The sequence below is a fragment of the Empidonax traillii genome, unplaced genomic scaffold, assembly GCF_003031625.1.
Source record: "Empidonax traillii isolate 1590-97213 ecotype Southwest subspecies unplaced genomic scaffold, ASM303162v1 scaffold143:size1492093, whole genome shotgun sequence".
In the NCBI taxonomy this organism is placed as follows: domain Eukaryota; kingdom Metazoa; phylum Chordata; class Aves; order Passeriformes; family Tyrannidae; genus Empidonax; species Empidonax traillii.
Genome location: NW_020955336.1, coordinates 1,304,785 through 1,374,946, shown reverse-complemented (window position 1 = coordinate 1,374,946; position 70,162 = coordinate 1,304,785). Strand labels below are relative to the sequence as shown.

Below are 70,162 nucleotides of genomic sequence, written 5' to 3'. Positions count from 1 at the left end.
CTGTCCCCCTGGGACAGCAGGCTGCTCCTTTGTCTTTCCTCTGGCCCTGGATACCGCATGTCCCAGAAACAACACACATTCCCCACTTTGCTAAAAATGGCAAGGGCTGTGTGTGCTGTCCAGCAGTCTGGCTGGCAGGCTGCTCTGGGCTATTCTGGTGCTGTCCAAGCCCCCTGTGCCCTGGAGGAGCTGTGGCCTCCATGCCAGGGTGTGCAGCCTCCATGCCAAGGGCACTGCTGTCTCCATCCCAGGGCACTGCAGTCAGCTCCAGCCAAGTCCACTCGTGTGCCCATCCCTGCCATTGCCACATGGGCACCTTGCACTTGGGTGCAAGACAGTGGCGAGTGCTGAGGGGGCAACTCCAAAAGAAAAGCAGTAAAATGGCCTTTGGTGCACGTGCTGCTGCCCGTGAGGCTCCAAACCACAAACTGCAGTTCCCAATGATCCCATGCATCGCATTGTTGTGTGCCCAAAATGTTCCCAGCACAGCCTTGTACTTCCCTCTAGTGGCTAATTATTAATGGAGTACAGGAGCATACTCCAGCTCCTGTGGCAGGCTGGAGTAAGTCAGCCTGGTCCTCCCTGCCCTCGGGGGGCTGCTCAGCCCCTTCTCCATCAGCCTGGCTCCTGTGGGATCTGCCTTGCTGGCGGGTGCACCTTTTGCAGCTTGGCTTTGGGCTGCTGTGGCCACTCACGTCCCCGTGGTGATGGCAGGGAGACATGAGAGTCATCAGCACAGCAAAGCAGTGCAGCCTTTCCTGCTACAAACTTGGGGACAGTGATGTTCCCATTGGATTTTCCTACAGGAGTGCAGGGAGGCAACTTAGGTGCAGGGAGAGGCAGACCTGGCAGCAGTGGCCAAGGCCAGCTGTGTGGGTTCAGTGCAGGCAGAATCAGCCCACAGGAGGTGACAGTGGCTTTTCGAGGCCGCGTAGAAGCCCAGCTGGGCTGTACATGGGGGGCTGCTCACCCAAGGTGATGGTACTGCGGGTCAGGGGGTGGCAGACAGGAGGCCTCTGGGTGCATGACGGGGTGGGGATACTGAGCCAGCATTTTGGGTCCACCAGAAGCCAGCAGGGAGAAGGGGACACACCTTGCTTCGTAGGCTGAGAGGGAACCCTGGCCCTGGCTGCAGGACCACGGGACCCACCGTCACACTCGCCTGTGCTGCTTGGATCCAGCTGGCTGCTCAGCACTGGGGTTACCGATTTCTCGGCCCATTTCACACGGACAAACAGGCTCTTTTCTTCCCTGTGATGGGCAGCCTGGACAGAACAGCTCCTTGCCAGGCTCGAGCAACAGCGTGTTTCTCTTCTTGGTGACTGCAAATAAACTCCCCTGGCCTCAGGGGATCCCCGCGTGGTTCCTGGCGAGGGATCTTGGCGCAGCAGGGTTTCTCATGCCGAAAGGGACATTGAGACGCGTTTCTCCAGGAAATAGAGCCCTGTAAATACTGCTCAGAGCTCTTTTTATTAATGTCATAGCTGTTCCCAGGGCACTCGTTTCTGCACTGCAAGTTCAGGATGCTGCTTTGGCCTCCTCAGGCTGGCCAGGGAAAGGCAGCCAAGGCCCTGGGGAAGGGGTTATGCACGACCGCATCCACCTCCCCTCTGCTTCCACGCCAGCCCACAGCTGAGCTGGGTACTGTCTGCTTTCAGCACAGTCTGGTCTTGTTTTGGGGCTCATTCTGGGCTGGGAAGAAACAGGGCAGGGAACAGAATAACAACCTCAGTGATCTGGTATGCAGAGCACTCCTTTGTGACACCCCCTGCCAAAACAGCCTCCCCAGATTTCACTCCCCAGCAGTGACCACATCTTTCCGATGAGGCACCTGAGAGTGCACCTCTGTCTTGCTCTCCCCTTCAGCTCAGCTCCACGGGCTGAGCTGTTAATGAGGTATTTAATGAGATTTCCACATGCCTATTAAAATGAGTAGCTCAGCGCAGGCAAGGGAGGAGAGCTTGCAGCTGATAACCACGCAGCCCCCCGCAGCCCATTTGCGTTCCTCGAGAACACATTTTTACGAAGCAGAGAAATTATTTATTAGGAGGGCGTTTCTGAGACATTCAGGCAAGGAAAAGCACGGTTTCCTTCGCACAGAGGAATTATCCCAGCCAGCCCCTCCGCCGCTTGGACAATAGATGGTGCTCACCACCCTGGCTCCGCACGCCCGGCCGAGCGCTGCCGAGCCGGGGATACCCCCGAAGAGCCCCCGCCCTCGGGGAGAGCAGCAGGATCCTCCGGGGGCAGCCAGGCCCTTTTCCCTGCCGGTGCGTGGGCAGTAAGGTGGGAACTGTGACCCCAGCCAGCTGGAAACAAAACGGAAGAGGAGAATTGTGGGGTTTGTCTGGGGCTTTGAGACATTTGTGCAACGTGATGGGGATAATCCCAGTGCAGCTACCGTGATCTTCCCAGTCTACATCAGTCTGTCCGCCTCAGTCCCCTGTTTTTCATCACTTTTGGTTGCCGAGGGATAGAAATGCCACCATTTTCCCTGGTCAACACTCCCCATCAATGGACATGTTTCTTCTTCCAGCCCCTGTACCCACTGCTCTTGATTTGGGGTAACAGTGCTGCTGAGTGTCTGAGGGAGCTGCACAAACCAGAAGAGTGTATTTGCTCTGGGTCTGATGGGAGGGGGCATGTGGAGCCCCCAAACCCCCAGTGGTTTGGCAGTGCCTGAGGTGGGGTTGGTGGCTCCATGCTGGGGCCCCGTGCAGGCAGTGAGGGGCCATGGGATGCTGAGGCTCCTGTTTCTGGGGTTTCAGGGTACCCCCAGCTCTCCCCACAGCAGCCAGTTGGGATCTAGGAAGGACCCCTAACAAGGGGATTTTCTTTCCCTCTCTCTGTCCCTCCACCCCTTTTATCCCCCTTTGCAAACAGGACAGTTGCTCTCACCACAGGCAGGCATGTGGGGTGCTGGTGCACACTTGGTCCCCTCCAGAATGGAGCCCCAGGCAGGGAGGGGACAGGCAGGTCTCCTCGTGGCTCCATAATCCACAGCCCTCATCTGCTGTGTTTGGAAGCACTGCCTGGTGACAGCCTGTGCCTTCCATGTTCGTGGTCACACCACCACTGGGGTGACAGTCAGGAGACCCTGGGGGAGCTAATGCCCTCCCATCACACTGTTCTTCGCATTATGCAAATTCACAAGAATAATTTTTGGCCATAATGGTTTTTCCATCCACTAAGGTATTGATCCAGAGCCACTGGCCCCGCTAACCTCTGTGGTGCATTAGCTGACTCCCTGCTTTTGCAGCGTGATGGATGTGACATTAGGGCAAGGGGTGGGCTTGGCACTGGCCTGCTGGAGTTTGGAGCTGTTTTCCCAGAGCAGGACTCTCCTAGACTGTCATTCAGCTGCCAATGAGACTGAGTCACCGTGTGCTCGGGTCAGGGACCGGTCCCTGCCTGCCTTCCAGAGGGTCTGTGTTCAAATTCAATGATCTGTGTTTGAAAACACCAGTGAGGTGCTAAGGGGCAACAGTTTTTGCTTGTTTCTCCCATCGTTTTCAAAAGCTAATCACTTAGAAGCAAGGATGTGATTAGTTAAAGGCATTAGGAATCTTACATTGTCTATAAAATGAAGTATCATTGCGCAATCTGAGTGATGCATATTTCACCAAGAAGCTATAAATCTGATAAAAAAATTATTACTCTGTGTTTTTATTTTGGGAATTTCACAGTATAAATCATCCCAAAGTGCCCTTTGGGATATCACAGGGGATTAACACATCTGTGACACTTTTGATAGGGCGTTTCTTAGTGCTGTGCAGAAGGCATTTAGTTTGCTGTAAGGCTAATAACAGCTTATGATGTCTTCAATTATTCATTTTTATAAGTGCTTGTTCTCCCGACTGGAGCAGCCAAACTGTGACTGGTTTTAGCAGTAAACTGGGGTGTGTTTCTTCTGGAATCAAATGACTTTGCCTCCACTGCAGACTTTGCCTCTCTTCCATAAGAAAAACAGTGCCAGTTCACTAAGCCATCACGACATTGAATATGTTTCTGGCTTTGGAAAGCACCTGTTTTTGGAAAGCACGCCTGGCAGCGTGGGCAGCGGCTGGCTGACCCGGCCACTCTCCTTCCCAGCCCAAGTGGCTGCAGCACCTTCCCTTGAGGCTGCCAGGAGGTGAGCACGAGAGCAGACAGGGAACAGACTGGGGGCCTCAACACCCTGTCACAGCAGATGTGCTGAGGACCTTTGCAGGAGTGGATGTGACGTGTTCCGAGCGCTGTGCTCACTGCGGTGGGCTGTGTCAGCAGCCCCACTGAGAACTTGCTCCTCTGTGCCTGCAGCTCGGGCCTGGGCAGAGGAAACATTCCTTTCTGCTATGGCCTGATGTTTTAAAAAACCTTTACAAATGCACGTGGAAAACACGTGCTGGTTTGTGTTGTTGCCCTTGGGCCGGTGCTCAGTCATGGCTGGATGCCAGGGACCCTTCACTCTGAGCACGCAGCAGCCATGAGACCCTTAGTGCTGCTCCTCTGGGCTTGAGACAGCATCCATGCCCACATGGCAATCCTGTGGCCCCGGATACCCCTGGATACCAAATCCACAGATAAACCAGGTGTCCTGAACTCTCTTGCACTTGCACACAGCCTCCTGCTCCTGCTGTGCCCACATGGCTGCCTCCCCTGGCAGGACAGGTACCCTGACCATGAGCCTCAGGGTGCCCTGGTGTGCTGGTCTCAGATCCTGCCTCCTTGGCACCACTTGAGGCTCCTCTAGCAACAGCTGTAGAGATAGACAGGCAGGTGGGAGTGAAAGCACTTCTATATAAAACGTGTTTTCTGGTGCTCCTTTATAGGATTGTAGGGTGATTCATATGTCCCTGCCTGGCCCGTTGCCCACAGCCAGGTGCTCCCCTTCCTCCTGCTCCTGGCTGCAGTGTTTTCTGTGGATTGGGTTCAACTGGATAATTTTATCTCCTTTTGTATTTATAATCCCTACGAGGGTGGTGTCTTTAACAGAGACTATTCCTTCTCATTGCTTTGGCAAAGCAAGAAAGAGCTCCCTGCTGTGTCTCTGCTCAGATGACACAGAGGTTGTCTGAATAGCAAGGAGAGAAAACAAAAAAGATCTAAGCTGTTTCTTTCTTTTTCCAGGCAGCTACACCTATTCACCTCACAGAAAAGTCCCCTCAGTACTTTAGGTTTTTACCTTTCATGTGCCTGCATCCATGAGGCTCTGCCTGGCTCACAGATGGAGTTGGGGACATCAGAGAGAGTCTCTTTGACAGGAGAGGAACAAGAAAGGGACTTTTTCTTCCCTGCAGGCAAAGAGGAAAGATTAAGGAAATTCAGAGAATCAAAATGAAGTATGATATAGGTATTCTTTCTGGGAAACATCCCAGGACCTGCCATCTGGGATTGCACTGGGCAAGTGATTCAGCTAAAAAGTGTAATTTAATTCCTGTCATGGCACAAGCAGCCACTCCTGTGCTGGATCAAGGCTGCAGACTGGAGGCAGGAATGAGTACCTGTGGCATTGCCTCATTCTCCCAGGGCAGGGCAGAGCACCGGTGCCTGCTGACCCCAGGCCCTTTTCATCCCACTGGCTCTTGGCAGGAAAACCCTTGAGCAAACTTCCCATCGGTGTCTTTGGAGGGGACCGCTGGTGGCATGTGGTCACTGAGATGTCACCTGCACCACACGGCTGTGCAGCACTGACCTGCCTTCCAAAAACAAAGGTGTCACTCACTCAAGTGGGCAGCAGCATGGGCAGACTATGCCAATGCCATCGCTGTCCCTGCTGGGTTTCTGGGGGCATGGAGAGACACGGGGCAGATCTGGCTGCTGAGCCCCATGGCTTGTCTGTTTGTTGTCTCTTGGCTTGCTCTTTGCAAATATTTGTATCCAGCTGAACCAGAAATAATTGCTCACAGCTCTGCTGTTGGGGTTTGTGATGAGCCTGCAAGTGCCAGCGTGTGTGCCGGAGATAATCCGGGGGCTTTTGTGCTCAATGGCTCTGTCATCTTTCACTGTATCGCTTTTGTTTCTGGGCTCTGTGCATCTCCCACTGTCCCCTTGGTGCGTGGTGCCTTTTCTGATACCTCTGAAAATAACTGACTTCATGTCTGGTCACTTTTGTATTTGTTTCTGAGAAGCAGGAAAGCAGCACCTCTGTGTGTGTCCCCCGGTGACTGCTGTTCACGCAGCGTGTGTCATGATGGTTTCATTAAAAATGTTATGACATTTCCCCAGCAGACCCTGCCACCATCCTGGCAAAGCATTTGCTACCTTGATAGCATTTTCCAGTTTGTGAATGAGAGGTATTATACCAGCCCTTCCCTCTGGGAGAGCATGCTCTGGCTGCACTGCAGTGACTCCAAAATGCAGAATGTTTCTGACACTCTGAAACGGAGATGAAATGTAGCCCCAAGGATGTTGCTGAAGCTTTTATCCGAGACTAAGATTACCTGCTTTTTGATGGAGAATAAGTACAATTAAAGTAACCACAGTGGCTCTCTTCTTCTTGCAACAGACCCCTCACACCTCACCTGGGGCACAGGGGTCTCCTTGGCTGTATGGGTCCAAACCTTGGCTCTCCTGCTTCCCAGAGCAGCTCTGTCATCTGCAGGGAGGTTTCCTACATGCTTATCTAAGAGGAGCATTGGCCATGTTGCATTGCCCTAAAGAAATATTATTCTTTCCCTTTCCTCATTACTTTATCCAGCTTCTCTTAAACAGTTTGCTACTCTTCTATTTCTGACACTGCTCAGCCAGCATCTGGTTTTCCCCCACCTTTTGCACATTCAGTTTGTTATTTGCAGTCAGTCCTGAGCAGGACATGAACCTGGCAGCACTGGAATCATATTTTCCACTGCTAGAGTTAGAGGGCAGCACAAATTAACCCTTATGGCTAATGACGGGCTTAGGCATGATGAGATTTACTACAGGTGGGTAAAGAGCTGGTGACAAGAGGAGGTAAAGGAGTGTCAGTGGGAACCTGGTTCAGCTGCAGCTCCTCTCTCCATCAGTACATCCTAAGACTGCTGTGTGGTGGCCCACAGTCAGGTACAGGAACCCTCCTGCTGTTTCCTTTACCGAGTGGGCTGTGAAACCTGGCAGTTCATCGGCCGCCCCAGCCAGCCGGTGAGTCACCTGCAGAGCACAGAACCCTTTGCTGTGCTTTGGTTTCAGTATTGCTCAGCTCCATCCTCTCTGGGCTGTCAGCTCCTCCACAGCCTCTCTTGCTCCTCTGCTGGGGGGACAGGCTTTCCTAAGAGAAGGCAGAGAGTGAACAGTTGCAGCAGAGACTGAGGATGTTGCATTTCTGTTCCCAGTGAGTCTGGTTTTGAAGGTGGAGGCCTGTGGCTGACCCCTTGCAATGGACGGGAATTCACCTGCAGTTCCTGATCAATTTCTCTGTTCTCTAAGAAGGTTGTTAAGATGCTCATGTTAGGTTTAAAACCAGAAGCAGTATTTCACCAGAAGCAGTCTTTCAGGAGCCTCAGGAAGTTTTGGTTGTGTTCTTCTGTTGCTCACCAGCACTTCAGTATATTATTCACATGAGCCCTGGGGCTCATCGCGTCCCTTGTCACCGTGTATGGATGGCCTGAGGAACAGGGTGCAGTCCAAATGGCTGTTTCCTAAAGCTGTGCCTTCCTAAGAGTGTGGAGAGATGAGCTGGGGTGAGGCTGGTTGTTTTTGCCCTGGGAGGAAGTCAGCTGAAGCCCCCAGCGTGGAAAAGGGTCTGGCACCTGCCCCACCACCAAATATAACCTCTTATTCAAAGCAAGGGGAAATATCTGTTCTGAATATCTGTTTAGCTCTGAACACAGGCAAGGGATGTCATCCTTTGATTTTCCATAGAAAAGGAACATATTCTGTTGTGTCTCTCACTTTTCTTTGAGATGACTGCTTTAACCATTCCCTCAGGTTATGTCTGGGCACCTTGCACTCGTGGCAGCTCTGCCCTGGCGTCTCTTTACTCCCACCATCTGTGTGCTCCTTATGACCATCTCCTGCCTTTTTGTTCACTGTGATTTTGCAAGAAGCATTTCCCCAGAACTCCTGTGTCTGCCCTCCTTGGCATGTACTGTGGTTTCCGTGCTGGTCTGTTGCAATATTGCTCTGCTTTCCAACCCAGCCTTGCAGCCCCACTCCCTTCACGACCTGTGGATGCTGCCCCATTCCAGCTCTGGGTTTCTATATTTGAGGAGGAATATTCTGGCAATCTCTTCTTCCATTTCAAATTTCTGAGCCCATTATACCCTGAGTGAGGGATTCTCCTGTCCTCCAGAAGAGAACATATAATTTGGCTGTATTTGTGCTGTGTATAAAAGATCCTTAACAAGATTCCTGCTCCTTTTGTTTCTCTTAAATCCAGTGTTTTTCAAAGTTTAATCTATGAATGCAGTATCTTTAAAATCTACGTAGCACACTATGATAACCTGCTTACTGTTCTCCACTAACCTTTGCACAGACCTCCTGCCTCTGATGTAGATATATTAAATTAAAAAATGTGGCTTTTATTCCTCTTCCCTTTCAGGGGCCATTTGCCTCCTTGAAAAGCTGAAATTTTGTTTGAATCTTTTTCAACTGTCCCAAGTATTTTGAGGAGGCTGGAGTAGAGTAGATTTTATAGCTACTCTCTACCACATTCCATACCTGCTTTCTCCACCTGTTTTCATCTCCTGTGTTTCCACCTGCTCCTTTTGTCCCCTGCAGCATCGAGGCCACTGGGAATGACTCTGCAGTGTGATTAGGGCGAGTCGCTAATACAGTGTAGGGAAAGATTTGCACATTTGTCTCAGGTTGCTGCTGCTGAAATAACAACAGCTGCTCTAAATCCAAACCACCTTTCAGTTGGAGCCTTCTGGAATTTGCAATCCAAACCCCCTGCAGATGGGACTGCAAACCACAGCCTCCTCCTGCGTACGTGTGGATCTCTGCTAACCCCAGCCCTGCCTCTGGGCTCCTGTGAGTGAAAACACTCACACATGAGGGAATGGGGGCAGTGGCTGCAGGTGACCCTTTGCCAACACATTCAGAGAAGACCTGGGAAAAGCTTGACTTCTCTTTCAAGCAAGGTTCTGTCCAGGCCAGCTCGCTCTTTCCAGGCAGACACATTGTGGGGGCTCTGGTGCTCATCCCTCTGCTGCATGGCAAGGACGGGGGAGCACACATCTTCCCCTTGGGGACATTGGGCTCCACCACTCCCTGCTGTAAACCAGGGGCTGAATCTGCTGCCAGAAGTCAGCGGGGGATGCACCCTGCCACCGTGGAAGCAGGAAATGGTAAGAGGCTAAACCCTTTTTTTAGAGCTCAGTTGGCTACAGAGAAAAGGTAAGAGTTATTTGCTGTTCTTATCTGACGGTGAGTCTTTGCTTCCTGTTTATTGTAGATAATGCAGAAATCATCTTCCCGTGTGAACCTCATTTCTGTGAGATCTTTTCTCGATACACAGCTTCCCCTTCACACACCCTTACATAAGAGCCTCCTGGTCACATCTGATTCTGAAATTGTGTCTTGGAAAAGACGGGATGTGGGCTGAGGGACACCAGGGGTAACTCCCATTTAGAGCTGTGGGTTTTGTGGATTTGCAGTTGGTTTCTTGACTGTACAGAAACAGATGGAAGGATAGAGCTCCAGAACAGGTGGAGAGGACAGTTACTGTGAGCAGAGTTTCATGTGCGTTGACAAAAGTGTTGAGGGGCAGAGCCTGGGCTGGGGCCAGCACACACCAGCGTGCCAGCACACACCAGCGTGCCAGCACCAGGGGAGTGGATGTGGTGCACCCAGAAGGTCAGGCCACTCCTGCAGAGGGACTGCTGGCCTTGCAGGTCAGGATACCCTTGGAGACTGGAGTAGCAAGGGTTGGTCTGAGCTTTTATCTCATTAAGTGTTGAGAAGCAACACTTCTTCTCTGGCATGGGGAAATTCTAAGCAAATAGAGTTGGTGACACTTAGAATTCTAAGCAAAAGATGATGAGCAATGCAGGACGGGGGAGTTCTGTGTTCTTAGCTGGGCAGGCTGCAAGGACACATCTTCTGCCCCTCTCCTTTAATTAGAAAGTTAATCACAGCACTACTTTTAGAAGGGAAACCTTGGCCATTATGCTTGTGCAGACATTATGGGACAGTTGATGAGGAGCATCTGTTTGCTGAGCATTGCATGGTCTGACACATCTTGCAGCATGTGGATCCCTACCACTGCTCTCTTCCCTCCTCCTTTTGGAGCCACAAGCCATCTCCTCAGCAGGAGATCATCCTTAAAATGGCAGTCCCCAGCTCTGGATGAACTGCTGTGCAGATCTTTAAAGGGACCACAGGCATGGGGGTGACAGCTGACACAGGATCTATGCCATCTCTTCCCTTGCCTTGGGGCTGTCTCCACACAAGTCCCGTGGAAAGGATGTGCTGCCTTTGCTGCCATCCTGCCCTCACAAGCAGGAGGAGAGGACTTGGCCTGAATCATGTGCAGCTCTGCATCAGCTGTACGACTGTGGGGAGGAGGGGCTTGGAGGACGCTGAGCTTCTGAACACGCCTGTGCCTGAGCCTGGAGAGTCACTGCTTCCCACCAGAGAGGGATTTGGCCTCTGTCACTGACAGAGATTTTGTGTCAGTGATTGTGCCCATGAGTAGATGGAAACTGGATGTTCTGAGGTTGAGATGGGCCAAGAGCAAGAAATGAAGCCAGGCTGGCAGGGAGAGTGTGGGCAAGAGGCTGCACGGTGAATGGGGCAGGGCAGGCATTGCCAAGGAGCCTGAAGGTCCAGAAATGCTGCAGAAAGCAACATTCACAGCTGATTGGGGTGTTGAGAAGGCAGGGCATGAAAACAACACGTGGAAAGGCTGTATGGCATGGAGATAGGATCAAGAAACAAGCAAATGAAGGAAGAGCTCAAGTTTTGGAAATATGAGAGAGGCACCTTGCAAGACAGTGCAAGGGGGCTGAAGGGTTCCTTGTTAGAAGAAGTGGGAAATATGGTAAAAGAGAGTGGAGAAGGCTGCTGTAATATCTATAGGGACAAGGTGTTAAATGCATGAAAGAGAAAATCGACGTGGTATTAAAAATAAAATATATCAAGAAAGCATGAGCCAAGCAGGCAGCACCAAAAACCTGTGAAAGAAAATAGGTATAGCAACTGTGAAGAAATATGATCCTACACATCCAAAGGATGGTAGAGCAGTAGGGTTATTGTTAGTACTGTGAAATATTAAGGTGACAGTAACTGGGGTCAGTCTTGCAGAAAGCAGTGCATGAGATGGAGACTGTTTTAAGAACAGGCTGAAGTTCCTCTGATAAACCATTCATGCTTCAGTGGCTGCAAAGGGAAGCAGGGTAGGAAATGAGCAGGGAATGGAAAATGTTTGCCATTTTTCTCAACTTTAGAAGGATCTCTCTTTAATTTGCAAGGAGGGATTACAGTGAAAGCAGCAGCAGCAATCACCAGGAAGTGTGCAGGGTGGGATGCCCCCGTGGTGCTCAGTGAGTTGGGAAGGACACAATAGTTTTAAGTCAGTGCCAAGACGAGACGGTATTTTTGTTTGATTTTCCACATTGTGTTTAAACCTTCTCAATCAGGTGGTCCCTCCTCTGTGTGAGGAGGTGCATCCACTGTGTGAGGAGCTGCTGTCCTCCCCCTGCCCTGCAGCAGGTCCAGCAGAGCTGAGCTGGCAGCTGCAAGGGAGGGGATGAAGGGCCAAGGGTTGGTGCTTCAAACCAATCAGCCCCAAGAAGTGCATCTTGCTGTTAAAAGATAGTGATGGATTGACAGGCTGTCCTGACAACCTCTATGCTATGCCTGTAGTAGAAGAAATTCCAGATATTTTATTAAATCACGAGGCTGTGGGGCTCAGGGTGAGCACGGGCTCAGTCTCAGTCCCCAGTTTGTCACATCAGGGCTCATTTGGAGTAAATTTGCTGTGATGCTACAAGTGCAGCCAAGTATCACAAGCATCAGTGTTCCTGGAAAGTGTCTTTCCAGGCACTGCTGAAGTAGATGCTGCATGAGCTCTTCTTAGTCCTATTTTGAACACAGATTAAAAATCCACCACACCAGACAGCTGCATCCTACTGGATACCTTGCCTTCCCTACTATACTTTCTCAAACAAGGATCCAAAGTTGTTGTTGTCTCATGTAGCATGGGTGCAGGACATGCTGTAATCAGCATTTCCAGCACCCTTATACAACAACCTCTTCTTGCACTTCTTCAGGAAACCAACATCAAGACTGAACATGAAAGAATTTTATTTGTTGACCTTAAAATCCTCTTAATAACAGGCTCAAGAATGAGAGGGGAATACATGTAGGTTTCCAATGAACCATCATAAAATGAGAGACCAAATACTGCTCACTGCCCCAACCAATTCTCTGGAAATCTTAAAAATGCAGAATCTGTGGCGTGTTGTTGTGTTGAGCAACACCGTGGTGGGACTGTGGTGGAGCGTCTCAGACACAGGATAGACAGTGTAAGGGCTGTAAAATCTGTTCTTGAACTTCCACAGTTGTGACTTAAAATGCAGTCACTTAGTTGGCAGATCAGCTCAGGATCTCAAGGTGTAAAGTGCGTTAAGGATGTAGGTACAGACACGATAATTAAACTAGACCCAGGGGGACTGAGGGGAAATTGCAGATTGTAATATGAATGACACATGGCAAAAATATCCTGCTGCCTCCCTGCTTGGGACAGTGGAAAGCCACGTCCTTTCCAGCACAGCATTGCCCAGCATCGCCCAGCATCAGGTAGCTAATTACTTCAGGAAGGAATTTTCCAATTTCATCCATTCAAAGCACCGTTGTGGATTTAAAGGAAGGAAGGGGTCGTAGGGTAACATGGGGTTTGTAGGAGCAGGCAGGAACAGTGTACAGTTGGACATCAGTTGGCTTATCATGAGTTCACTAAAAAGGAAGGTAAGCAATAGTTCCTTTTCTTAAACCTTGTCTAACACATCCTTTAATTTCAGATCTGCTTTAAGTTCAGTCAGACAACTCTTATCAATCAGATGAGAACACCCTGCAGAAGTGTGGAGCCTGTGCAAGGCCCCTCATCCCTGTGTCTCTTTGCCATGGACAGGGAACTGGGACAGGTGATGCCCTCTCATAAGCAGAACCAAAAATCTCTAGTTCAACCCAAAGCAGTGCTTGCACGCACTGGGATTGCGTGGTGGATACAAAAAACACTCTTGTGTTCCAGATGAAACTAAAAATGGTTTCTGCCAAGGCCACTTTTCTCTGTTCAGTGTGTTCTGAGTTTTGATGTATCTTTAAAGATTTCTTAGACTTACTGGGTTGAGTTCAACTCAGATAAGCTCCTAATTCTTCAACTCTGCACGTACATACACCAGATAGAGTAAGAAGAAGAGAGTCTGGACACGTTTCTTAATTCTGGACTGGGCTGGGACCTCTCTGTAGGAGATTTTGCATCTGTTCAGGACTCTGAGGAGTTTGTCCTGATGAGAACTACTTTGAAATGTTTTCTTGACTTTATTTTTCCATTAACTAAGTTTTTTGCTGTGTGTTTTGTATCTTTTTCCCTAACAAATTTAAGAAAAATATTTTCATTTAAATCCAGCAGCAAAAACACTTCAAAATGAGTGGGTTTCACGTTGGAGTTCTTGGTTTTCATTAAAACATTATGTTACCACCAATGGCAGGTGCTGACCAAAGTGTCAGATCTTTTTTTCGGGGTCTGACTCTGGAGTGCCTTGTAATGAAATGGTTTATTGCCCACAGTCTAATTACTATAGCCAGCCAGCCAGCCCCAGACCAAGCTCATTTGATTTTTGAGCCATGTGGTTTGTTTGCATTTCATGGGGGACAAGAGGACAAAATTATGATTATACTCCTGTATAAGCAACTTTTGGCTCAGAATATTCCTTTGGGCAAGAAAATAGAGACACTGCAAAACTTCAGGGCGCTGTGACCATGTCAGATGTGCTTTTATCTTTGACCTGTGGTGGTTTTATAGCACAGAGAGGAGAAGCAAGGGGTTTGGTGTGTTACGACTTCAGGGCTGTGCAATTCACCTCCATGGGGCAGGCTGCTGCCTCCTCCCCTCTCACAAAAAAAAACAGGGCCAAAACACAAACATTTAAGAGACCCCACACAGTGGTAGACCGGGGCCTGTGAAAGCTCTTCACTTGCTTCAGTCAGGCATATTTGGGCTGATTTTGCACAGAAGCAAACTGCTGTTCTTGGAGCTGGGCCAGGGAGGTAATCCAAAGATATCTAGAGTCTGGATTACCACAACAAAACCAAAGTTTTGGGGCTATGTTCAACCAAAGTCTGACTGGGGACTGCTGACAGTCATGTCTTGGGTATGATGGCTACACAATCCCATGTGTGCAGAGGGAAAGGCAGCTCTTCTGCAGGCAGGAAATCTTTAAAGGATGGCCACTGACCTCTGCTGACCCACAGGAATGAACACTCACCGTGTAGCAGCTGCTGGCAACTGCACTCTTCCTGCCAGCCTGGAAAAACAAGCATCTGTGAGAAATAAAGGAGATTTCTGCAAGGAGTCTCCTCTTGCCCACAAGTCTGGGCCAGGGAACTCTATTCTTTTCCAAGGAAATTTCTCTTGCTCGTCTCTTGATTTCCCAGACTGTCGGCTGTGCTCCAAGGAAGACATTCTCCTGCTGCAGAGCACTGATGATGCTGCAGTACACCTCACCTCCAGAAAACGAGTTTGTGAAAAATTACCACTACTCCCAGTCCCTTTCTACTCAAACAGCTTCCCATGGTAAATGCTGATTGCCTCCTGCTGCTGCCTCGGTAGGTTTATGGCTCGCAGGGTAAGTAGCACGGGACTTTATTCTACAATTATGATATTGCTTCACTGCTTTGTTCAAGAAGTAATTTAAAGATGTTTGGGTTTCACTTGAACGTAACCAGTCTAAAAATTGGTTTTCTTGGGTGACAGCAGGTTCTGTAGCAACAGCAAGGGCCTCAAGTTCCCCTGCTGAAGTTGTGTAACCTGTGTGATCCTTTTCTGCAGAAAAGGATTTCCTTGTTTTCTTTCATAGAAAGGATAACTTATTTTTTTAAAAACAAGATCAAGATAACTTGCAGAGGTGAGGGGAAGAATGTCACTTGTAATCTGATTTGCTAAGCTTAAAAGTATGTGAATTTTTCTCTTATCTAAATAACGCCCAATGCCATTTTCTTCCTCACTTTATACTCATGGATGAAGCTGAAGACACCAGCAATGCACATAATCATGTTAGGAGGCTGATTGCAGGAATCACTTTAGGTCTTAATTGTTCAGACTTGAATCTTCTCTACTGTGTGAAGAAAACAAAGAAAATGCTACCTGCAGTTTATTTTTAGCTTGGCTGGAACATAACACCAAAGGGAGTGGTGCAAGTTTTTCTCACTGGCACATTGCTGTGCATCATGATCTGGCTTTGGAGCAGCCTCTTCCTGTGCCAGCCTGGGAAGAGGTGGGAGGTGAGCAGGGCTGGGTTACCTGTGTCTGTGCCTATGCCGTTCTGCCCCACTGCTGTGCCTACAAGATTGCTGGGAAATTATAACCACAGCCCAACGAGGTTATAACACAGTGCATGGGGGGTTGTGCTGCACCCAGGGCATGGCACAGGGCCCTGGAGGCAGGGGACCAATGTGGTCAGTCACTGTGACCAAAACCACACGGGAGAAATCCCCAGTTCCGTGACTTGCTGTGATGGGCTCTGCTCAAACTGCTGGTTAGGGACTGGATTGTGCAGTGAATCCAACCAGCCTGCCAAGCCCTGGTACATGAGGTGCCTGGGCAGAGGGAAGAGTGACTGCTGCATTTAATACAAGCTGACATGTATTTAACCTTCCCCTCAAGCTTTGGCTCCTGCTGTTGTGCACAAAGGGAACCTGGGCCGCTCTGAGGGGGAGCTGAGCAGACAGAGGTGCATCCCTGGGGAACCACATCCAGCTCAGCCACTGGCCCCCTCTCCCTCCTCTGACAGATGAAGGGAGGATGCAAGTCCAGAGGCTGCTGTGCTATCCTAAACTTTGTGCTTGGAACTGGAGAAGAAAGTGTGGCCCACAGGCTACTGGGATTTGTGCTACCCATTCGCAGGCAGATAATTCCTGGATCAGAGTGAGATTTTGCTTTCTTCTATGGGAGGCAACTCAGTGACACAGAATTTTCCAGGGGAAAAAAATGGGATCTGCCTGTTTTAGCTTGGGCTGTGTGTGGACTTGCGTTTATAACATCTGAGACTGTGATCTGAGACAACTGAACCTGCCTAATTGTTGCTGTGTGTATACACTGCGTGTGTGCCAGTGGGGATTACACATCCTCCCTCCTGGTTGCTCTTGCTGCCTGGGGTCTGCTGCTTCTGCCACAGTCAAATGCGTCATATTTTTATTGAATAGCAACGTCCCAACAAAGAGGTAAGTGCAACACAGGCACAATGAATCACGGGCTCTGGTGGACTCACTCAGCCCCAGGAGACTGGAGCTGGCCAAGGGATGAAACACCGTGGTCTAACTCTTGTTTTTCTTCACTTTTGCCTGGAAAGTGCACCCACGGGAATTAAGAAAACAAGACTCATCCTGCCTGTGCAAGAATCCAAGGTTCCTAAATGGGCCAGGAGGAGAAATGTGTGCAGGAGGGCAAGGAGGCTGAGTGGCATCGTGCTCCTCTCTGAGGAAGGGTCTGGCTGCTGCTGCCTGGGGATCCTGGCCAGGGGCTGGCTGGGCAATGGTCATCCTGAAAAATCCTTGGTCAGTGCAGAGCACAGCAGGCTGAACACGAGCTGCCAACAACACCCCTGTGAGCAGAGCAAATGAAATGAAGAACACAGACAGAAGGGCAGTTTTACATCCCACCCAACCCTTTCCCTCTGCTCAGGCCAGGGCAGGCTTCAGGACAGGCGTCAAAAGACAAAGCCTGACTGGAGAGGAACCAGAGATAGGCAGCAAGGAAGACTGGAGAACTTGGAAACGTGACTTGTGAGGACAGGCAGAGTGAACTGGCATTGGTTAATCCAGCAGAAGGAGGACTAGGGAGATGAGTTAAGCCTTTAAGAGTATAAAAGACTACCACAGGGTAAGGCAGTAAATTGGTTTCCCACTGGGGATAGGGGAAAATTGCAATAATATTTTTGAAAAGACATGGAGAGGAACGTTCCAACTGCAGGATAAATAAGCACTGGAAAAGACATAGGTTGGCATATCTCCACCAATAGATGTTTTTAGGACCATGTTAGACAAACCTCTGTCAAGAATGCAGGTTTTGGCAGCAAGGACAGACAATGTGGGTTTTAGAGACTAATTTCAATACTTTTTGTTAGCTGGTTTCACTGTGCTGAAGCCAGAAGCTTCAGGAGAAAATTTCTGCCATTGCACATCCCAAGCGTGGTGGGACTTCCCTGCAACTGCTCTGCCCAAACGTGTGGTTTCCCTGCAGTTCAAGGTCAGTCACGTCAGGCAATTGATAAGGTGGAGACTTTTTATCATAAAGCTATTAGAGCTTTAAGCAAAGAATTAAGGCATTGAAGATGTGACAAAATATTTTTTCATGTAAAGGGCACTCACACCCACCTTTATAGACCTCTCAGTAAAGGAGTCTTTGAGGAAGATTGTTTTTTACAGCCCCATAAAAGCATTATCTACTGTTCCCGAACTTCTAATATTAGCAGCCATGAAGCATAAATATTAATCACTTCATTGAGCAGCTGAGTGCTTGTCGGGGGAGGTTTCTAGCAATGCACAGGTAATTGTGCTCCTTCCCTACCGATTCAGCCATGACTAGAAGTCACATGCATATGGCCCCGGGGGGCAAAGCTCTCAGCCAGCACCCAGACGTGCCTGCTGCTCTTCACCAAAGCCACTGAGGGCACTGGACACTGGAGAATCTGGAAAAACAGCAACACTGGGACACGCAGCAGGGGTACAAGAATCCCTGAACTGGCCTGGGATGTGGCTGGTACAGGACAAGAGCATGCTGGGACAACAGCACCTTTTTATGCTGTTCCTCTTCTGAGTCTGCCCATCCCTTTAGAGTGACAAATAGACAGCAATGACTATGACTCCCAGCACTTTTCCCTGAACTGCTAGTTCTTCTGCAGCACAGGAAAAAATGGCTTGGACGAAGATGCTGATGCCAGCCTTGTTCTCCATAAAGAAGCTCTGCTGGAAGGCAGGAGTCATGAGCCTGAAAAAGCCAGCATAGCTCAGCACATCTCTCCAGAATTTGGATGCTCTCCCTCACTCCCCCTGTGGTCTCCTCTGCTGTTTCCCCTGGGGCATGGCAAGGTGAGTGGATGAGGTTCACCCCCCTCCTCCTCCCCCCCAGAGGCTCCTGGACTCCAGCAGACTGTTTTTGGTTATCTGCAGATTTTATGAGCATTTCCAAAGGTAGGGGAAGGCTGCCTTCCACCATGGGTGGTCCTTCTTCAGGCACCATTATGGTCTGAAATCTTGGTATAGAAAGAAGGGAGAAATGAACAGGAGGGGAGGGGAGGTGCTTACAGTAGTTTGGGGATTTCTGTACTATCCAGGCAGGTGAAGTTGTTATGATCCATCCTGCAAGCAGTGCAGCCCAGGAGGAATCTGAGATGGAGCCAAAGACCAGCGAGAAGGGGACTTCTGCAAGAGAGGAGTGAGTGGAGGGAGAGGCAGAAAGGGGAGCACACCGGTGTTCCCAACCTGGAGCACCCAAAGGGAAGGGCAGGAGGCTATTGTGCAGCTCCTTGCACTCACAGCAGGTACCTACCTCCATACAATCTAACTGCAAAAGGACTGGAAAGATGCTCGGTGAAGGATCTTGGCCCAGGCTAAAACCTTTTTGAGCAAACATCCCCCAATTAGTGGTAAATGTGGGCTGGCCAGCTGCCTGTCTCCCTTAGGTCCATACTCCAAGGAGCCACAGGAACTCATCTGCCCTTGGGTTCAGCAGACATGTTAAGTTTAACCAGCTTATAAAGGCCAGGAAGTGCCCTAAACGACTTTGCCTGTGCAGGAAAGTGTCTGCCTGCTGTGCAACCCCAGCTCCCGTGCTCATGCTCCAACAGCAGTGCTCTCAGCCCAGGGGCCAGAAGGGCACAGGGTGCTGAGTGGAAACCCATCCAGCACCCAAGCCCTGTGCCCCAACCTGGGCCAGGCAAGCAGGCTCTGCCTCCCTGATTCTCCCAGGCAGTGCATCAATCTGCTTGCAGGGAGCTCCTTATCCAGCCCCTCTGCAGCTGGGAAGAGGCACCAGGAATTGGCTGCATCACACATGAAAGCCGTGTCTCCCCCTTCAGTTCCCCCCATCTGCAGCCTGGCTCAGACTGGTACCAGCCTTAACAGGAACTCCTGGGGAGAGCATAAGGTTACAGTGTGAACCTGCATTTTGCAATAGTGCTGTGGATAATGTCTTTTCTGAGGGTTTATCCTGAAATACTTTACTTGTCCTTGCAGATGTTTCATCTTCTCTGATGTTGGAAAGCCCTTGGGAAGACCTTGCTCTGTCCAGTGGGAGCAGAGGTACGTTGAGCAGGGGAATACCATCTCCGTGCAAAGTGGGAATAATGCACAGTGAGATGCTGATTGTGGATACAAACTTGAAGGATATAACCCCAGACTAGATGCTGACTCCTTTCAAGGTGGAAAAACATGGATACACCTCAGAAACAGTTTGCTTGCTCTTTCCAGTTGAGCAGTGGAAGTGCAGCAGCCAGGATAGGTACAATGTACTGTGTCCTGCAGCCCTTACTGCCCACAATGGGAACTGGTGCTGATTTAAGCAGGACCTTTGTTGTTGGCTTGCACAGCCAGGGCTCAGAGTTCAAGCTTTTACGATTGCAATAATGAGGTTACCTTGCCTGGACCCTGACTAATACACAGTTTGGCAAAAATGTATTGCACGCACAGATCCCTGCTCGTGCTTGTGCTTGTGCTTTTGACAGGGAAGACGCTGAAAGCAGTTAAAGGCTGAAGCCAGTTTAAGCCAGCCAGTAGCCATGTGCCCCGTTTTCCATGCCACGGGCATTCCTCGGTGGACCCGAGGGAGCCGTAGGCCAGAGGGCTCTCCCGGGGCCGCCCTAAAATAGGTGCTGGGGGAGGCTGACTGCGGCTCGCTAATGAAGTATTGACGTATCTGCAGTGTCTATTCAAAATGAGCCCGTAGTGATGGAGTTGGATGGCAGCTCTGCCCGTGCCAGTAACGGGGACGATCGCTTTTTGCGCCTTTCCAGAGCGACGTCCCCGAGGCCGGCGGGCAGGGCCCGCGGTGGGGCTCCTACCCCAGGGTGCTGCGGAGAGCGGGGACACGTTCTGCCAGGCACATGCGGTCCCGAGCGAGCCCCTCCCCAGCCCGGTGTCACGGCTGCCCGGGCTTTGAAGGGGTACCCGGGCTGGGCTGTGCTGGGGGGCGGCCGGTCAGAGGCACCGCTCCTCCTCTCCGCAGCTCTGCCACGGTGGGAGGACGGGCAGGGTGCGGAGGATGCCCCGTGCCCGCCTAGCTAGCCGGGCTGGCGGCGGCGCCTCCCCCGAGCGGCGGCCCCCGCCCCCCCGCCTCAGCGCCTTAAATGCCTCGGCCGCGGCGGCAACAAAGGCGGGCGGCGGCGGTGAGTGAGGGACCGGCCGAGGGCCGGCGGGGCCGGGCTGGCGGTGAGGGGCAGCGGCTCGGCGGGGAGTGAGGCACTGCCTGAGGGGCAGGCGTGGTCGCAGGTGCCGTGGGAGGGCGGGAAGGGCCGCGCCCAGCCCGGCCCCGTCGCCCTCAGGGGTTTCCACTTCGGCGTGAGGCGGACCCGCGGGTGTGGGTGGGCTCCGGGGAGCGGCGCGGCGCGGGGCGGGCGAGCGCCAGCTCGTAACTTTATTAATTCTTATTATCATTTATCACTATAACCCCATCAATATAAACTTGGAAGCGGCAGACGCGGGTGGCCGTGGCTGCCCTGGCTCCCCGTCCCCCCTGCCCCGGCTTCTCTCCCCGCTTGGCGGGGCTTTGCCAGCACAAAACTCGGTGGTGGGCGCGGAGCCCGCGCGGTTCCGCCACTGAGGGAGAGAGGATGGGCGGGGGATGAGGCAGATCGCGGCCCCTGCCTTTCCTTCGGCTTGTGCTTACCCTCGCCTAAATTTTGGCAGATCTTTGCTGGCCTGGGTCAGCCCGCACGGACCCGCGAGTTGTAGCAGGGGATACGCGCTCTGAGTAATTTTAGAAGTAGCTGCATTCGTTTGTAATAGCGCACAGCAGGTCAGGCTGCAGAGAGACTGAATAATATGTAGTGTGTCTTCTGTGCTACCGTGCTCTAGGCTTTTCTTTCAGGGCAAATCTTTGTTGCTGTGTTTATGAGCCCCCAGTAAATCAGGGCGGTGGAAGGGGAGCAGGGGCTGAAGGAGTGGGAACTGCTGCTGCTCTTTGCTGTTTCCACATCCGCTTGCTGCAACTGGTTCTAATCACCGACAGTGTCAAAACAAATATCTGAGAGGGGAAAGGTGCCGTCGTGGGGCAGCTGGATCTAGCAGGAGATTTTCCTGGCTGTGAGGGAGTGAGAAACCAGAGCTGCCTATTAATATGTGAGGAATGAATCTAACTTGCTATGTGCGACTCCTCCTTTAGTGACACGTTCACAAGACTCCACTTGCCCCAAGGCTGGTAGTTAACCTAACGGGATTTTATAACCCTCCTCACACAAAGGATTGTGGAATCATTTTTCTGAGCTAGGAGAACCTTAAATATATTGGAGAGCAGTGATTCAAGCCTACATCATCCTTCTGCTTTCAGAGAGGAGTCTGTAGATGGAGACCCCAGCAGAATGGGGCAGGTGTACCTGAGGTATGTTACTGAGGGGCAAAGGGACAGCTTTCTGGCCTTGGCTTTTGCTGCTAAACCTGGTTATTGTATTGACCTTTGCTGTTCATCTTGGAGAGTTGCCTTCATCTGCTGGGATCCAGGACAAGGTAACAAACACACATCCCTTGTGCTTTGTTACTGTGTCAGGGAAGATTTAGGTGAAGCTATAGAGAGGTGAGGAGTTCATATAGATAGGAGTGATGCTAAATGTTCCTCGGGAGGAAGAATATTACCAGGAAAAATCTTCCCCAGAAGGCCCCTGGGACAGAGGCCAAGAGTGTCTAATGAGGCAAACTTTTCTTATTAGCTGCACTTCTTGATGTTGGAGGGTGAGGGCATGAGGGGTTGCAGCCAGCAGACCTGGGCACCTCTGAGGACAGACAGCCCGTTTCCCGGGCTCCTTTGTTCCGGGCAGCTGCTCTCCTTGCTTTGCCTAAGCTGCTGCTCTGGAGGTGATCCAGGTGCTGAGTCCAGGTAAATCATCTGTTTCCTTCTGGTTTAGCAAATGAGTTGTTTTGGTGATGGTGCTGCAGAGACAAGCAGCTCTGCAGTGCTGAGGTATGTGCTGGGGAACCTTGGGCACAGCTGCTGTCAGTGCTGGGGACAGGACAGCTATGCAGGGCTGCAGCTTGGCTCCACATAAATGTCTACTGGCTTCCTTTCCTTCATTTAGTGCTTGCTTCCCTTAGGTAAGCAAAATACTGTGGAATGGGCTCTGCTTTGTGGGCTTTAAAGGAACATTGTGGATCCCCTGACAAAAATGTGTTCCTCTGGCAAAAGAGGTGGCTGGCCTGAAAATGGAGATAGACACTCGGTGCAGTGAGGTGGCACATAATCACTGGAGCTGCAGTGCTCAGCTGGGTGTGTACGTGTCTCCTGCTGGCAGCAAATGTGAGGTCAGGTTCAGAAAACAGGAGAAATATGTGATCATCTCTGCCTAATTCCTTGACACAAAGGTGTTGATGAGTCTTTCATGAGCAGGTTGCTTGCTTTGCTTGCTACTGTTTGTTTGCAAATACTCTAACTTGGTTAAAACCAAGCAGTGGAAATGAAGGTGTGTCATTGTTCACAGAGACCTAGTTTTCCAGGGACAAAATAGGCAAGTACTTAAACCTTGGTTTGCAGTGACTGCTGGCAGAGTCATCTCCTGCAGGAGCTGGAAATGCGTGGGAGGAATTAGAGGTGCCAGTATGAGGTGGACAGGGGTGGTCTAATGAAGGGCAAAGCAGATGCAGCTTGTAATGTATTGTATCTTAACTCTGTCCTTGAGACAGTGGTGCAGGAGAAACTGCTGCAGAAGCAGATTACTGTATATTCAGAGGCTTATGTCCCTGCTGGCCTCTGTTGGAAGACACAGGGACACTGAAGGGCAGCCCCTGTGCTGGAGGGAGTGTGTCCATGGCACTGCCCATACAGGCACCTTTAACCACAGGCCCTTGGCAGAACATATCTCACCCAGCTCCTGTCTTGCTCCAGGCTGTAAGAACTGCAGGATGATAATGGGTGCTGGCCCAAATCCGTGTTGGGTTGCCCTGCCCTTTGCTCACAGGCTGACTGACATGGAGGACGTATTCGAACTCAAGTTCTTTGATGTCCAGTGCTCCTCCTGATCCCCTTGATCTGTTGAATTGGCAGTTTCGGGAAGGGCAGGAATGATGCCACAGAGTTATGGTCCTCCTCCCTTTCCACAGGAGAGGCTCAGTGGTGCACACAGCTCTTGGTGAAAATGTCATTTTCCCGTTCTCTACTCAACACTCATAAATATCCCAGTAAAAGATCGGACAGAATTGTCTTGATGATCTTCTGAAAAGTGCATGGATCTTTTCCATAGCCCTCAGATTTTGGTAGAGTGATGTAAATCACAATTCTGCACAGGATTAGCAATCAAAGAGCATTATGAATCAATCTGATACTTTGTCGTAACCATAGCCCCTCTTAGATTGCTGACCTACATATTCCAGCTTTCACTTTAACTGCTTCACCAGGAATGGCCTTTGTTTCTGAGTTTAGGGTGGCCCAGTTGCTGGAGATCTTTATGTTTGAAGAACATTTTCATTGAGATTATGTAGGGATTTACTAAAACTCCTGGTGACTTCAGATGTGCTTGAAGTCTGTGCTGCTTGACTGTCAATGAAGTGTGAAATATAAGTGGTTCCTTTGAATGTTCTTTTAATTATAATTGTGCTGATGAAAAACGTAGAAGATGAAATAAAATGCTTTCAGTATAAAATGCTCTTAGATGTCTATCCAGCAGAGATCATTGTTATCAGATCCTCTAATCACTTGTGTGATTAAAAACCTTGGAAAAACTTATATATTTGAGCCAGTTTCTTATAAGTAAGAAAGAAGTTTTATTGTCTTTCTGAAGTATGTTCTGCAAGCTCAGTCTTTAGTGAGATGTAAACCCAAAGCTTCTTCTGTAAAAACCCTCTCTGTGGTCACTGATGATATTGATGTTAATGCACATCTGCTTGTTCCACTCACAGATGAGTTCTTCTACTGGTTCCAGAGTGAGGAGGTGAACGATGATAAAAAGGAGAGTCCAGAACTGGGTCTGCAAACAGTGACTCGGTTGTTTTAAGGCAGCAGTTAAACCCGTTCCTAGCTGTCATTATGATTTCAGCTCTGCGGAATAGATCCCTTGGTTTGAAGAATGCTGGGAAGCAACATTCTGGTGTGCTTGTGCTTCCCAGCATGTACCAGTAGACTGCACATGGGCCAGGAGCTTGTCTGTGAAACCAGAAGAGAGGAAATCTGTCCTCTGGCTTTGTCTCAGCAGGTTCCAAGTGCTGCCTCTACCTAGCTTGGGTTTGCTGGTCCCTCTGCAGTAGTTGGAGGCTGTCTGAGGTGCTTGGCTTGAGGTGTCTCTGAACTGACAGCTCTGCCAGCAAGTTATCAGATGTTCTTAAATACTTGCTCATGGTCTGTAGCTCACAAGTTACCACAGTGTCCGTTCTCAAGCAGAGGTTGTGCAGAAAGCTGCAACACAGCATTTGGCTGTTTCTTTTTCTGTAGTAGCTGAAGAAAGGTTTGTTTGCGAGACCTTTATTTAAAATGGAAACACTACACAGAACATCCCCCCTTTCACCAACAGGATGCTGAAGTGCAGGGAGGTCTTTGCTTTTGTGTGTTGTCTCCGGTGCCCCAGACTCCTTTGCCTGGGAATGGTGCATCGGTACAGGCAGAGGAGAGCTCTGAGCCAGACTGTGCTCCTGACTGTTCTTCCGTGCTCCTGATGTGTGTTCCCACCAGGAACTGGCAGCTGCTGCAAATGAACTGAGGGAAGCTGGTGCTGGTGCGTGCCTCGGTGCTGCCAGAGGAAGTGGAGAGCCCAAACCATCCAGCACAGGATGCCAATCTGGCTGGCTGTGTTTTGCACACTGAGCTGTTCAGCAGCTCCCGTGGCACTGGCAGGAGTGTTTGTCACACAGCCCAGGCTTATGCCTGGGACTCCTGGGGGTGAGGGAAACAAGCTAGTGCTCCCCTCATCAGTATTGCATCCATCCTCTTAGGGTGGCTGCAACAGTTTGGATTTTCAGCTGTAGAATTTTGCAGAAAAATAGAGGTTGTTGACAGGAGGGATTAACTTATTAATATGCATTATGACTTACCTTTGTCTTTGTGGTACAGCACTTGCTGATTAGGCAATCAAAGGTGTTCCAATCCAATGATTTCGTTCACTGGATTTTCTGCAAAGAACCTGCATGTGCCAGCAGAGTCCTGAGTCTGTGGGGAGAGTGTGGTGATGCCCACTGGGATGGGATGACAATAAAAATTGCCATGGCAGTCATGCAGCAGTGATAGCTGCTTTCTAAAGTGGATCTCCTGGGGACTAAAAGAAATCTGTAGTCCTGGTTTCCTTGTGCTCATCTCAAGGACCTGCTTTTTACCTTGGAATAACATTTAATGGGCAGCACCAGAGAAATTACTTTTTTTTTTTTTCCCTACCCCTACATTTGTTTGTAAAGCAGAATTCTCAGGAAAGTCTGCGAGCTCTGTGCCTTCTGAACACAATGGCTGAGGCACAGAGCACCTCGAAAGCAATTAGTTTGCATTTTAAATAAATAAATAAATAAGAATCTCTGATTGCTCAGAGAAGGTGCCTTCACGCTGAGTTGCATTGCCTAGCAAGACTGAAAATTTGAGGATAATCCCTTGTTACATAAGTTGGGTTGTTAATGTTTATTTGTTTGGTTTTAGGGATTTCTTGTCATTCCCCAAAGGTTTAGTTCTGCAGAACTACATACATACATACATACATAACATAACTTTAGTGCAGAGGTAGAGAATAACTGTGTAAATTCTTGGTTATCCCGCTGACCTGACTGTAATCCTGCATCCTTTGTGCTTGCAAGGGATCTTAAAGAAATTAGAATTTTAAATGTACAAGATTGTAATAGCTAATCTCACTGTTGCTTGTGTGAGACCCCACATGCAGTGCTGCTTCCAGCTCTGGGGTCTCCAGTGCGGGAAGGACATGGACCTGTTGAAGCAAATCTGGAGGAGGCCCCCCAGAATGATTAGAGGGATGGAGCAGCTCTGCTATGAGGAAAGGCTGAGAGAATTGGGATTGATCAGCCTGGAGAAGGGAAGCATTTGGGCTGACCTTTCTTGCAGCCTGCAAGAAAGGTGGAGAGGGGCTTTTTTTTTTTTTTTTTTTACAAGAGCCTTTGCACCTTTCTGAGCAAAAGGCATCATGCAAGGGATCTCCAACAAACGCTGCAGGGGCAGGTTTTAGTGGAACACAGGTGGGATTCAGGTTGAAGGAAGCGGGAGCATAGATGAAATAGACCCCTGGTGTGTTTTAATTGGAGGCAGAGGGATTACCAAAGGCAAAAATGGGATTGATAGAAATAAGTGTTGCTTTTGCCTGTGATATGAAAGGGTATTTTATGAGCTGTGGGAGTGCCCAGCTGGAGAGCAAAGAACAGCAGTGCTGGAAGGCCACTTTAATTCAGGAATGCCTTGTGTGATGGGTTAGTCAGGCTTTCTGCTCGTCCTACAAAGTGAGGGATCACTGGCATTTTCAGGCTCCTTGAATTTAATTTAACCTGTGATTAAAGAACAGCCGTCTTGAATCCTGCAGAGTGAGCAGCTCTCCTCTGGATGGAGGAGTCTGAAAAGGTGCTGTAGATTTGGCACTGAGCAGTGGCTCCATGTGATGTGGGCATGAACCATGGCCTACTTTAACAGAGGGGTCTGAAAAGTGCAGAGAGGAGGGAGAAAATTAGATCCTAATTTTCTTTGGATCTATGTGCTGGCTTTCAGAGCAGTCACTAATTCTGTCTTCTATTTTATTCTTTTATAATGGCGTGGGTGTTGACTGGGAATTATTTTAGGCCCTGTGGATGTGGCTCAGCAATTTCAAATGTGGTTAAACGTGTGTTTTTAAAAACCAGCGGAAAGTCCTTCAAATCTGCATCTGGGGTAAAAATCAATTTAATTTTTCAGTGTGTCGTAGCTCACCTTTGCTTTCTCACTTTCAGTTTTGGAAACTTCTTATCATTTTGTAAATCACTTTGCAAAATACCCATGTCTTTCAGTTGAACTAAGGTTGAGAAGTTTTCCTAGTTATTAGGGGAGTGCAGTTGGGTAACTATTTTATTAAATATTCATGGATGGATTGTTTAATTAGACAGAGGATCATATACTTGCAATCTAAGGAGAAAAATTCAGAAGGCTTAATTAAAGATTAGTTGTAAAATTTGATGTCGGAAATGATGTTAAGTTTCAGTGTGGACACTTAATTAAAATCAGTTTAGTTCATGCTGGAAGTGAATAGGAATGAAGGAAATTTAAGCTTACCATAGCTACAGATGTGGGGGTGTACCAAGGTCATTAATGCATGTTAACTCATACTTTTAAAATTAATTCCTGACATTAATTTGGCTTGATTCTTCCCATCTGTCTCCATGCAGACAACACTCTGGAAGCCTCACATTTTTGAGGTATTGCAGAAATGACTTCTCCCCACTATTCCTTTGCAGCATCTGAGCTGAGATTTTTCACTGGGTGAGGACAGCAAGTCAAGCCCTGCAGGTGATGTTTGAAACGCTTAATTTTCCCCCTAATCGTTGCCTGGCTGGTGCGTGCGTTTCACATCTGTGCAGTGCCCTCAGGCGTGACCGTCATGGCCTGCCTGCTGCAGCAGGGCTGAGCAGTGGGGTGGCTGCCTGGGAGCCTGCAGGGCAGGAAAGGGCTCTGCCCCAGCCCCTTCTGCTCACGGCTTAGCTCTGCTTCAGCAGGGTTTAGGCTGAGCCTCAGCCCTCCCCATCTGTCAGAACCCTCATCGGGCAGTGCTTGGCCTGCTCAGCACCTCGTCTGCGTCTGACTGGCGGCTGAGCTGATGAAACCAGTCACTGCTGTAAGGAGATCTCAGATCCTTCTTCCCAGCTCCTACCCATGTGGATATCCCCTGGATGCCATAACTCCCTGATCTGAAGGAAAACGAACCTGGGGTGTGACTGAACACGGCACAGGGTTTGCAGTAGGTGGAGGGAGCAGCTGTGACCATGTTGCCAGCCCCCGTGTCCCCCAGTCATGCAGCCCCAGCATGTGCTGTTCTGGGCCAGCTGGTGCTGGGGACTTTGGGGTGATGGTGGTAACGACTTTTGGAGAGCCTGAGCCACCATGGCTGTCCTAAGGCCACCTGCCAAGGCTTTGGTAAGCACAGGCTGTGCTGGTGGGCAGGTTTCTGTCGCTGGCTTTGCCCACTGCTGGCTGTTTTTCTGAAGTGAAAACACTCAGGCTGGGAGTGAAGGTTATCATGTCCTGCTTCTCCCCACCTGAGGTTGCCCCACAGGCTATTGCATGTTTTAATGCTGTGTGTCACAATCTTGAAGTTGTTTTAAAGCATTTTCTTCAGCTAAATTCCTGGCTAGACATATGCTCCAAGAAACCTGCTCTTCCCTCCAGTATTGCTCCTTCTAGCCCATTTCAGTTCTTGGCAGATTCCTAAACTGCCATCTCCTAGAGAACTTTGGGTCTCCCTGGTCGCTGAGCATCTCTTAGCCCTCCCACATCCTTGGCTTGCTTTCTTTTATGTTTCATGAAAACAAACTGCAGGAGAAAAAAAAAAAAAGGAAGCCACAAACCAACCAAAAAACCCAAACCCCTCTTCAAATGTCCAGATCCATTCTGCCTCTTCTCTGTAGTTGCACTTATTGTCTTTCTGAAAACTGAACTTTGCTGTTGGTGTTATCAGTAATTCTAACGAAATTTTTTTATAGCTGTTACCAGGAGCCTATGTGTAATGGTTCAGAGCAGATAAGTTGCAAAAACTACCCCCTTAAATAAAGCCTGTGGAGAAGCTACTTTGGTGTTACTCACTGGAAAAATGAGCAATTCTTCGACTCTGTTTTGGGGAGCAGGATCAGGGAAGTTGAATTCATCTCAAGCAAGATGGATTTGAAATGAAAATATTGGTCTTTGTAGGATCTTGTCTGAGGAAAGCAGTGAGAAACTTCTGCTTATTTGGTAGTTGTGGAAAAAGATCCTGGTGGGACAATACCTAGATAAGACTGCTACTGAGTGAGAGATTGGATTAGCCATAATTTGCACAGGTCATTTTCCTTCCTGCCACTGCTTTCCCTCCCCTGCCATGGTGTACTGCACTGCATTAGGGTCCTTGGATGGTTCATGCTGGCATTAATTTGAGTTATGGACATATTGGGACCTCTTCCTAAGCTGTGTGTGCTTGGGTTCCCTGCTGAGAGCAGAAACCTGAGCTGCTGGACTCGAGGTGAAACATATGCCAGGCCATGCACATACACTGGAAACTTGCCCAAGGCAGGATAATTATGGGAGGCAGCTTTTTTCGAGCGGACTGTGTGCTCTCACTTGCTAAACAGTCTTGTGATTAATGTCTTATTTAAGAGGATTTTAGGACACGTGCTGCAGTTGCACTGAGTTTCTTTTAGAAGTAGGGGAGAGGTTAGAAATATAAAGTCTGTAAAGGCTCTTTTGTGTTTCCAGCAAGGGTCATCAGTTAAATGCAGTGCATCACTGCTCTGCTGTGCTAGGGTAGGCAGTGGTTTTTGCTATGGATGGTCCAGTGGGAGAGGGATCCTCAAGAGGGTCTTTGCAGGTGTGTTTGTACAGGTTGCATTGCTCAGAACTCCTTAGGGACCCATAGACCCAGCACTAAAGGTGAGTTCTTCTGCCCTGATCTCAATAGTACCAGCTCTCCCTGACCCTGGCTCCTGGCTTTAGACTCTGGGAAGTTCTGCAGACAGCAGGTGTTCACCAGCAGATTTTGCCTTCAAAATAAGGCTCTGTGAGCTGTTTTACTCAAGCCCAAGTTATTTTAGAGGTGTTGGCAGCTCGCTTGTTGATCTTACCCGGGATACCCTTGCCTGTGGTGTGGGCACAGCAGTATCTGCATGCTCTAGTGTTTCTGTGTCACTGCTTATTTGCTGTGTGGTCCTGGCTGGTGGTTGTAGTCCCCTGTCCAGTGACTTCTGATCAGTCTGATGTAGCTGTCTAACATCTTGATTTCTTTCCTAGGCGAGAGAATTCGATTAAAAGGGACATGAGAGCATGAAGAATTGCACGGATGTGCTCCCCGTGGTGGTACCTCCTGCAGATCTTACCTGGCAACCTGCTGCTGCCTGGAAGGGAATGACAAGGAACTGCTGTGGGCGGCAAAGGAACCTGAAGATGAAGGTGAATGACCATGGCTCTTCTTTTTCTTTTCAGTGCCCCTTTTTCATTTCCACATGCCTGCAGCAGGAGCAGGAATGCTGTTGGCATGGCAAGGCTGTGCACATTCAGAGGCACCGCTGTTGGCACTGGGCCTGTCTCGTCTTGCTTGCAGAGTTTGGAGGGTGGTAAAGAAAACGAGAAGGGTTCTCTGCTATTCCCTTTGCAGCTATCCTATATTTCTCTTTTAAAGCAAAATAAAACATTTGTTCTGCTTCTTGTGGGAGCCCTTGTAGAAGCTGACACGTATTGGGAGTGTGCCAGAGATTCGTGTCTGAGATCCAGTATTTATTGTGCCTTGCGTAAAATGAATATAAGATGTGTGTTGGGGCTCATTTTGGTAAGGGCTTTCCATAGAAACCCTCTGGGGATATTGCCTGTGGTTCTGGGTTGGAGTAATTAGCTGCCTACTTTCAGACCTCCTCTGAACATGTCTGAAGTGCTTTTGGTGGTGGTGCCACTACTCTGCCTGTTTGTCACCCTTCCCCGCTGGCATCCTGCCCCTTATCGTAGCACTGCAAGGCTTGGGAGCTGCCCTCAGGAATAAGCTAGCCCAAAAGGCTGGGTCATGTGAGCCATTGCAGTGACTGAGGAAGGCGCTCATGCACCTTTCCTCTCATGCACGGGAAAGATCACTTGGTAGGGACCATTTTTAGAGGCAACTACAAATGTAAGTGTTGGGTTTATACCTGTTTTCATGTGTGAAGATGGTTTGGGAGGACCTTGTTGTCTAGCTGCTTCTCTGAATCCTTAAATTGCTGGCATGAGGAGTGCCAGCTGTTGCTCCCCACTTCCTCTTCTGCTGGAAATATGCTAATCTCCTCTCCTCTGCTTAAAACCTGAATTTTTAATATGGAAAATGCACCACCCTTTCTTCCTTTCTGGCTGAGGAACACTTGTCCCTCCCAGTGTTTTGTTACCTTTAGCATTGCAAACGGAAACGCTTGGGCAGGGCTGGTGGAGCTCCAGCAGCCTACCTGCCTGGAGGCTGCTGGATTTCCATCCCCATAGAGGGCAGAGAGCAGCCCAAATTTGCACAGAGATCAAGACAGAGTTGTGTGGAGCCTGGGGAGCACTGGCAGGAGTGGGAACACACTGCGGGAGGTGGGTGAGTGGAAAAGACAAAGTGTGGCACGTTGTCTTGGACATCTTGGGCAGTTGCTCTTTGCATGGGGAAAAGAAAACTAAGCTGGAGACAACTTGATTTCTAGTTAGGTAGAATTTGGTTGTAGAAGAGAGGTTTAAAGAAGCAGGTCAGCCATGGAGCTCAGCCCCTGCAAAACTTCTCGGTTTTTGTTGTTCTTGGGAGACAAGGGGAGGTTTTTTTAGTTCTGTTTTTCTTCCTTGTTCCTCTGAAATCCAAAACCAAGCTAACCTTTCAAGCTCAGATTCACTTTTAGTGCAGAGATATTCCTCCTCTTAATGTGTGTTGGTAACACTGAAGAGTCACCTTCCATTTGTGCCAGAATTAAATCTTTAGCCCCTTTCAAAACACTCACAAGTCTTCCTCTTGAACAGCAAACCCAGCTCCCTGTTACTAAGTGCAGTTTTGGACTAGGCAGCCTGGTTAGGCCTGGCTTGCTAAATATGCCAAGGCTGCTGGGGGAGTTGGATATTTGAAAACCAGCAAAGTGATGTATTTGGTCTGTAGTATCTGTACCTCTCTGTCTGCCTAACCCTCTTACCAGCAGTTACACTGTTACATGATAATAACTTAAATGGAAAAGGGACTTTTCTCTTTCCTCCGTTGGGTACATCTGAAATAGGGAAGTAAAACCAGAAATTGGCCCGGCCCTCCCTTCACGATCCAGTGCTCCCTGTGGCTGTGTGGGAGCCTCTGACCCTCTCCCCCTTTAGAAAGGAGCAGAGCCTGCCTGTAGGAAAAGAGGATATTATGTGTTGGGTGTAGGTGGTTGATGGTGGAGGAGATGAGCTTTGGTGTGTCGAGTCCAGGTTTAGCAGTGGTTTCCCAAGGTGGGTGTCCAGACCAGCGGAGTGTGATCAGCAAAGCCTTTGATCACGTACTAAAATACAGTTTTCTTTCACAATAACAGGACGGTGCAGATGTGATCGTGTTGTGTAAGAGCAGTTAATTCTGTGTGCTCGTGCTGAAGTGCAGTGCAAACTCACCTGCTTGTTTTTGCTGCAGCTTTGTGTGTGCTGTAGAGATGTCCCCACCACTGCCAGCAGTTTGGGGCAGCTGCTCTATCAGGAGCTGGCTGTGGGGCTGTGTGGCTCTGTGGTCACTCTGCCAGCCTGTTTCTATATGGCTTCTGCTATGTTTCATGGCTTCTACTCTTTGACATGCATGAGGTCCTTGCTGTGGCAGAGGACACCCTCCTCAGACATTGCTTTGCCCTTAAAGCATTTTGTGGGACTCCTGCATTAGCTTTGAAACACTACGGTGAGTAGAGGGCATGAGCCCAGGACAGGCACTGCACACAGTGCTCAGCTTTTCCCACCAAATCAGATCCAAAAATGCACTCAAGGAAAGGCCTTCCAAGAAGAAAAGCTTGTGGAGGGTGGGAGGAGGGCTGGAGGTGGCATCTCACCGAGGCAGGAAAGCAGCTTCCTGCTACTTCCTGCATACTTTCCTGGGGGGTAAGGCCACAGAAACCAGGGAGCCCCTTGTGCAGTCCAGATGCTGGAGAGGACGTGAAGGGCCTTGGGGGGGATTTCTTAGTAGGAAGAGGAGAGTCCTGGAGATGCAGACCCACCAGGAAGGCACCTGGTTCCTCGCAGGTAGCGTGTATTTCCACCTGCAGCCCTCCCCCCTGCTCCCCACAGCGCTGTGGGTCCTTGATCTCCTAAAATAGCTCTTTCAGGTACCACTGCCGGCAGTGGCGAGCGCTGAAACCGCTGTCACTGCCGTACCGCGTGTGATCAGCGGTGCAGAGCCCGGGCCTCCATCTGCCCCGGCAGCAGCTCCTGCCCACGTCAGAGGGTTCAGGGGAGCTGGTGCCCCGAGACGAGCGTGTGGGAAATTTCTGCTCTGCTTCCCTGCTCTCACGCAAACGGTTTTTCACCTCTTTGGGTCCTAATCTGCCGAGATCTCTGAAAGAGCTCTGTTCACTCAGCTTTTAAAGAGCTCCCAAAAGGGGCATGGGAGGTTTGCTGCAAGTTTGTGAAGCGTCAATGCGTCCCCTCGTTGAGATGGCTGCAGATAATGCCATACAGAGATCCAGCTTTATGCACAACCCAAAATGAGACGAACCTGTAAACTGGGTCAGGCTTGTAATTTTTTTTAGCCTTGTACTTTGGGGGGGGGGAAAATTGCTGTTCTAGCAGACTTCAGAAGATATTCATCAGGCTGATGCATTTTAACTAATCATTTCTATGTTTGTTTAGAATAAAGAAAGAAAATTCAGAGATAACACTTTATAAAAGTGATTCCCTTGACAACGTAGAACTCTGGCCTATATTCATGTTGGACAACCTGTGAAAAAGCTTTTATTTCGGCAATGTCTCTTTATTGTGAATGCATTATTTCCTAACTCAAAAATAGGTGAGGATATGTATGTAAGTATTTAAGTATGTGTATTACAAATCCAAGAGAGAGCGCAATACCTATCTCAGTGGAAGCAGAACCACCTTAGCTGAATTGGCCTGATTCTTGAAAATAAAAATAAAAATTAAAAAAAAAAAAGGGAAAAAAAACCACCACAAACAAAAAGACCAGTGCAATGCAAATTAATAATCCTAAAATACTGTAAGACAACTCTGCTAGGCTTCCCTGCTGTTTTTCTTTGCTTTCATATTGGAGTGCTGTGGTTCCTCCTACATGAGAGGAGATATTCTAACCAGCATACCTGGGGCTTGGGGGTCCTCTGCCAGTTTAGCCTCAGGGGGTACTGGTATGATGGCATGAGGAGGGAAGAAAAATTGTGCTTCTTCTGTCAAGAGATATCCAAGACTTTGTGCCTTCAGATGCCTGTGCAAGATTAAAACATGGTGTGGTAGCAGCCAAGCTCCCACTCTGAGAACCTGGAGGGGAGCTTGTGGAGAGGAGAGGGAGATGCATTGCTGTACCAAAGCATCCAAAAGGATCGTTTTGGTGGGAAGAGGAACGAAAAAGGAGATGAAGGATCATCTGGGATCAACTCCCATGAGACTGTGATGGCATTCCCAAATGAAATACTTAAAAACTTGTCCCTTTAAAGTGTGCTGGAGTAAAGGCAGGCAGATTTGTTTAAATAAAATGAATGAGTAACTTTTAATCTAAAGCTTAGTCTGAGCCTGATCAAAAGTCAGCCTTGTTTAAAGTTCAGTGAACTTCAAGCTCAGTGCTTTTCCACTTTGAGCTTGGATGGGATGTTGAGCAGCAAGAAAAGGTGGCCTTGTGCTAGAGGTGGAATGAGATCAGCCTTGAGCACTGTGTGGGAATTGTGGCATGGGAGGCCACTGCTGTAGGGAACACCCAGCTCCTCCTGTGGAGCAGGAAGGCATGGTGTCCTCCCAAGGGGTTCTGTGAGTCACCCCCGGGCAGCCACCACTGTGCGTGTGGAACATGTCAGCTGGATTTCTACAGGCTCCTTGTCTGCACAGGATGCTGCTGCTGCTGGGATGTGGATGGGTTTGGCCCTTGCACTTACCTTTGTGGTACATTGAGGTGTGTTGTTGTAAGAGATGACTGTAGGTAGTGTTTCCTGCACAGCCTCAGCTTACACCCAGGTTTTGCAGTATTCTGTAACTTCTTCCTGGCAAATATTTGTTTCAACTTACTGTCAAGTGTTTGATGCTGTGGTGCAGTTTCCTTCTTTTGGGGTGGGAGAAACCCCATTGGAACTCTTTGATGTGTGTCTGGGTTGTTGAGGTGTTAGTTGAAAGAATTGGCTGGACTTTGGGATGATCCCAAGGAAGAGCAGTGCAGCATAAATTTGATGAAGTTGAAGGCATCTACTTCAGTGCTGTACTTTGGGTCAGCTTTGTACCTTTGAAGCTGACCTGCTGGTCACCCCCATGTGTATCATGTTTCCATCCCTACTGGGAAGCAATGTATGATCAAAGGGTGCTGGAATCAGGTGAAAACCAACAAAAAGAAACTTTCCAAGAATGGTCTAACCAGCTGCTTGTGTTACTGCATTTCTCAGCAGCAGGACACCAGCAGAATTCATAAGGAACGCTCCCTCCCACCCCTTGTTTTTTTTTATATGTGCTTTTTTGAGCTTCCCTTCCCTTTCCAAGCCATCCATCCTAGGCATGACAGACGCCTGACTTCTGTGTTTGGGGGCAGTTCTCTTAATGAAAGAGGAAGTCTGGTGTCTTTGGGGCCAGGTGGCACTGAGTGGCCAGGAAGAGCTATATGTGTGCAAGAGTCCAGCTCTGGGCAAGAACGTCTTTCTCCCATCCCTCATATCTCATTCCTCCTCCCATAGCTCATCCCTTCATCCAGCCAAGTGCTGTCAGGTTGTGGGGGAAGACAAGGATCTTTCCTTGCTCTGGAAGGCTCAGAGAAAGACTGCAGAACTGTGCTAGGAGCAGTATGAGAGCCAATATCGAGTGGAGGAAATAAAAAAATGTCTGGGGCCTCCTGTACCGCTTTAGGGAGTAACTTGTGTTTTTGCTGGAATTAGCTGTCTAGATCTCTCCCTCCATGCTGCAAGTTGTTACCTGGCTCAGATGAAAACCACATTTGTGCTAAGATTCACTGGCAGTCTCCCTTCTTCCCTGCTTTCTCAGCCACCCTGCCCTGTGTTTGGTTCCCCCGGCTGGGCGCCACGTGGAGCTCTCTGCACTCTCCGCTTCTTGGGCCGTGTGCTGATGCCAGGCTCACGTGCCCAGCCTGTGCTGGCTGCACCTCTGGAGCCCTCCCCCAGGTGTGTCAGGCACAGGCAAACACAAGGTGACCGTAGCTGTGCTTCTCCCCTGGCACTATACAGACCCAGGAAAGATGGGCCACCCTTAGTGACATCCTGGGAAAGCGATATCCTGCGGATTCCAGGAGCTGTTGCTGCTGTGAGCAGTGCCCGAGTTCCTCCTGTCTGCTCATGCCTGTAAGGCAGTGCCACGGGGATGGCACAATGGCACCCTTCATAGGGGAAGCACAAATTCCCACGTGTGTGGAGTTTCTGTGGGCTTAAATACCAGAGGGCAGAAAGCTGCCTGCTTCAAGGGGTGGGTGGGGGTGTGGCTCAGATCCATGAGGGATCCATCCACTTGTCATCTGCAAGCTCTGCTGCCAGACTTGTTTCTGAAGTGCCAACTGTAGGAAGTGAGTGATGTGTTTGGGGACAGGAGATGGGTAGTGCTTTCCAGGCTTTATGCCTGGTTTTCTGATGAAGAAAGCAGACTAAAAACACTGGGAGCTGGAGGTATTACACAGGCAGACACTAAAATGGCCTTTATTGGTGTCTCTGAACCCCACAGTGTTTCAAGCTTGGTGTTTACCTCCCTCCAGCAACTGTGTAGATTTGTTTCACTTCTGATCAATTAATGCCATGCCCAAAGCCACACTGATCCAGCACTGGGATGCTGCCAGGGTGCATAAGGGGGGAAGAAAAAGGGAATTCTTTGGCTAGGTTGTACCTGGCACAATGGAGCTGCCTGATGCGTGGCATGCTGTTTTTGGGAGCTTACAGCTGGAGGAGGTAGCTAAGCTGTGCCAGTCCTCCATCTCACCAAAGAGTTGGTCATTGCAACTAGTTTGAGAGGCACCTGTTTGCTCCTGCCAAGTGTTCTCCATGCTGGATCCTTAAGCAGAGAACATCATCTTGCGTTTGGATAGGAGGTACTGCTGAACCTGCTTTCCTTTCCTAAGCATCTGGGGAGGTGCTGAGGGAAGAAAATAAGCAAGGAGGTTTCATATGAAGGCTTTATCGGGAAAGTTTCATTAATGTTTTCTGTTTTTATAAATACATGTGTGAAACTTTGAGGTGGGAGAAGTGTCTTAATCTCTTTAAATGTCTTTGAATAAATCTAGGTGTCCAGGTATGGCTATGCTATGCATTTTGCCTATGATTTATAAAACTGTGCTATACATATTGTCTGTGATTCATAAAATTGAGTTGCATTTAGACAAGGTCACTTCCCTACCAATGTACATGTGGGCTTATTGACAGCAGATACATTTGAAATGCTGCTACAAGGGGATAGTGTTACCAGAGGAATCAGTCAGACCTGGTTTGAAAAACAGAGCAGCCCTTGCTGTTATTCCTCTCTGAAGTCAAGCCACGCTGGGAGCTCCCTGCACGAGGATGTGACTCGCTGACGTGCCTTGGCAAAGCACATATTTGACATCTGCTACTGCAAATATTCTGACTTTTGGGAACCTGCCTCTGTTTCAACAGTTAACAATATCCAGGACCTTGGGGGTTATTGATTCCTGCATATCTGCTCCCTCAGCTGCTCTGCTGCAGCCTGACACTGAGCTGGGATCAGGGTTTTCTCGACAACTCATGCTGGGTTACACTTGGTTTTCCTCTGGTCCCTTCAGCCTTGGTTTAACCAGTGAAACTGGTGAGGTGTGGTAGAAGTGGTATCAATTTAGCTTTCCTAACACCTTGGCTAGGGAGACTGCAAGCAAGTGGGTTTTATTTATGGAAAAACATCTGATTATTGTAACACATTTTTTTTCTGCCTCCTTTTCTATCAGAGGCAAAATAGTTAACCCTCGTTTTGGTGTTTCCATTTGTCTTCCATGCCTCAAGTTCCTTTCATAGAAGGGAACTACTTTGATTTTTGCCAAATAACTTATTGAAGTTCTTGTTACATGATTGTTCTTGCAGTTTCTCTGGTGGTTATTTGCTTTGATGGGCTCTAGTGGGTGTCCTTTCTAGTATTCTCTTTATTGCCATCAGGATTTGCCTTTTTTTCCCAGCACCTGATATTTTCTGATGAACAGTCTTGACATCTGTGCGTCTCTTACATTATAAAATATGAATTAGTGAAAACCGATTTATTTTAAATGTAATGCAGGTAGTGTTTTGGTTAACATAGAGTAAATAGTTTGAACAGTGCTTTGTGAAGTCAACAACCAGAATTCCCACCTTACTTACAGTGAAATTGGTGTGGTGCAGTGCTGCTGTTGAGCTGATGAGCTCTGGATACGTGGAGAAAAGCAAATCTTGGTAGTGCTGTTGGACTGAAAACCAGGAATGACAGATGCACACTTCTGCAAGTTTATTTCACTCAGTGAAAGACTAGGTCTTAGGTTAAATTGAATTAGAGTCCTCTTCAAGTTATAAAGTTATTCCACTGTCCTTGAGACAGAAGGACATCGCGCCCACCTGCGAAGGGCTGGTGTCAGAGAAATATTATCCTGAGGGGTGGTGTGGCTGCTGCTGGCACACAGCGTATTTATTGTCCTGGGGCCAGGGAAAACCAATTACATGTCTTGGCGCGCCAGGATATTTGCAGAGGCGTTAAGTGTTGACCTGCCACATGCTGTTAATTTAAAATAAAGAAGCGCTTCCCTTTCATTTCGAAAGACAAACCTCGTGGGGGGGGGGGGAGCAGAAGTGATTCGTTTGATTTGAAGATGTAATGTTCCATGTAAAGAAAATAGTCATAGATGAGAGATCACATCCTGGTTTTTAAAGTTGGGGTAGGGTAGGGGGATTTTTACTGTTGGCTTCAGTCTGGGAATAGTTGTGGTGAAGTTGAGTGATAACGAAAATCTCACTTGTGAAGTCCTGACACACGGGGGTCTGGATATGGGAGGAAAAGCAGTGGTTTTGGGAATTGGTGCTGTTTGTGCATGCTAAGATATACTTTCTTTCTGTTTCTTCAATTGAATGTGAAACTGGTGATTTTAGAAATGGAAAAGGTTTGTTACCAGCAGTAGTCTCCAAGTGTCTTGCTGAGCAAGGCTCATGTTGCCTGGTTCAGCTGCCCTGCATGTGTCATACTTGTTACTGTCAGGTGGTTTTATTAAAGCTGATTTAAGACTGTGCCCTGGTGTGTCTGGTGCCTGTGCAGGCATCTGGGATGGTGGGAGCTGGAGGAGGGAAGCCACAGTAGTGTGGGTCACCTCTTGCTCTGGTTCTTGATGGCTCATGGTGACTGTGGTTCTGCAGGTACCTGGTAAAACCTCTGCAGGGAGTGAAAGCAAAGCAGCTGCCTTGTAATTAGGGCAGAAGGGGAGGCAGTGTGCTGCTAGGCAGAGCCACCCTCCAACACAGGACCTAAAAACCAGGGGGACTAAAGCGCTGACACAGCCAGAAATGAAAGCTTCTGCCTTATATTAAATACCTGGGGAATATAAAAACATTCAAAAATACACCAGCAAAAGCTGGGGGCAAAACTTCCTTACTTCTTGTTCAGGCACAGCACAGCTGTGGGTACAGATGGAAATGCATAAATGAAGGAAATCTGGAAAGAGACGTAAGTGTTCAAAGTTTAAATATGAAATCGTTATCACAATATCTAAAAAAAGGTTGAGGAACAACTTGCTGAAGTAAAAAGCTTTTGTGCGTAGATCAGATACATGGAAACTGCATGTGAATGATGCTGATGTAGGAATAGCAGGATCCAGGACAGGATCAGTAGACCAGGTAGATGTGCCTGCTGCATATGCCCGTCCTCAGGAGTATCTCTCAAATCATCACTTAAATGAAAGGTTTTACTTGACATAATTGCATTTCAGAGAGATTCTGGTGGGATCCATTACTTCAGACCAGTAATCATAACAACTAACACCTGTAGAACATTTAAGAATTCGTTAAGAAGTCTCATCTGTTTGCAGAAGTTGCATTTCAAACCTATCTGCCTGTTTCCTCTTCTCTCGTTTTCAGAAGTTGGTGAAAATGAAGAGAGAGAAGCCTTGAATTTTCAAGGTTTTGGTGCGATTGCTCACCAAGAGCCTCAGTAAAAAAACACCATAAGCTGTTGAAACACCATAAGAGAAAGTTCCTGTCCTGGATTACTGACTGCGTAGAAGGTAGGAAAGCAAGCAGTCAGGTTTCACAACATCACAGAAGTCCCCAACAGATCTTCTCCGAGATCCCCGCTGTTGAGCAGTGGTCATGGATCTGCAGAGGAGAGGAGGGAAGGGCAGGGGTATGGGCTTGGCTGGCTTTGTGTCCTTGGGGCTGCTGGGACCGGGGGAAACATGGAGCAGCTGCAGAGGGGTCTTGGGATCCTGGGTTGCTGGGCAGCACAGCAGCCAAGGAAGCCTGTGCCAGCAGGGATAAGATAATGCTCTTTAGTTGTATTTATTCCTGCCCTCCATGCTGCACCAGGGACAACTCTGTGAGTCACTGCTGCTTGCAAAACATCCTGAAGTCATTGCTGACAGCGTAGAGGCCAGGGCTCAGGAGTGGTCAGGAAGGGAAATGGAAGGGGAGGAAGTTTCCAAAGGAGAACAAAGCAGCCCTGTTGTTGTGCTGTGGCTGGACCATGTGGCAAGAGTGTGTCCAGCAGGGGTGTCCCGGTGTCCCTGCCTCGAGGAGGGATGGTCACACCCTGCTAGTGGTGCTGTGGAACCTGACCAAGAGAGTCCAAGGTATGGAAAAACTGCTGTTCAAGGAGGGATTGGAACAAGTGGGATTCAGTCTGAGAAAGCCACGAGTGGGGAATGGAGGGTGTTAGCAGAGGTGGTGCAACCACGAAGGATGTGTGGAAAATGAAGGCAGGAGCTTTCTGTCGGTTGGATTGGGTTTTCTGGTGTGAGGTGGAGAGAGGAGGGGTTGTGTCTGCACTGTATGCCATTGCAGAGGTCATTGCCTCGGGCTGTTTGGGAAATATGAGTGCTTTCAAGAACTAATTAAACAAATGGGCATTGGTACAGCTGATGACACAACTTTTGGGAAGCTGTGTGCGTTTACTGGAAGAGAAGTATATTCATACCGTTGTTCCATAGCCATGGTTTCTCTGTGTATCTGCTGTTGGACACTATAGGAGACAGGTAAGGCTTGATAAACCTTTTGTCTATGAGATAAAGACAGTTCTGTTAGCATTTTTAGGGTAAATCTGTGAAATGGGGATTGTATGTTCTCTGCTGTGGCGTTGCTGCATCAGGCTCTGGGTTTCAAGAAGGCATCAATTTGTTTAAGTTTTTTTTATAGGTTTGGGGGAATTTTTGTCCTTTCTTTGTTTGTACTCGTAGCTGACACCTTGTGCTTTGTGTGGGTGATAAGCTTCCATCACCTCCACCTTTGTACTGACTGCTGCCCTACACAAGTGGCTTAGCTAAAGGTGTGGAAAGAGAGCACCATTTGCTGGCTATCCTGCTTTGCCTGGAAGAGCAGGTGCCTTCCCTCTCCACAGAGAAGGTTTGGTGGCAGAATGCTTGAGAGGGACCTGATGTTAGAGCACTGTTCGTGCCAATAAAATAAAATCAGATCACATGAAGTAGTAGTAATAACTAAACTGAATCCATGGGGAACAGAAGGAAATGTTGTGGCTCTGCTATGTACTTGCTTGCAGAGCCTACTTTGCCAGCTTACAAATCAAAGCAAACTAAACATCAGAGTTCCTGTTGCAGCAGCATGCAGTGATCAGAGATGGGGATCATCCTGAACAGAGCGCTGAGGGTGAGCTTTTCAGGTTCCTCTGTGTGGCCCAGGAAGGAGAGGAGGTGTTGGGCCTGGGGCATCCTGTCCTGTGCAGCCCTGGGAGGAGTGTCCCAGCATGAACTTTCACTGAACTGTGAAGTTGTTTCCCTGTGATGAACCTGCCACCTCTCTAGATGATCTTAATGTAGGAAGCAAATGGTTGCTATGTGCCTGCTGTCACCTCCACCTGGAAACCCCGTGGGAGAGGTTTGTGAAGTCCAAAGCAGGGCAGAGCCCTCCAGGGTGTGGAGAGCTCCACCCTGCAGGGTGATGGGCACCTGGGCACCTCTTACAGTGTTGATGCTCTGTCCTGCCTTAACAGGTCTTGGCTGAGTTTCCTGGATGCCTAACCCTTGTGTTGTGTAAAGAAATGCAGGCTGGGGGCTGCATGAGGGAGGTATCTCAGGGTCTTGAGCTAAGCTGACACTGGCAGCTCTATTTCTGTGTGTGTCTCATTGGGAAACGTTGCTGTCTGCTTGTGGTTTGCCTGCAGAGCCTCTGGCAGCGTGAGGGTGACTCAGTGGTGCTTTCCCCAGTAGCAAATGGCTTTTGCAGCCTCCTGCCTTCACATGCCTTCTGTTCCCGATGGCACTGAGCAGACCCCAAGTGAGCTGGCCCTCCAGGGTCCCCAGCTGTGGGGGGCATGGCAGGAGGCAGAGTGAGAGTGTCTTGCAGAGCCCACAGCAGGAGAGGAACCACAAACAGTGTGGGAAACCTCACACTAACTCCTCCCAGGAGAGAGCACAGGGATGTCCTGCATCCCCTCCTGATTCCCCCCTGCCCCAGACTGCTGGACCTCTGCATCTGAAACCTACTGGCCAAAAGGGCTTCAGCGTGCCTTTCTGGCACATTTGTACTCAAACAAATGAGAAGTTATACAGTGTGTCAAGGCAGGGCAAATAACTTCAACAAAAGCTAGAATTACTTGTGTTTCTTGGATCTTTTTGTTGTTGTTTAAGAACTGGAGGTAGAACAGTGTTTGCTTTTTCATTGTGAAGTGCTCCAAAAAAAAAAATTTGAGTTCCTTAATGAGGTTAAAATATAAGTAGTGAGCATTAGGATGCTTTAATAATTTAGTATTTAGTCTGTGAAGGGTAGTGTTTGTAATTTAGCTTATGTGGCATTGTACTGACTCAGAGTTCCTGCAAAATCTAGCTACTTCTGGTTTTCTATAGTACTGTGAAATCTCCCTTTCTGTTGCTGCATTTCTTTGGTAGTAAAGTCTAAAATACATTGGTCTATTTTGTGAAGACTTAAGGATTCAGATGTATGTTATAAAGCAACTTTTCATCCAACTTGCCCCAGAAAAGCAGGGAATCTTCTCTGCAAGAGTGCATGAATTGCTCAAAACCAGGCAGTAGAATGTTCCCCTGGGAAGAGTTAGCTTTATCTTTTTTTTCCCCCCTGTTCACTGCATTAATTGGGATATTTCCTTCACTGTATTATGGGCGTATCCACTGCTCAGAGCCTTCTCCATGGGAGAGTGCTGTTGGTCTGGTTGGGACCATAGAGCAGGCAGCCCGTGAACTCAGCTTTAGCTGAGAGCAGGATGCCCATTTGAATGGACAGAAGGCTTATGTGATGCTAATGTGTTTGCTGCTGGCCCTTCCAGGTAAGAGCTTGTTTGGGACCACAGGGCTTATCTGAGGAAACACTTGCTTATCCCTAGAAATTCAAGGTTCTTCCTTAACATTTTTTCTTTTTTCCTCTTTTTTTTGCAGGTGTTTCTTGAACTCTTCAGTGCACCACAGACCTGTTGTGTTTTGGGATATTCTGCTTAAGCCCTCGGAGGAAAATCTACCAACAGCCAAAAATGACTTGAGTTGGAGAGCTGATGCTTTTTCCACAGGTAGTGTGTTGGTAGCTCAGTAACCTCTCAACAACACAGCGCAGCCCTGTTTGCTTTCAGCAGGTTGCTCAGTGAGGAAGTGGCCGCTCTTGCCTCTCTGGGGTGGTGGTGGTGACCTGCATGTGTTTGTCTCCCGAGGACCTCGAGCCTCTGTGCTGCTCCCCTGTTTTTGGACCTGTGCTGGAGGCAGCCACACAGGGAAATGAGCACCTGCTCTCCTGCCCTCTGAGGTCCTGTGTGCTGCTCATGAGCTGTTTATGCCCCAGCATGTTTCATACACCGACCCTTTGGGCTGCCTGGGTTGAGCTACCCTTTGGGCCGTCCCCATGTTGGATTCCCCCTTTCATGGTGGGAGCTGGAGATGTCTGCAAGAGTGAGGCAACACAAAAGAGGGAAGGCAGTGCACTACTAAAAAGCCTGGTTTTGCTTTCTCCAGAAGTAACTTTCCTGGACTAACGTCTATCAGAGTGCATTTATGAGCCCAAGCAAACCTCAAACCTTACTGGGGCTTAATTGGCTTCCAGCAGCTGTTCAGTAAGGTTTGATGGTTGGAAGTGCACTCAGCCCACCAGAGGCTTGCAGCAGTTCCCTGGAAAGTCACTAAGTGTGTCAGTACCAGGCTGGTGAAGCTCCTGGGGCTCACGAACTCACAGCCTCTTTTTTTTTTTTTCCCCAGCTATATGCTTTATTATGTGCTTTATTGGTGTTAAAGCTTATTGAGTAAAAACTCATTTCTGGAAATTCATTTGGTGGGATTTGGATATTGACTGGCAGGGATGGAAGAGGAAGGAAGGCAAAGTGCAGGCTTACCCCGTTGCTGGTATAAGACTGGTGGTGTTAAAGTTGGCTGTCACTTGCGGAAGGGAATAGAAAAAAGGTTTGAGTGGCAGTGGCCTCAGATCACCGTTACATAGCATGTGATGGCTGACAGCCAGCTCAGGTCCTTCTGTTTGGTGTCTGAGGGTGTTGGACTTTGAAATGAGATCTTTAAACAGCCTGAAAGTTTAGAATTACACGTATGTTGTCTCTGTCCCCTCCCGTTACCTGCACACTGGTGTTTATGACTGTATATATATGCATGCCTGTGCCTGCAGCCCTGACTGAGCTGTGCTCCTTTCCCCAGGAGCAGCTTCCAGTGGCCCATTTGGATGCACCGTACACTATGGTTCACATCAATGTGTTGAAAAAGTTCATGTGTGTTCTGGTGGTGATACTGGTAGCACTGACGGTTTGCCTGTGGAGAGAGACAAGAAGAAGCTACTACAATCCTTTCAAGATCGAGAACGATGACTTGAAGGGTCCCAGGAGTTCAGAGAAATGGAACACTGTTAAATCACAAGGACTTTTCCGTGAAGCAGCCAGTGAGTTGGGGCAGATATCCAAAACATGGCTCAGTACCCAAAACAAACCGAAAGGCGGCATCTCTGGAACAGCCGAAAACTCCAAGAAAACGGCAACCTCTGTGAAGGTATGGGATAAGGACAGTTCATCCAAAAATCTCATACCCAGGCTGCAGAAGGTCAGAAAAAACTACCTGGCCATGAACAAGTACAATGTGAGTTACAGTGGGAAGAGGAACGCTGCTAAGCTCAGCCCGGAGAAGCTGCTGTGCCAGCTGCGGGACAGGGTCAACGTGACCATGATACAGGGGTCAGATGGCCCTTTTGGGACCTCTGAATGGCAGCAATACCTACCAGGGAAGAGCCTCAGTGAAACAGTGGGCCACCTGGGTCGCTGTGCTGTCGTGTCTTCAGCTGGATCTCTGAAATCATCTCATCTGGGACAAGAGATAGGTTGGTATCTTTCTGTTAGCGTGAAGTCAAATATCGTTGTTTTGTAACTTATGCTGAGTAGAAGTACGCTACTGTCATGCTCTTAGCCATAAATCTGTGTTGTGGTCAAAATATGTTTTAAATAGGTTGAAATATTTTCCTTTAACTTCTTCTAAAGTCAGTAAACATTTCAGCTTAGGAGATGGGAACAATAGGTAGTTCTATTCTAGCTAGTCCTTTCAATTTTCATGATCACACTAATACTGGATACCAGAGAGAGGTGTTGGTTCCTCAAGTGTTTGTTTTTTGAGAGGGTTTGGAGCAGGTTGAGTAATGCTCATTGAACGGTCAATGGTCAGAAAAATTTTCATCAGGAAAAATTTTGTCAGAGAAGAAATAAAACACTAAAGGGGAAAAAACCCCAGTGGACACAGCCCCGGGCAGTGTGTGTTGAGCAGAGGGGCTGGGTACAGACAATCTTCAGAGGTCAGTTCCAGCCTCAATGATGCTATAATTCTGCTCAGTACTTTACAAAGGTGGCACTACTGCATTCTAAGCCATAAAACAGTGGCTGGATTTGAGTGGCCCAGAAGACTTTACAGGGCTTTGTTTTATCTCTTTAGACAAAGTTTGGTGATGCTTTGCAGTCTTATCTGATTGTATTTATGCAGTTAATGCGTTAATAAATGCTGAATCACTGATCTTGTACTGTGGATTATAAAGAAGCATGTTTTGATACCAGAGCATTTTGTGCCTTTACAAAAGCAGCATGAGGGGGAAACCAGCTCCTCAGCCTTCACCTTGGGGTACTGTGCCTGCAGTTCCCTAAGCTTGCTTCATTATTTGCTGTTTGAAGCTCAGTTAAGATTCTCACTTTGTAGAACTGTAGCTTCCCTGAAGGAGAACTTTTAAAGCCTGGGAGTTTTCTCTCAAGTGGAAATTGTTTGCAGGCTTTGGTGTGTTCATAAGTTTTCTGTTGAATCTGAATTCTGTTGAATTCTGTTGAATCAGATCCCTTTGGCCTGCACTAAGCTTCAAGTAAACTTCAAGTAAACTTCAAGTAAAAAGCCTTCATCTTCTGAAACAAGTAGGTGGTTAGATTTTAATGCATCTTTCATGGACAACTTGGCAAAGCTCGAGAATTATAGTCCTTGGATGCTCATGTGGGAGACAGTGTTTTGTTCTGGTACTTGCTCAGAAATTCTCCCCCAAACCTGTGTGTGCTCCACAGAGCAGGTGGGCAGGAGCTAGAGTCAGGCTGGACAGCTGGAAGGAGGTGTGTTAAAATACTGTGAAAGATGCAATGAAAAATAGCATTGCCTCCTGGTTCACATTGCACGGGGGAGTTGGTTGATGTAATTGGTTCTATCCGTGTTTGAGGCTAGGCAGGTCAAGACGTGGGAAGCCAATTCTGACTTTTCCTTTGGGTACCTGTCTTGGCTTGTTTTGGGTGCCTCTTGGAGCTAAAAGTTTGCTCAGAAGTGACTTTCTGTTGAACACCCTCCCCAGCACAGCTGGCCTGTGTCCGAGGGTGTCTCTGTTGGGCTCCAGGATACTGATAGAGCTGCTTGCTGCTCCCTGTGGGGAGACCCTCTGAGGATGTGAGTGTGATGTTTATGGAGTGTTGAGGCGCAGTCAGTACAGGGCTGGATTCAGTGCCGGAGCTGCCAAGTGCTCTGGCTGTGGCACAGCTGAGCGGAGTGCAAAGCCATTTCATTGTTCCTACAGCCTGTCCCTGAGCCTGTCCCGGAGCTGAAGCACTGGTTTATTCCAGAACACAAGGAGTGGATGCTGGGGAGGTCACTGAGTAGTGCCTGAAGCAAATCCATTAACCCCTGCTGGTGTCCCTGCCTTGCATTCCTCACGCCTGGGTCGCACACTTTCACCTTTGTGCTCAGTCATCTCTGCGAGGGCTTCTGCAGAGTTTGGGGTGCTTGAGCTGGGCAGGGTGAATGTTAAGGATTCAGGAGCATTCAGAGTATTTACATAAAGTTTTTTTCACAGTTTTGTCTGGATTTATTTCCACGTAGGAGGATTTTGTTGGAGGAAATTGTCTAAAAGGTACTAAATCTTAGAGGCTTAAAATTAAGCATTTGCGTAGATGAGCACAGTGGATTGCTGAGTTATTATTCCAGGAAATATTTGTTCTGTGTAAGCACATTAAGATATCAAATGAGCAATTAGTCAATGTAAGGAAGGCTGGCAGAGCAGAACAGGGAGAAGCTTGTAAACAACCAGCTTGTGTCTTACTGGGCTCTTGGTGTTACTGGAGGTTATAAGATGCCACTGAAAAATCTGATGTGAGAGATACCAAGTGCAGCACAACCATCTGGAGACAGACAGCTACTCTGTCACTAAACACCCTTTTAAAATGCAAACTTGGGACATAATAATGCTTAGTGTCTGGCTGAAGTTACAGGGGGAAATTATAAGCTGTATTGCATTGATGCAAGGTAGGATGTGCAGCTATGGATCTGTCCTGGTAACTACACAGGCACTTCTCAGCTTGGACACGATTTTTTTCCTGAAACAGCACCTTTCACAGTTTTGGGTGTTGCTTTGGAAGGGCTCTTAAAGATCCACTTCTGGAGAATAAAGTAGCTGAGAAACTAGTCTTTGCTGGCAGTAGTTGCTGATGAGCATTTCATAAGCATTGCTTACGAAAACACCCCTATTTTTAAGAAAATTATCTCAAAAAGACCTAGTTCTGGCCCAGGTGAGCCCTTCTGCCCTGATTGGGAGCTTTGCCATTCCCCGGGGACCCTGACTGTGGGTGCTGTGAGCTGTGGTCGTGTGTTCTCAGTGTGAAAGCAGGGGAGTTGGTCCTGCTTCTCTAATGTGAAAGGTTTCCTATCCAATTCCAGCCTCAGGGCATGGAGAAGCCAGGCTGTCAGGGTGATGGGCACAAACACCGTCCACGCCACGGCAGCAGCCTGGCTCTGTCTGTGGTGTTACAGCAGCTGTGCCAAGGCAGAGGTGGGTGCTGAGGGAATGCTGTGCTATCTTAAGAGATGATGCCAGCAGAGGAAAATGCAGTGGATCCCAAGGCATGTGACAAGCTGTGCCTGTTGAATGCACAGCAGTGGATTTATTTCTGTAATGTGGGAGGTGTGCTGGCAGGCTGAGGTCAGCTTTGCTTTCTGTGGTTATTATACATATTTCTCGGGCTGGTCAGCCTCCAGTCTGCAAGAGAGGATGCTGGCTTGCCATTACTTTCCAGTTCCTTAGCATGGAGCCAGCCACGTGGTAAAACAATTGTGTAGTGGTTTATCTCCTGGTAAAGTGGAAGGAAGGAGAGGGAGGGAGATGCTCCACTCCTCCATGCAGAGCAAATGCTAGGATTGTGCTCTCAGCCTGTCAGTGGGTTGTAGTTTTACAAAGTGGGGTTGTTTAAGTGTATTGATCCTGAAGTTTGAGCCACAACTTCCTCCAAAGAACCTGGCTTGCTACTTCTCGTTGTTACATGGAAAGCCAGGGACTAGTCAGATTGTATTGGAAGTGCAGATGTGTGACATGTTACATTGTCTCTGTCACTCAAAAACCAGTTGATAGCTCACAGGGTTTCACTGTTTTGCTTTCAGACAGCCACGATGCCGTCCTGCGGTTCAATGGGGCTCCTGTCAAGGGCTTTCAAGATGACGTGGGGCAGAAGACAACAATCCGTCTTGTGAATTCCCAGGTGAGTCTGAACAACACGGGCCCAATGGGCCAAGCATGGCAGAGCTGCATTGTCTGGGAGCCAGGCAGCGGGCTGAACTGGCAGCATCTATGGGGCTTCTGGGCTCATCTGCTGCTGGGAGGTCTTTAAAAAGAAGTTGGGGGAACAGGGCTGTGTCCCTCTGATTTCTCCTGGCCCTAGCAGATAGCTGTAAGATGGGAATGTTTCCCCTTGGAACGGGGGGACAGTTGGTAAATCTGAGTTGTGCCTGGAGTAACCCTGGCTCGTGCTAGGGTGCCTGTAGTATCCTGCTTGCAATTTGCAGCAGGCACAAGGTAATTTGGGTTTTGTCTTGGCTTGAAGCGTCTGTGTTAGCACAGGAAGACCAGATGGGTGCTGCTCCTCTGCCTTCAGAAGAAGAGGGAGAGATGAGGGGCTTAAGCACAGCTTTTGCAATCCAGAACCAAAAGGGCAGGGTTTTTTCCCTTATCTCAAAGGTAAGGTTTTTAGGCCTGAAGTTTTGTCATCTGCCCCTGTGTGAGGAGTCCATCGGTGCTGCTGTGTAATGAGGTTTAAGTTTCTCAAAACAGCAGCAGGAGCTTGGCCATCAGTTCCAGAGGCAAGACATGCCTGGTGTTTTCCTAGTTCATCTTGTGTGTCTTTTTTGTTCTTGCTTCTCTTGTGAATGCTGCTGCCACCTCTTTCTGCTCTTGGGTCTTGCCTTCTCCACTTCCTGCCATGCTCTGTGCTGCTGCTTGCTGCATCTTGATGACCTTGTGTTAACCTCGCCCCAGTCAGATGTGGGACAGTTGGTCCTTTCTGAACCAGTCTGGTTTTAGAAGGCGTATCTGGCTGCTGACATGCTCCTTCTGCCCTGTTTGACATCTCTTTTTTTTTTTTCTTTTCTTTTTTTTTTTTTTTTTTTTTTTTTTTTTTTTTTTTTTTTTTTTTTTTTTTTTTTTTTTTTTTTTTTTTTTTTTTTTTTTTTTTTTAATCTTTCTTTTCTGTGTGTATTTTTATGATTTCAGATAGGTGTTATCACTTAAGCAAACTTTCTCTGGAGGCTGTGGTCATTGCCAAGCTTACAGTGATAAGAAGAGAAAACATGTACGTGGCCTGTGGGATGTCAGAATTATCAGCACAGGGAGGAGGGGATCTGTGTGGTTGTACAGCTTAATATGACTCTTAATGTGCAGTCTCTTACTTTGAACCAAGTGTAATTATGCCATGTCATTATAGTGTTTCTGTTCTCCATGGGGATCAGCCTGCAGTCTGAGTGGAGACCCCAGCTGAGAAAAATTCATTTACAGGGAGAACAATATATTGTTGCAGTTTCTAGAGGCTAAAGTTAACTCAAAATGCAGCATTGATCTGGCTGCTGACCAGGGCAAAAGCTGTGAGTAGTGCAGGAGCCTCTCATCTGGCTTTATGAACTGAGCATCTCTAATTGCAGTCCCTGTTATCTTCAGGGATCACTGGATTGAAAGCCTGGCTTGCTGATGTGTTTATTTGCACTTTTTAGTAGTTCAGTGCTGTTCAAGTTTTGGTGACATCATTTAAACCTTCTTGTTAGTGGGGTTGCCTGATCACATTCTGTTTTCAGCTTACTGTGCCTTTCCCAGAGCTCCTGCAGGCATCAGGTACTGGCTGGAGAAGCTGTAGTTCGTTCTTGTTCTGGGATTGGCTTTTCTTATGTTATTTCTTGGCTTTTCTGGGAAAAGGGATGGGATTGTGGCTTTGCTGCTTTTATTTTGGCTCTTGCTATTGATCAATCCTCAATCCACTTCCAAGATGAAGGAAATAGGATTTCCTGAATCTTACCTGTCAGAACGAGTCTGTATTGAGTAGCATCCCTTTGGCGCGTGTGGCCAGGGACCCTAAGTTGCTTAGTAATTATTTTAAGGTATTTTTCTGTAATTTGCATTACATATCTGAGGGTGGATAGTTTTAACAGTAGAGTGGGGTATCTTGTACATCTGTGTGGATAGGGAAAGGTTAATAGATTGATACTCTCAGGAGGGGGAGACAGTTGGAATCCCCAGATCTGAGGATAAGCTTGTAGGTCCACAAGTTTGGTAGTTGTTTTAAATAAAGAATTTATTCAACATTGCCTTGCTTTTTTTCTTAGACCTTGACTGGTTCATCAGCAATGCAGCCTTTCATGGCACGTTTCCCTGCTGTCTTTCACAAGGCATCGATTTGCCCTGGGAAAGCAGCACATCTTGCAAAAACAAGGGCTGAAGTGTGTGAGGGGAGTGCCAGTGTCACTGTGGAGGACACAGCTCCTTCCTGCAGAGCTGACCGAGGGCCAGAGTACCTCATTCATCCCAGCCCTTGTTTACAGTTCTCCTGGGCTGACTTCTCACTCTCTGCTGTGCTGCCTGTGCTGTTACTGGCACTAATGAGTCTGCAGGGAGGAAGAGAAAGGATGTAACACATCGGTGGAATGGGGGAAGATTGTGATGGGAAAGGGGGTTGTGTTTAGGTCACAGGACATTGATTGTGGTAGCCGGAAAGGAGGAAATCGTTGTGATATCGTCAATACTAAGAGAGTAGGGGCTGTATTAACAATCACTTGTTAAACTGTGAACTGGCTGAAGAACAAATTAACTAGGAAATCAATAGGACAGTTAACTAATTAGGATCAAAAGTCTGGGCAAGATAAGTAAACAATGCAGCAATTTAAATGAATTTAACTACTTAGAAAGAATCAGTCACTATCACTATTAAACACAACAAATAGGCACTAAAGTATCTGGGGAACCACATTCCTCCATCAAAGGGGTTAAGTGACCGAGAGTTAAGAGGTATTGCCAAGACCCAGCCATGGGGCAAGGGGAAGGACACAGCAAACAGCTTGTTGCTATGGAGGTGCTCCCCACCTGATTTCTTATCCCTTTGCTGTTGGGCCTGTCGCAGCTCTCTCTGTGTCTCTGCCAACTCACGTGGCTTTGCTTGGCTGACTTTTGCTTTCTCTGATGCTCAGTCTCTCAAGTCCTTCTTTTGTGGGTGCTGCATCAGAGAAGTTCCTGAAAAATGTCTAGCCTTTAAATAGAAACAGTGAAATGAAAACGAAATGTCCATGTTCCTGGCCCTGCCACTGTCCCGTTGCAGTGCTCCATCCCACTCGTACCCAGCTGAGGGGGGTGGCTGGTGCCAACCTCTGTGTCCCTCCTTGCCTCTGGTGTCCACAGGCTGCAGGCAGATGTTCACACCTGCAGCGTTGCACACTCCAGCTAACAAGTGGCCCAGATATTTTAGCTGCTGTAAGGAAATGAAGCCGGGCAGTACACGTGGTCGAGGCCAAGCTCTAATCCTGCAGAGTTAAGAACAGATGTGAGGAAACCCTTTTTGCTTTTGAAATAAATCACATCTGGGCTAGCTGGAGTGTCCTTGTGCTCTGGTTACAGGGACAGCCAGGCAGGCTGCTGAGGCAGCCAGGATGCTCAAGGACTAATTGGCTGACTCATAATTAGATCCGTGGAGAAAATCAGGACAAATGGAAGCTGATTTCTATGATTATGATTTATGATTACAGTGTTTACAAGCTGTGCCTATACAGATGATGGCCTTGGGTGGGGAGGACAGGAGATGAATTGTTTGGTTCTGATTGTTTGCTCTCTACTGCAGACTGGGGTTCCCCTCAGGTGTACTAAACAGTGTTGTGTCTCTGTTTGAAGATTGCCCTCTCACTGCTGCTCTCAGAAGATTCAACTTTGCCTAAGTTGGACCCCCCTGCTCTGGAGAAGCATGAAGGGCATGGTGTGAGGCAGGGTTGGGCAGGGGTGCCGTGGTCTCTCATCTCCTCCACTGGTGGTCTCACAGTAGGCCGGCCCAGCTGAGCCCTGGCTGCTGGAGTTCCTGCTGCTCAGGAGAAACCACCCACCTGCAGACCTTTTCTCTTTTTTCTTTTTTTTTTTTTTTTTTTTTTTTTGAGTTGAATGAAGGGCCTTAATAAATCCAACAACGTGTTTGCATTAGGCTCTTCCTAGACTGTCCTGTGATGGGTGCCAGCAACTGATGATCCCTCTTGCTCCTGTAGTTGTAGTGATTGGGACCCCTTGAACAAGCTGGGTCACTCTCTAGGTCCTGTCCTTAGTGTGCGACTGAAGATGGATAGAGAAGAACTGCCATTAAGCTTTACAAGGTTTTCTTGTGGCTCTCCACTAAATCCTGTGCTGCCAGATAGGACTGGTGTGGGTGTTGGAGGCACTGCTGGGGGCTGTGTCCTTGCTGCACACGGTGGGGAATGCTCAGTAACCAACAGTGGCGTGGCTGGGACTGTTTTCAGGTGTCTTTTACTGCTTGGCTGCCCACTCGTTCTGACAATATGCTGTATATCATTGTGTTTGTTGTTATTCAAGCTTGTGACTGTTGAAGAGAAGCAGTTCCTGAGGGAAACGCTGTATAACACTGGAATCTTAATTGTCTGGGATCCAGCACCTTATCATGCAGAAATTCATGAGGTAAGGCTGAGTTTTCTGTAAATAAAATCAGATTCATATGCTTTGAAGTGCCTCTCTTAACCCACTTCCTCCTAACATGAGTAATCACTCCTTTCAAGGCCATTCTTTTTTACCTCTTTGTTATTATGGATGTATCTGTGTGTATTTCTGAGAACACCCCATGCATGAGTGCTCCTAGGAAAACACTCGCCTGTTCCCGATCCCTGTGAAGGGCGTCAGGCCAAGTGTAACAGGTCACCTCCTTTGCTTTCCCATGGACTGATGCCACAGGGAGGAGGTCACTGCTGGCTGCAGCACTTAAGAGGATGAGCTCTTCTTTCTGACAGTTACTCTAAGATTTGCTGCTGGTTGATGCCTGGGTATTTTGAGCATCAGTGAGGTGTGGGATATACTTGATGCATTATGAAGGGATCAGGAAACCCTCTGAAGATCTTAGCAAATGTCTCCTCTCTGTCTCAACAAGGCTGTCACGAGTGCACGTTGCAATCCCTCTAGCACTCACTTCTGATTTTGAGTACAAAAGAGCGTTGTTTGATAAGTGATGAGCTTTGGAGGCTCATGGTAAAAGCAGGTAGAAGTGAATAGTCCATTCTTTACTCTTATTTAGAGCTCTGTAACTGAAAAGTCTTTGCCTTTCTTTCTCTGGACTACATTTCTTATTTTCTCTCTGATGTTTATTCCTATGTCTAGTCCAATGGCTCCAAGAGGTATAGGGGATATGTACAGCATGTTTAAGAGTCAGTAAAACCAGGATGGGATATTTGTAGCCTAGGGAAAAAAAAATCTCAAAATTATAATAAAAAATCCCCATAAACCATTCCTAAGTGTTTTTACTAAAAGGGAAATTTTAGGATGCAAATCAGCTCAACCTGGTTTAGGAGGCCATGCTGAGAACACTTGCCTGCAGAATAGGATTCTTTGCACTGCAACATAGAGAAGGACTGGGGTCTGTAACATTTAAGGCAGAGTTCTCAGTATCATCTGCTGCTGGGAGGTACAGCATGAAATTATACTCAACGGTCCTTCAGTGAGATTTGCGTTTTCCCTCCTCTGTTCCCTGAGTCAAGTCACTGCAGTGGCCCGAGGGTTGCAGCTGAGGGTGTGCAGGTGTAGCAGGGCTTTTTACCCAGCATCAGCAGGTTCACTCATCCTTGTTTCCTGTTGGTTACAGGAGAATGGGCCAGAAATAGTCTGACTTCTTGTTTCTGTTTTGCAGTGGTACAGAAAACCAGACTACAACTTTTTTGAAAGCTATAAGGCGTATCGTAGAACACACCCAGAGCAGCCCTTCTATATCCTGAATCCAAAAATGCAGTGGCAGCTCTGGGATATTCTACAGGAGAATTCCCTGGAGCATATTCAGCCTAATCCACCGTCATCGGGAATGCTTGGTAAGATAACCGCCCTCTAAACTTCTGGTTCAGTTTGCAGGCAGGAACTCTCCAGGATGCCTTTTTTCAAAGGCAGCTACAAATCTGTGGTGCTTATCAGAGTTGTTTTTACAGTGTTTGTCTTATGCCAAAATTTAAGCTTCCTGTCTTCAAAGGAGCAGCTCGGTTGCATTGCAGTAAGTGGTTTGCAGCACTCCTCTGGAACAGCAGCCCAGTTCCACGTGGAAACAGGAGGGCAGATTGCAGCATTGGGATGGCCTCTAGGATTTCTAGCTTCTGGTGCCAGAGCAGTTCCCACGGGGTGTGAGAGGAAGGATATGGTTCCTGCAGGCTCAGATCTTGTCAGGCAAATAACTCTGGTTACTGCAGATGAATTCTGAGTGCAAGCCTCTTCATCCTTCTCATATATAACATATATATATATATATATATATATATATAAAAGACTTACTGAGGGGCTGGGGATGGTCAGACTAAGCAGTTGCCCTAAAAAGTTCAGTGATATTCCCCCTTATTCAGCATGCTAACTTCTTGCTTGTCAGCATGCTAAATCCTGCCTCTCAGCAAAGGAGCTCATTTTACATTCTGCTGTTGCAAAGGTTTTCCTACTTACTGGAGAGCAGATCTCATGACCAGATGGATAAAAAGGAGGGAACCTCTGGGAAAGCTCATATGTATTTGAAATCACACAAGACCTATAGTCTTGTTTGTCGTGGAATGTCCAACTGCTGTGCTTCCACCTTTTGTCTGCTGCTGCCTCTGCTCCCATCACTGCTGGGGCAGAGGCACCTTTCTGTCTCCACGTAAACAGAGTCACTTCATATTTTTGCCAAGTCCATCAGCTATTCAGTGATTGCTGGGATATGTGCAGGATAACTGTGTAACAGCATAATCGATGACTTCAGCAACAAAATTGTTAAAGGCCACGTCAGACAGCAATTCCTCCGTGGCTTAACTTGGGAGCCAAGTTACCTGCTTTGTAAAGCAAATCACCTCGCCAAATTCAGGGGCACAGATGGGTTCTAGTTTCCAACTCTGGCTTCTCTGGAAGGTCTAAGTGTGATTGACAGTTGTCATTTGAAAAAGTGGTTGAAAATACGTTTAAAATGTACCTTAGGTAAATGAGTGGTTTCACATATGGGTTCTTCTAATATCTTGCAATCCATGTTCCTCTGATTGTGCAGGGTCCTTGCTATCTCAGATACTGCTTGAATTTCTGGGATGTTATACGCTGGTTCTGATTCCCTGGTATATTCTTGCACTTAGGAGAAAAGCAGCCAGTAACTATGGCTTACATCTGATCTGGCCAAAAAGTCTTCAGGCTGTGCCCGGTGTGATGTCCTCGAGTAGTTCCTGTGCCTGTCAGAAGACACAGGAGGGCAGCACCGCTCTGCTGCGGGGAGTCTGAGGAGCAGAGGCTGCTGAGGTCTCCCTGAGCATCTCCCAGTATCAGTCCCTTTTGTATTCCCCGCATTCACTGGAGGCAGGTGGGGAAAAGGCAAAGGCCTCATCCCTGCTTACCCAAGCAGCTCAGTGTAGTGCATGCTTGGCAGACACCCAGGTTTCCATGAAGGTCATGGAGGATGGCGGCACTCTTAAAAATTGGGCCTTTTGGCAGGGCTGTCACTGTAAACAATCTGCTGTGATCTCCCTTGGCAAGGGAGAGCTTCAGAAAACATCCCTGGGCTGGCCAGACTTGTCTTCTCCCCCTTCTACTGTGATTGTCCCAAAAGGAAACCCTTCCCCCCTGGAGCTGGATGCTCCTTGCTGCCTGCCTGTCTTGCTGGAGTGCATAGCTGGTTCTCTGGGCTGACGTGGGGTGTGTGCTTTCCGTCCCTCCCCAGGCATCGTGATCATGATGACGCTCTGTGATGAGGTGGACGTGTACGAGTTCCTCCCTTCCAAGCGCCAAACGGACATTTGCCACTATTACCAGAAGTTTCACGACCACGCCTGCACCATGGGAGCTTACCACCCTCTGCTCTTCGAGAAGAACCTGGTGAAGCACATGAACCAGGGCACAGATGAGGACATCTACACTCACGGCAAAGCCACTCTGCCCGGCTTCCGAAGAGTGCGTTGCTAACGGATTGGGGTTTAGTTTTCCTTGACCGTCAAAGCACTTTTTAAATCAGGGTTCTCAGATTTGTTAGGTCTAAGCACTGGTGTGTTTTGGCAGCTCTTCCATGTAGAAGCGCTTGCTCTTAGGACCGGGTTGACCAGCCCTGTGAGGTGGTGTTGACTCACTCTGGTACATCCCCACTGCATCTGCACCAGCCACTGCAATAAACTCAGTCCCCGTGGAGCCAGGCTCAGGCAGGGGGTGGGTACCTCTGTCTGCCTCTCGGCCCATGATGGTGTGTGGGACCTGCAGCAGGGGCTTGCTGAGCAGAGATGGTACAAGTTGGGATCAAATGGTGAATACAGTTTGGTTTGCTTACAAGGGGTAATGACAGCCAAAAACCTGCTCCCTTGGGAAACAAGAGAAATCATTTAAAATTTGTTCCCGTAGTCCTAGGAGCCCTTAAGAGCAGGACTGATCTGTGGAAATGCTGTCAAGTGGTGTACTGATAAGCTAAGTTCCTAGTCCAAAATATTTCATTTTATAAATAGTTTGTAAAGTTACCTTGACAACTTCCTTCTGAATTGTAAGACTTCTAAAACCACTCAGGTGACTTTTTTGGCCACGGAAGAGGGAGGCAATTCACAATTCAGTGATTCTTGCAAGACTTTTAAACCTTTTTACTTTTTTTAAAAAATAATTTAAAATAAATTTTAGTGAACATTTACTTCTCCAGTACAGTGTTGGGCTCGGTACAGAAGAACCCTTATTTCAGAAATGTTTTGGGGAAGATGCTCCAAGGCACAAATGGCAGAACTCACTGGAAGCCAATACCTCTTCCCAGCTCTCTGCTGCTCTACTTTTGCGATTGTTGGCAAATCACTTGCTGTCCCCAGTAACACAAATACCACAGAGCTGCTTCTAGATGAGTTCCAGTCTTCTGCAAGCTACCAGAGGGAATCTCTCAGCTGCTGTGTGCTTTTCTGAGTAGGTGGGGAGCAGATTTATTGCTTCCATGCTTCTTGAGCTGTGGGGAGGGAGAGTGGGCTCTGCTTCTCGTGCTGAAACACAGGCAGAACTGAGAGGGGCAGCTTTTTCCTGCTCCAGCGGGCTCCTGTGGCAGCATGATGGAAGCAGTAGCTCTGCAATCTCTGTATGTTGGTGAGAACACCTTCACTGTCTACTGTACTGGTGTGTTTCATCAGGTCTGTAGAGAAAGCTTTTTCTTCTCCTGTTTTGAATAAATCCTGTGAAGTCACTGGCCTGTTTTTGCGGTGGTGACACCAGTGTGAATGTCTTTGCTCTGTGACCCTGGGGATTTGCAGCAGCCTCGCAGCGTTGCAGGCAGAGCTGTTCCTTCAGCTCCGAGCCTGGCTCTCTGCACACCCATCTGCTGGGATGCACTGGGTCTGTCAGTGCTTACAAAATCTGTGGCATATATGTGGGTAAAAAAGTTCAGGTCCTTGCACTGCTCCTCAGGAGCACCAGGGCAGGAATGCTGTGAGGGCAGTTGTGTCTTGTTAAGCATTCCTTTTCCCTGTGAGAGGAGAGGGCTTATGGAGGAAAAGCCATAAGGGTTTTTTGGGAGAGCTGCAGCAACCTCTCCCCACCACCACTCTTAGTTTCTAACAGTCCTACCTGTCGCCTTCGGATCAAGGGAGTGTCTGCCGCAGCAATTTGCCTTCTTAGTACATGTTTAGTAGAGACTTGAATACATTTTAACTCTTTTCCTATCCTGCCTCACTGGCATTTCCCACAATGTTTTTTCCCCTGCACCCACTCCCGGGAGATCAGCCCAGCCACCCTCTGCGGCTCGGGCTGTGGAACTGATGGATGGCACGTGGCTTCTGGGAAGCAAGCACAGCCCTGGGAAGCCACAACAAGCTGCCTGCTGGTCACCTGGGGGTCCCCAAAACACCTGCTCCTCTACAGGGCTCCTGCAAGAAGACAAAATGTCAGACAGGCTCTCAGAACCCTCTGTTATTTATGGCAATAGTCTTGCACTGGGCATGGAATTTCAAATGTGATGATAACAGTTTTAGCTACATCCAGTCTGTGATTCACTTACAGTCTAAAAAGAGTCTTAAGGAATTATGACAGAGCTTAAAATAGGCCAGTTTTAATCATCTTTTTTTTCCTCTTTTTGGCTGCCTAGATCCCAATCTAATATAAATTGCAAGTGATGTTGATTCTGGTATTTAAAAAAGCCCGGTTTAAGTTAGTGGGCAGTAACAGCCAGACTGTAACAAAAGCCTCATCCCTCTTTCAGCCTAACTACATCCAGAGTGAACAGCTTCTGTCCATGTACAAAACAGAAAGAGGCAACACTGCCCTTTCCATTTACCTGCTGAAGGGCTAAGAACTACAAAAAAATCTCCATAATTATGTGAGAGGGGTGGAAAATATTTCCAGCTGGAAACTGTTTTTACCACTTTGCCTTTGCCTTTTTAGGGAGCCAGGGACACGGGGGAGGAGAGGTTCTCTGGTCAGAGCAGAGACCAGAAGAGGCGAATGCTGCTGCCGGGGGCTCATGGTTGGATGAGGAAACACTTGGGTGATTTAAAGCAATGACAGTATGTTACTGGCAATCTGGACTTCATTGTCTTTAAAGGAGATTTTTCATTGTCTGGGCTAACAAAGGTGCCCGTGGGTTTTTATGGTTTGCTTTCACCAGACAAGGGGAGAAAAGTCCCAGAAATTCAAGCTGTTCCCACCTGAGTCAACACACCCGTCCTCACCTCCCTGAGAAGAATGGAGTGGGTGTGTGGGAAGGAGATCTGATAAGACACCAGTGTATCAACAGTGATGGTTAAAGAAATACGTGCTGGCACTTCCCAGAGAGAAACACGAGCTGCCCCAGCCACACATTCCTTTGTTTTTGTGCAGGCACCCGGCTGAAGGTGTGGGTACGGTAAGATGGCTCATTCTCTGCTCTGTAGTGTGAAGTCTGATACTCTTGCTCAGCACTGTGAGCTTGTCTTCACTTGTGAATTGTACCAGCCTGGCAGGGAAATTGCATCACTTGCTTGAGGTGATGAGACAAAGCACGATGTGGAAGCATCAGGTTTCTTTCTGGAGCAGATAATTTGTGTGCATGGCCATCTACATCTTAGTTCATATCCCTGTGCATTTACAGAAGAGATGAAAGTGAGGAAGAGCTGGTGGGGATGTGGATATGTTGTTCCCTTGCATCCTGGGAAGGAGCTGCCTGCAGTCACTGCAATCAGCAAGGCATCACCTGGAGCTCATGAGCTCCCTGGAGAATGCTGGGAGCAAGCTGGGCCCCAGCTGTCTGTGTACCTCCCTCCAGGTGAGCAGGAGCTACAGATCAGGACTCCTGTTTGAAGACAGAACTTTCCAGGAGGAGGATGTTCTTGTTTCTAGCTTGTCTCTAAAGTGCAGGTGAAGGTAAAGTTGTAAATGTCTCTGTCTGCAAATGGCTGCTTCTCTTTTTGACCTAAACTCAGTGGGCTGCTCAGCAGCCTTGTCTTGTGAAAGGTGTGGAAAAAGGCTTCAACACACAGAACCGTGACTGGTCATCCTGGTGACACAGTGGAGGGAGATCTGCCGTCTCTTGGCATTGGTAATACACAGCTCATGCCATGCACAGCTTGTCTGCAGTTCTGGAGGTGGGTATGGAGGGCTTCTGTCAGGGGGTTGTGCCAGAGGGTTTGCCAACACAGCACCCTCACAGCATCTCCACTGAGGAAGGAAGGAGCCCTCGTGGGGGCCAGCTTTGGAACCCCTCATCTTCCATCCAAGTCCTGTGGAATACTTCCCTCTGGAGGTAAGTGGTTCCTGCTGCTACTTATCCTCCAGGATGTCACCCCTGCTGAGGTGACACCTGAGGATGTTTGTGTCTCCAAGTTTTGCGTGTGTTTGTATGTGGTTGCTGGCCCAAACTCAGCTTGCAACCTTCATGTGTGATACAGGGGGAATTTAATCTTAATTGCATCTTTTGACAGCCGGGTCAGACTTGAAGCTTAGCACTCTGCCCTTAACTTGTGTTCAGTGCACAATGAAGAGAACTGGTTTGGGGATTTAAGCATTGAGCATGTGAAAAAAAAAAAAATTCCTCTGTTCAAGGTGTGTTTTGGGAAAAATACAGGGATGTTTGCAAAGCAGAATGGAAGATAAACAAGGAAAATCTGACCTTGGAGGTGGTTTGAAAAAGTGTATGTCTAGTGCACTTTGTTCCAAATAACCCTCTGAAAGCCAGAGAAGGGCAGGAGTGGAGGGAGTGGGCTGAAAGCTGTTTGGTTTGGAGGAACTTCTGGCAGGAGGGAGATCTCTTTGAGCAGCAACAGACACTTCCTAAAGCCCGGTGAGCTTGGCTTGCTGTCTCCCTGCCAGCTCTGGGTGTGCTGCTGGTTTTGGAGGTCAGTGTGCACGGAAAGCTGTCCTTATTGGAACAAAACCAACTGGGAAGGCTTTCTTTCCATTCATGCAGTATCTTGCAGTGTTCTTCCTCCCTGGCCCCGGTATCCTTTACAAAAACAATGGTGAGGTGCTTCCATGAGCCAACACCAGTTCAAACCTGTGACAAACCTGTCTTCAGCACGTACTGATGGCCGTTCTAGGTGTCAGAAGAAGTTACAATTTTAGCATGGGGATGTGTAGTTTACAGTTTCAAGGAATTCTAAAACCTCCATGCAGGAGAAGCTCAGAAGGAGGGGGCCTTGTAACAAAGTGATTAAATCAGCCAAGCTTTTGCTAATCCAGCTCCAGAACAGCTCTGCTGTGTGTTATCACCTGTCCCAATTCACACAGAGCCCTCCACGGGTGCTTACCTTGTACCACTGCAGGGATGTTGAAATGCCTTGGGCCATTTCAGCTCTAAAAACCCAACCTGTCAAAAGGTGGAATACCTGAGTCCTTCTCTGATCATTAAAGACTAAAATGAAATGCAGGGCCCTGGATGGTGAAAGTGGTACCAGCATTTGTAGCACTCGTTTCCTTCCTCAGAATAAAATCAAATATGCGTGAAAGTAGACTGTATTTTGTTAAAAGCCAGTTTTGGATACATCCAGCAGCATATAAATAGGAAAATTCAGCTGCATGCTCAGTGTGTGCTTTATATCTTACAAAATGATTGTAATTTATGGTGCCTGAAGTGTTACATAAACACTAATTTTAACAAGTATGTGGAGGGGGGACTTCCTTGGCTTTCTCCTGCTTGGCTGAGTGTTCCACACTCATTCAGAAATTCTGAATAGCTGCATTACACTTAAAATACTTCTGAAAAACGGAACCTGATCTTTAACTGAGATGAATCAGTGAAGTATCCTGCCTTCAAGGAAGCTGTAAATCATTTTGATGAACTGAGAAGCTGTTTCCCCTCTCAGTTGCCTGTAGTTTCCTCAGGTATCTTCACAGACATTATCTTATTTAATTCTCTCTTGGTTACATTAAAGGCCCACATTTCTTAAGAAAATGTGTGTGAGGGGGCATTTGCACTTGAATTTAGGAAGAAGGCTGAGAAAACAGCTCCTGTGGCTGGGACAGAGTGCAAAGCAGTTTGTTGCTGGGGGAACAGAGTTTTCAAGAGAATTTAGAAGATGCTGTCTTGTGCCAGCTGCTGGTTCAAGGTTATTTGTATGGGCTGTGGGAACCGGGACTCAAGCTGAAGAACTTAAAGGAAATTACAAAGAAAACTTGTTTATTTGTTAGGACTGAGATGCTCAAAGCAGTTTTGATGAGAAGCAACTCAATCTTGTTGAAGTAGGACTGTCGTGGAAGATAATTTGAACCTGGCAAGGCAACCAGTTGTGACCAATAGTTTAGAGAAACTGTTCTTATTTTTAATGAGTGAAAGTTCTAATTTGCATAAATATGACATGGTCTTTTTTTTTAGTTTTTTTTCCCCACTTCTAGTTTTAGGCATTGTTTGTGTAGGAAGATCAGTGAGTGACTGGGTCAACATGATAGTGATTTGGCATTCTTGCCTTTGAATGGCCTGAGGTAATTGTGTGGGTAAGTTGTGTATCCTGGCAGCAGGTCTGAGCTCTCTGTGTGCTGCTTGTCTCCAGCTGTGCAGGTCTTTGAACACTCTGGAGGTGCCAGGATAGTGGAGTGCTGTTTCTGCCCCAGGATTTCCACACTGTTGTAGTCTTGCTCAATCAGCTACAAGGTTGAGCTCTGAGAGAGCTTGAGCTGTCTCTGAGCTCACCCTATAGGTGAGCTGTTTCCTCTGAGCTTCCCTGCTGAGCTCATGTGGAGGTCTGAAGTGTCCCTGTGCCCTGGGGATAGACACAGTTACCTCCTGGTCTGGACTGTTCTGGTCCTGCCACCAAGTGGAGGTGACACTCCCAGCTGCATCTGGGAGCGGCTGCTTCGCTTGCCATGATCTGACTGCAGATACTGGTGAGGGGTGCCAGCAAAGAGCCATAAAATGGGCATGTGTTCATAAACTGAGCCCACACCGTCACTGTTGGATTGACTTCTCATTGATCCTACCCAGGTCCTGCTGGGACACTGGGTGGAGGTGACTCTGTGGCTGCTCCAGACACTCTGTGTTACAGCAGTGCCTCCCTCGGGGGTTCTCTCCTCATGAACATGGAACTCAAAAAGATTCCCTCGGTGACAGAGCGGTAAAACCATCTCCTCCCTGGCTGTGTCCTACAAGGCAGCAAGGAGGTCTCTCCAGATCTCAGTTCTTGTTAGGCATAAAGCAAACAAGGGCAGAATAGAGTGGGGGTGGACCTGGGGCATGCAAGGACACCTGCAGCTGGGAGCTGGCCTTTGGGGAAGCTGTGCTGCTCCAGGTCTCACACTGGAAGTTTCATCCAGCTGTGCACACCAGTCCCTGGGCTCCTGATGCCCTCCTGCCTGTAGACGACAAAACCTGGAGGAGTTCTGATTTACTCTGTTTTTTTTTTCCCTTTTAGTTAATAATTAAATATAGTGATGGTGCTATAATGCAGCATTGTCCTGTGTGGCAGAGAATGAAAACAAAAATATCAATGAGTAGCCCTGGTGGTATGTGCAAACAAGGAAGTGGTATGTCAAGAAATCAGCTATTTTTGTCACTGCCATAAAGTGGACAGTACAGGAAATAGTTTTAAGCTCAATTAATTTTCAGTTCTCCTAAATAGCTACTAATATTGAAACAAAGCTTGTGTTGCCCCCCTGGTACTCTCCTTTCTGTCTGACCCCTGTCCCTTTGAGGGTGTCAATGGCCACACAGGAACTGGGGGATTCCTGCACCAGGGAGGGGCTGTTTCAACCCACTGCACCTTCCCCTGCCTTCGAAGGTCTCTGGGGAGTTGGAAGGGGACAGTGAGGGTCGTGAGGGTTGTGTCTTTCTCCGTTAGGAAACCTGTGTGTATGCAGTGCTAATCCCATCACCCATCCATCCAATCTTGGGAGCAGATGGTTTCTGTAAAGCTGTGCTCCGGAGCTTCAGCATTACATGGATGCTTTATTCACTAATCTTCCTGCATAAGCGTCTTTGGAAAAGCTGATACACAGATTAATAGTAGCTGAGACAATCCCATCACCTGAAGTCACTGTTTTTCCAAAGTGTAATTTGCCAGCACACCCCTCTGTGAGCTGAGGCCTTAAATTCCCCCCTGTGCCCAGCTGTGACTGTGAGGGGGAGTCACAGGGGAGTTCCTCAAAGAAAAATGAAGAAATAAATACAGAAAAGTTCAGCCTTGTGGTTTGCTGAAGCAGATGCAGCTGAGGTGGTAATGCAGCTAGAAGGTCATTAAAGGGTGAGGGGAGGGATGCGACTGTAAATTGATTTTTATTAAGGAAGAGGTAGCAGTGATGTACAGCGAGGATATGTGGGAGCTGTGCACCACGCTGCTTTCAGCATAAGGAAACTAGAAAGGCAGATTTTTGGCATCTCAGTTACAAACCATCCAGGGGTGGATACAGCTGTTAATATTTGTTACAAAAGCTCTGTACTGCAAAGCCAGCCCTCCCCATGAGCTTAATCCCTCCAAACTCCCCAAAGCCCTTGGGTACACTCGAGTATTCCACTTTGAGGTTTTCTGTTGTGATGAAGTTGCACTTCAAGGCCCTTCTATGGATCAGCAAATACCAGAAACACTTTATATTTTTCTTCCCAGGAGGGCTGAGCCTGCAGTGACTGCTCAGTACAAGGCTGAGAATTGCAGTGCTTGTGAAAGCAGGAAGAGTCGGTGATACCGCTCCGACCCAGTGCCCAGGACTCTCAGGAGCTGTTTGGAGTTTTCGTGTTCAAAATGCCCTTTGGAGAGTCCCTCATCGCTTGGCTTAACTGCCTTCCACTTAAAAATGTGTGATGTATTAATTTTCTAATGTTCCTATTGCTTTGATTCATGAAGACGGTGATCTGGCAGAACTGAGGATGGTTTTTCTACAGCTCTTAAAAACAGCTCTTCCTTTGAAGTCAGAAGGTGATTGCTCCACCAAGGGCAACACTTGGCACTTGTTCATTGGTCAAACAGTAACAAAAGTTTAGTGATCATCTGGAATAGAAACCAGAAAACGGCATGTTCGGTGAGAGTGGGAAGAGCTGTGAAATCAGTTTCGGTAAATTCTTTATAACAAGCCAAACAAAAGCCCCAAACCTGTCTTATCAGCCGCATATCAAACAGGCAAAGTACTTGACATGCACCTTCATAGCTTGGCACTGAGTCCCACTTGGCAGTCAGGAGTGTCCTGAGTCAAGGTGATTTTGCTGCAGTATTAATATTTTAAGGTCTTTTACTCAAGCAGATTCTCAGGCACCCATAAGAAATCCTGTAGTGCTACGGAAACTTTCCATTTGTAAACCTGAACAAGTCCTTGCCTGGAGCAGAAACTGGAGAATCTCCCCTTGTGTGACTAGTTTGAGGAGCAGTACTCTGAGGAGACTGCAGGAAGGGGTTTTGTGCTGGTATGCTGTGTTGCTTCTCACTTCAGTGAGAATTATGAAGAGGTTGTTTTTGTACTCTTGGGAATTCCTGGCTTTTCCTGCCATATGAGAAAAGTGTGTGTGTATGTACAGGTATAAGGGGAAGAAGCAAAAAGCTGCAGAGCAAAGCAGTGGTATTTTAAGCAAGAATAGCAGTGAGGGGCATTCCTGGCTTGGGAAAATTGGAAATGGGAAAAATGGAGTGTGTCCCTGCCAGTGGCAAGGGGGTTGAAAGTAGATCATCTTTATTGTCCCTTCCAACCCAAACCATTCTGCAATTCTGTGATAACTTTTGGGGTCTGAAGGGTTTTGCTGTTGTCAGTGCTTCCTGCAGTGCAGGTTTTCCCACAGTAGTACAACGTGTGGCCAGATTGCACTTCTGTTTTACACCTGTTGGCACTTGCTGCTCTGATGCATGTTGATAGTTCAGTTTTGAAGCCTGGGGAAGGCCATTAATCTGCCTCGGTAACAGATCACTGTCATTGTGCCACATGCAGACCCACGAGCTGCCATGGGCTGAGATTCTATTTTATGCAGTGTGTTGTCAATGCGTAAGACATTCTATTTTTGATGTGTATCCCTTCTTTTTCCCGTGTTTTGGGAGAGAAGAGAAGTCCTCAAGTACTTTTCTACAATATTTCCAACAGTGCAGCAAAATCCGTCATGGGGAGGGAGCACAGGCTGGAGTTTGAGTAGTGGAAACACTTGCACGTCCTTCAGAATGTGAGCAGGTGTAATCAGTGGGGATCTTCACACTTAAGCTAAAGGCTGTCTGTAAATGAAAACTTGTAGTTTCTTTCGTTCAACTGCTGTTTAATGGATACTGCCTGCCTTGATTGAGTTCCCAAGGTCTGTGCTTCTGATCCATTCAGATTGTTGTAGGTTGGCCAGTGCCTTCCCTGCCACTCTTTGGCTGCTGAGTTTTGTAGTCCTTGAAGTAATTACAGCCACTGGTGTAGTCTAAAACCAGCTGTTTAATGCCTGTTACCACGGCTGTTGCTCAGTTTCTCTCTCAAGGTTGGTAATCTGATACTTTCAGATGTCTGGGTGGAAGAAAAGAACTCAAAAAAAATTAATGCCTAAACGTATCAAATGGGATAAAACCACAGCCTCTTGCCCAAGTGCAAATAGATACTTCCTGCAGATAAAGGTAGTATTTAAAAATACAGATTTAAATTAAAACTTGCACAATTTCAACTTTGCTGGATACATGGGAGATAGATACTCTGTTGTACGGGGTCGGGAGTCTCATGTTCCTGTTTATTTTTAATAAATTAGGAAAAAAATATGCCATTTTATCTCGACCCTTTCAGTATGTGCATGTCACTTTTCCCTTCTTGCACGTTTTTTTCCCTAATTATAATTTTGTGATGTACTTCCTGGAAGCCAAAGTTATTACCATTTATCCTCCCAGGACCGAATGCTTCTGTTCAGCTCTGAGTCACTCTTCCAATTACAAACTAATTTACAACTTATTAATTTATCCAGAGCAGCGTGGAGAAATGCACCAGTCTCAGACTGAAATTTGCTGAAGGAAAGAAGTAACGTGTCTTTGGTGTGTCTTTGGTGTGTCTTTGGTGTGTCTTTGGTGTGTCTTTGGTGTGTCTTTGGGGTTCATCTTCGTGAGAGATGTACTGAAACACTCCGAATGTTTGGGGGGGCAATCCAGGGAAGTGTGATGACCGATTTACTCCAGGGAGCTTTGCAGTGTGCAAATGGGACAAACACCCAGGGGCAGGGGAGCTCCCCAGGGCTGTGGTGCCCACGTGTGTTCTCCCCCTCACCTGCCTTCCCAGCTCCTGGGGCTCCAGGTTTTCCACTGGCCTCAGCTTTCTCCCTCTAACCTGTTCAGAGAGGATGTGTGTTGCCAAAGGCATCTAGTGCTCCAGTTTGCAGACCAACCACAAACTTGCAAAAGAAGTGTCTGGTTATCTGCGTACCTTGAGATCACTTTGCCCTGGTTTTGGAAAAAAAAAAAAAAATAAAAAAAGGCAGATGCTTGGCTGTTTATGTTATTCAAAACAGAGAAAGCTGTTAAAAGGATTCTTAGAAGATATAGGTGGGGAAAATGGCTAAAAAGCTTTTATCTGTTTTGACCACAATGAAATCTGCAGTGTCTGTATCTCAAACCTTGGGCTGCCTGGTATGAGTCCCTGCTGGGCTAACAGAACCAGCTGTCTTGAAGAAGCCTGTGGGAAAATCATATGCCTGAAACATGGGAAATGGCATTTGCTTGGGGATTGCCTGCCAAGGCAGAGAACTCTCATGAGTCAGTAAGTTGATATCTGAAGGGCACCAGCGCATGGAACTGCTGTGCATTTGGGTTATCTGTGCAAAGACATAAGTTAAAATCCCTCTGGGGTCCCCTGAGCTGCAGTGAGGGTGTCCCACAGTGTGGCTGCACATTGCCCAGAGACAGAACTGATGCCTGGCCCGGGGAGCTGCTCCTTTAAAGTTGTTTGGGAAGCTGTACTGTCATTTGCCTGGATCTCACAGTTACTCTGTAAATAAATCTCTATCTTGACAGATGGGTCGGACCTGAACTCCTAATGTGGGCGTTTTGGGTCCCTGCCTCAGGTTGCAGCCACTCAAGGGAAAGTGGCCTTGCTGAGCATGATTGTTTCTGTAACCTCCTCACTCGCCTGGTCGGTTCCAGCAGGTCTGGAGGGACTTCCTCTGCCCCCCTTGTCTTAATTACTTTATTCTTATCTGAAAGTGAATTCAGAGAAGTACAGCTAAAATAAACATCCCCTCTCTTTTCTTGGAAACAGAGTTAGACAAGTCTATGAACTTCCAGGTTAATGAACAACTTTCTGATGCAGCGTGGGGATAAATGTCTCCTCCAGTTTTGTGTCAGATGGAAAGTTTAGGAGATGGAGGCATTTCCTGCTGGGAGGGGCTCGGCAATGTGTGCAGTGAGGAGCAGCCCTGATGCTGCTCTCTCCATCAGGCAGTTGTGTGCAGCCCAGGGCCGTGGTGTGGGCTCTGAGGCAGCGATGGAGTGAGGGGCAGGTGCTGCTCTCCAAGAGCAGGGGGGGTCACTGATGTCTCTGAGCTGGGTCCTGACACCAAATCAGAAGGCAGGGCTTCTGGTTTCATTAGCAGTTACAGACTCAGCTGTAGATACTTTGGCACTGAAAACCCATCTTATTAATGTTATTCTCATTGATTTACTAGTGAGTCATTGTTTTTTAATGGAAAGTGGTGGGGGGTTTTAGGCAAATGATATTAAAAAATGTAGAAATAAGATTGAGTGAAGCTCTTACTGTTGCTAATCAATCTTCCTCTGTTCCATAAACATATTTTTGTTTTATCATCGGCATTTTGGATTGAAGGGAACCTTTTTGTTATTTATTTATAAGTCAGTTATCTTGGCTTTTTTTTTTCTTTTCTGTCTTCCTCTCCCTGATTTGTATTTCAGTTGTAAGATAGCCCTTTGGAGATGAGAACCATGACTGATGTTGGGGGTTTTGCAATGGACTCTGATGTGACCAGAGAGTACCTTCTGTTCCCTGTATCCAAGGGCTCACCTGGACCTTGGTCATCGTGTCTGCACATGAGTTGGGCACCTTTTTGAGCCCAAGCGCAGTGCTGCTGCTGGTGGTGGTGCTATGGCAGGGTCTGCTGGGAATGCAGAGCCCCAGGGGATGGAGGGGCTGTGTGGGAAGTGAAAGTGGAGGGGTTGCTGTTGGTCTTCCACAAAAAAAGCTGGTGAGACTTTCTGCCAAGATATTTGGGATCTCAGTGTCGTTCATGCTAATTTTAAACTTGAGGATGTTTCTGTTGGGCTGTTTATAGACTGGTTGGCTCTACAAAGGCCCAGAGGGACTTTTTCTGTAGAGCAAGCCTGAGAACTTCACTCGGGTAGGCTGGCCAGGAACCCAAATCTTTTATTCTTCATACTCAGATGTACAGCTCTCCAAACAGGGTGAATCCTGCAGACTTTAAGCAGCCTCTCAACGCAGACTGACCACACTGATGTTGAGGGAACTACTCAAAAGCCTTCAAGTGAAGGCTTGTACATGCATGTATGTGTGTGGGGCTGGGGTGAAAGGTACGGAGAATCCCCAGGACCCCAAAATTTGTACCTTTTGAAAACTAGGCTAGAGGGTTATTTCCTCTTCTGCAGGTGGCATGCTCCTAAAAAGTTGGGAGAAG

The 70,162-nt window shown here is 47.9% G+C and overlaps 1 protein-coding gene across 4 annotated transcripts; it reads left to right on the top strand.

Moving 5' to 3' along the window:
- Positions 1-20,408: 20,408 nt before the first annotated feature.
- Positions 20,409-58,378, top strand: ST6GAL1 (ST6 beta-galactoside alpha-2,6-sialyltransferase 1). Of its 4 annotated transcripts, none has more exons than XM_027884363.1 (8): positions 20,409-20,501; positions 30,236-30,394; positions 43,644-43,771; positions 44,895-45,564; positions 49,125-49,222; positions 53,566-53,667; positions 54,884-55,058; positions 56,903-57,425. In XM_027884363.1, exons 3-8 carry the CDS (start codon positions 43,757-43,759, stop codon positions 57,142-57,144), a joined length of 1,302 nt encoding a protein of 433 aa, XP_027740164.1. In that variant the 5' UTR covers positions 20,409-20,501; positions 30,236-30,394; positions 43,644-43,756; the 3' UTR covers positions 57,145-57,425. The 4 variants fall into 4 exon arrangements, with proteins under 4 accessions (XP_027740164.1, XP_027740162.1, XP_027740165.1 ...); XM_027884361.1 differs by having other exon boundaries at positions 20,455-20,544; positions 56,903-58,378; XM_027884364.1 differs by lacking the exons at positions 20,409-20,501; positions 30,236-30,394 and adding an exon at positions 41,138-41,273.
- The last annotated feature ends 11,784 nt before the right edge of the window (positions 58,379-70,162 follow it).

Excerpts from the sequence above, each read along its gene's own strand:
- ST6GAL1 (XM_027884361.1), top strand. Across the intron at positions 49,223-53,565 it reads TCCGTCTTGTGAATTCCCAG|CTTGTGACTGTTGAAGAGAA; the intron begins GTGAGTCTGAAC and ends TTGTTATTCAAG. Across the intron at positions 53,668-54,883 it reads ATCATGCAGAAATTCATGAG|TGGTACAGAAAACCAGACTA; the intron begins GTAAGGCTGAGT and ends TCTGTTTTGCAG.